Below are 64909 nucleotides of genomic sequence, written 5' to 3'. Positions count from 1 at the left end.
GGTTTTGTAACATGCTCTACAAACGACAGTGAGAATGGACAAATCTGAATTGCAATGACGAGTAATCATGTAAATAATTTTGCCAAACACACAGTGTGAAACCTTTTTTCGGTGTCTTAATTTCCTTCCTTGGCTTGCATGCTTCAGTGTCTTTTGTGCGTTTACGCTTCTTGCTTGTACTTGACGGCACATCCGCTTCATTCATATTACTGCTGTCCTCATTTTCCTTTTCAAAATCAAAACAGACACTGTCCACTTCATCATCTTCATCATCATTAATTGAGTCTTTGTCCTCAAGCTGTTTGGATTTTTTACCACCTGGGCGAGTGAAGAGAAGGGTTTAGAGTAAAAAACAACAACAAAAAAAACAATGACACAAACAATACAGTACAGTGTGGTACAGTGGGTTTTGAGATCTGACACTGCCACTCTTGAGCACATTACCTTTGCTTTTCTTTGCTTTACTGGATTTCACGACCAGTTTGATGGATTTTCCTTTTTGTTTGTCTTTAGCCAAGACCCTCTTCAGCAGGAAACTGAAAAACTCGCTGTCATATGGTCGCTTATTTCCTAAATAGTCAAAATGTCATAGCAAGGACTGTACAGTAGATTTTTAACAATACAATAGAAAGGCAGATGAATAGAAATGAAAAAAAAATATTAAAAAATAAAACTCACTGAATGCTTTATCCACTCGCCATGAATTCACCTTCTCTTCCTTCTTAAATTTATTCTATAAAACAGAAAAAGACAAAAGCACACAAACTAAATGAATTTATCGTCAAGGTCAGTAAATGATACAAGTATGTTTGTTATGAATAAGGCTTGTACCTTAATTTCTGCTCTGCTACGGTGAGTCAACAGCTGAGCAATCATGGAGAAGTCTGTGCCCACCATACTAATGGCCAAATAGAACATATCCGTCTCTGAAACACACGCATACTAACATTTTAAGATGCTCTTAACATGAAGAAACATAACAGAGAAGGAATAAACCAATGAAAAGTACAGATCATTTAACATTCAACCTATTTGTATGCACAACAAGAATGCAAACATCAAATCTCATGTTTCTACACAATTAAAAACCAACAGTTGTAACATTAGTATTCGTACCTCTGACAGACCAGCTTTTCACATGGCATTTTTTCCTGAAACTTGTGTATGTTGTAGTAGAGCCTCGCTCAAACAGTGGATTTGCATTCTCGACAACTGTATCAGACGTCCTCTGAATGCGCACTGTCAAACTGAAAACAACACTGCAATCCATCAGCAATTAATGATAATTATGCATTATATAACATGAAATAAAGTGTCATGGGCCGTGCTAAATGGCATCTTTACATTTGTAACTCTGCACTGAACGTGTAATGCATCATTACACATATAATTAACCTAAAAAAAAAACTATTTCATGACCTGAAATAAGATGAACATTAACTGACAAAATATATTAAAGAAAAACTTATTTCAGTTAGTTTCCAAGTCAAATGTTTTCATTTTAAGAATTATCACTACTAAAACATAATAAAAAATAAATAAAAATAAATGACAAAAACAAAAATTACTAATGTTTTAACTAAAATTGGTGTAAAATGAAATTGCATCAATTAATAAGGTTTGACAGGACTAAAGCCCTGTTCACACTAAGGACGATAACTATAAAGATCACGATATTAGTGTCCACACCAGCGAACTACATAATCTGTTTATTCTAAGCACACGTGCGTCTGTCACTTTAAATTCTCGAGCTCGTTATAGCAGGATGGATTCTGATTGGCTGTCAATGTTTTTCTTGTTCATCAGCTGGAAAAATCGTTCTGAAAATGATTCCAACAATATCGTTTCTCTGTGCCTTTATCGTTATAGTTGTGGACTCAGCTATTCTTTAATATTTAGAACGATTTTTAGAACTATATCTTTATCGTTATCGTCCTTGGTGTGAACGGGTCTTAACAAGGTTAATTAATAAGGTCAAGGTTTGGGAGTACATCTGAGAAGCAGTAGGGGAAATGAAAGCAAGCAAGTCCACTTCCAACAATCTAGCTAAAAAACTGAACTAAATAAATCAATAATTCAAATCAATACATCCAACATTAATGCTGAGGTGAAAGTTTCCCTTTTTAGGAACTGGATTCTACAGATTATTTCAGGCCACCACACCTTTCGTCATCTAAGATCAGTGAGCCATCTTCTGCCACCCTGACTTTGGGAACAAGCAGTTCCTCATCAGCATAATCATCTTCCTCCTCTTCTGCTTCTGCCATATTTTTCTGCACCCTAAGACACAAAAACAATGACATTATCTTGAAAGAAATGGATCTAAACAGCATGCAAATCAAACCAACTATTTTGTCTATAATGCAGGAAAAACCGCAGTCCTGAATGTCAAGTTAATTTTACACCAAGTGTCAAAAACAGTGTACATTGCAATATGAAACTAAGTAACCCCAAATACAAACAGCAATTCCTTTCATGTGACGCATATGCATATATAAAAAATAATAATATAGGTTTCATTTGACTTACGTGGGAGTCGGTGGAGCAGTAATCTGTGTTCTAGTCTCCTCTGTGGAAAGGGAGGACCTTTAGAGATGTAAACAATCATTAGTAAGCATGAACTAACAATTAACTCTTATTCTTCATTAATTCTACTTCTCAGTGTAAGATCAAGTGTTGTATCATTTAACATTAGTGCACTGCAAATTAACATGAACATTTACATTAACATTATCAAAGTGGTTTATAAACGCTGTAAAAATATATTGCTCGTTAGTTCTTAAACAGCATACATGCAAATAGAAACCAAAAGAGGGTAAAACATATCATTGAAGATGTATTATATCGGAGTAAACTTACTTCATAGGGTTTGACTCTGGCAGGAAATAAATAAAGTCAGCTAAGGTCATTTTGTCACGATCTGGCTCAATGCAATGTTCGCGTTTATGCCGTCTACTTTTCTTCTCCTTTGAAAACAAAGTTTACATCTATGAATTTAAATTTTGACTTGTACTTGCTTTTTCATGGAAATTTGTTGAATTTTTAGTAGTTATATCTTTTGTGAGAAGCTTAAAAATGTGGCATTTTAATGGTCCAAACATTTTTAAAAGATTTTAAGTTGACTTTACCATTCTTTCTTTCTTCTTCTCCAGCTTCATCAGTTCTTTCAGTTTGAGGGCCCTCAAGACCTGCTGCTTATCTGAAGAAATGTTGTTCCTGAGAGGAGAGTCTGGTCCATCAACACGAGACAGTTTCACATACGGTGAGAGCGTGCATGAAATTGGAGCGGCTCCTTCTTGAGGCCCGAAATCCTCATTTGGTATTTTTTGGGGAGTTCGGCAAGACTCTAGGCGTGACGGTGTTGATGATGGAGATTCTGGACTGCCAAATGTGGATGGAAGACATGGTGAGGATGGAGGGCAGTTAGCTGCTGTAGTGACATCTGAGAATGTAGAGTTTTGAGAATCATCTCTGCTGATAGCAACTGGGATGGGGGAATGAGGAAAAGACTTGGCTGCCTGGAAAGGGGACGATATCTTGGATGGCTCTGAAGGAAGAGAAACAGTCTTCCCAGTGGATGGAGGAGCAGAACGGACTTTGGGTCTGGCCAGGTTTGGTGTGGCAGAGATTCTGCTCCTCCTCTGAAGTACTGTAATTGCAGGTGTGCTGTCACTAGATGGCGCTCCATCATTACTGTCAATGGACAATGGGGAAAAAAAACAAAACTTGACTTGAAGTGCTTCTGAATCTCAGGTTTGATCACATGAGACTTTTCAAGTATAGTTGCCATTTAACTAACTTTTCATTTACTTCAGGCAGTCATGTCAAGTCATAAAGACAGATCTGAAGTGAATATTGACATTCATTTTTGTGGCTGACAGTACCTAGTTAGAACATATAATCTGAAATATCAAAATTCACATTCACATGCAACAGCAATGCAACAAAAGATAAAAAGTAAATAAAACAAAACAAAATTAGATAAATCTAATGATTATGATAAGAAAGACGCATAAGTCAAGGACTATGATGAAACCAAGTATCAATTAGATTTTATTGTTATATTTCAACTTGAATTTTATTTTAAGCTCTTATTCATTTCTGTTTTTCTTTAGCTTTCACTTATTTTTATTTCAGCCTGGTTTTAGTAATTTAACATTTCAACAAACTTCATTTTAACTTTGATTTTTGTAATATGTCTTTACTCTCACTTTACATCATTTTAATACATCTTTGCTAAATAAAATGATTAAATTCCTTCAAGATTATAAATAAAAGTATTAATTTCCACACGTTTGCATGGTAGTGTATGTTTAATAATCAATCTTCAATTTGATGTCTACACCGTTTCCACACGAGAGGCAATTGCCATTTTCCTATTCAGCCCCAAATATACTTGATTTCTATAACCAATGTCTTCCAAAAAAATAGTGCCAGGGAGAAAAAATATTATGTAGTAAATTCTGTGGGTGCTATCAAGGTGAGCTTACATGTTCAGTGATGCTTTCTCTGATGGAGAGCCGGGCACATTTCCATCTCCTGTCCCCACAGCAGACTCTTTGACTTCCAGCTGAGACTGTGGGGAAGATGACAGCTTTTGCTGGGTGTCATCAACAGCTGTGGACCCTTGGGAGCTCTTGTTCTCTGCTGTGGGTGCCACACTTCGACCTCCTGGCCTGACATTGGGTTTAATGCTAATTCTTGCTCTTCGCATCCTCGTGAAGTAACTGTGGTAAGATCAAGTCATGTATGAGCTTGCATGTCATACATACACGTCTATATAAGGATAAGGTGTCACGTGACAGAGTTGACCCTTATATGATATAGATTGCAATTGTGTCATGTGGTCAAGAATGGCGGATTTCATCAGTCTTGTGATGGCCATATCTCGTGTGGCTGCTATGCTAAGTTTTGAATGATATTGTGGACAGTACTGCCCAATTCATGTAATTCTAATCCGTAGTCTTGTGCATTTTACTCACTGAGTGAATTAAAAACACCAACAGTAAATTAGTTGATATTAAAACTATAAAAGGGACATCTGTGAATTGTTACAAATACAATCTTAAATTGCACACACAAACGCCTCAGATTTCACACTGATTTCCCATTGACTGCTGACAGAAATCAAAATGCTGAATTACGAGCGATATAGCGGTAAATGTGTAATGACAACAGAAAAGCAACAAGCCTTACTTCAATTCAAATCACCGTGTAACCCTGTCAATGTGATTGTCGCGACTTAAAGCGATAAAATGCCGTTTCAGCCGGTTGCATGGCTCCCTACCGCAACGTTCCCTGCGCACCGGCCGGTCTGACCACCACGCCGCTCGAGATCGCTACTCAGTCCGCGAACGGCATTGTGGGTCTTTGTAGTTCCACCGTTACTCTCTTCGCCTCGTTTCTCACGCTAAAAACTATATTACCCAGCAGTTTCAGAAAGTCAGCTGTGACTGATAGTACACACGTGGAGCAACACTCTGACTTAAAGCACGTCGCTGACACGCAATTCAATGAAATTAAAATTACGATTTACTTTTTTTTCTTCAGATTTGTAAAGAATGCTTACCCGCATGTACTTATTAATTCAAGAGATAATCATTCCTGCATTGTCTTAAATGGCTGATTGGAGCACCAATAACATACTATTTTTACTACCCTTATTTTGAAGTATGTATGCTGCTGAATGAACAAGCAGTCATATTAACCACGAATTTTAACCATCTTTTTGGACTCCAAACTTTCGTTTCATTTTCTTTCCCACAAACTAGCTGCTTTAGATATAATTAATTTTTAAGTGATAATAGTTACTTGACTTGTAGAGTACTAGTTACATGGGTAGTATGCTAGGATTCCAGGTTACATTTTATTTTGATGGTCCCTTTAACACATTCTGTTGACCATAAGTAACATTGCACCTACATATCTACAAGCTCTCAATAGAGTGTTAGTAGAGTATTAATAGACTGGTAGAGTTAGGGTTACAATAAGTTGACATGTACTTGCAAAGTTACTGATAGTCAGTAGAATGTCTGTTGGGACACAATCTCAAAAAAAAAAAATTGTTAGCAGATATTAATCAGACAGTCTACTAATACTCTGATGAGAGTAAGTTGACATAGGTGCAACGATACTCATTGTCAACAATGTTCAAAAGCGACCATCAAAATAAAGTGTTACTGCATTCCACTCTGAACATAGCCAGTCTTCAAAAGTTTGAAGTGTACTTCATTCAGCACATTGTTTTTCATCTAGTAGTTTAGAAAATGAATTCAGTTATCTGCAGATCCCATTCAAAGATTATAAATCACTGTATTAACAAAACTTAACATATGAGGCTCAAATCATTCAGCCAGTCATCACTTTATTGTGAAGTAGATCCAACTTGTCTTATACAGACTTGAATACAAACTTTGCAAAAGATAAATAGGACAATTGTGAATCTATTCCATTAACTAAAATTCCAGTTTATTGCAGCGACTACATTTTTTTTAAACACCTTAGTTCTATAGCATCCAAGGTAGAGATGGCATAGTGCATAACAGAGCAGATATTTATATATGTACACACATACAATTCACATAGTTCATTTTGACAAGGCTTCAGCATCCACTACAGACAGTATAGTACACACATTGTCTTTTTTTTTTTTTGCTAATCCATTAATCCACTGAGATGAATGCATTTCTGTTACACTTTTAAACCTTTCAATATCATGTTTTTCCCACATAATTTGTTTGGTGGAAAATTATTATATCCCCACCTATCAAAAAGGAAAAATAAAGAGCAGTGTAGTAAAATATCATTGATCAATCAGACACATCAATATGCTCTTATCAAGTATTACCTGAAGCATTCTGGATCATCATGTTACATGCAAAACAATGTGCTTAAATTGTATCATCCTCCTATTCTATGGATAGATATTATTTTTGAAGCTGTTTATATTTGCAGAACCGCTGACAACATGCCAGTAGTAGCAATTTAGATTATTCATTCAATACAAAGTCAAAACAAAAACAGAGAACTTTTGACATGATGACAGTACATAGTGTATATATTAGTGAATGTCGCAAGCTCACCACCTCACAAATAACAAAACACTGAATACACATCAAAGAAAATAACATCTTGCAAGTGATGCAATTCAAATACAGGTTGATTACAGTCAGTTGCTCTTTTATACTGAACAGGTCAGTACAGTATGATGTTGATTGCACAGTTATCATATCAGAGCATCTCTACAGATATTATATACACTGTCTCTCTGCTGTCCATCATGTCGGTTTGTGATTGCACATTTAATGTCCAAACTTGAATTGGATATTTCAAAAATCTGTCATCTTATTCAGTTTGTGTGCCAGTTCATAAAAATGTTACTCAAAATTAGTGACCAGTCATGCCCTAAAGCTTTTGATAAATGTGGAAAAGTAAACATATAATGTCAAGATAATACTGCAGTGAAGAAAAAGTGATCAAACAAGGCAACAATAACTTGTCTACTGGTGCAAAAATTGACAAAATTGCTTTTGAGTGCTTTTAGTACAGAAAACAAAACCACTGTCATCATGTTGTCATTTAGATACAAAATGCACTCAAATTCATGTTTGTATGAACATGGGATATTAGGGATAAACATGTTTTAACAGCAGACCAGCACTTGATAGATTATTTTTAGCCTGTCCATGATCATGGTTCATGAAACGAGGAGGGTTGCACAGACTTCATTTGGCTGTCAGACATTGGCTGTGACATCAGAGCTAAGAGACCTGCTCTTGAACAGGATGCACTTTAGTGGGAAAGCAACATAAAAATGGTGCTCTGTGAAAAGCGGTTGTCGTTGTGTATCCATTAGCTTAACCACAACATTATAAAGCTGAAACATCTGGGATGGAATTGTTTTTTTGCATAATTTCTTGTTCAGTGATTTGTGTTTGATCCATAATTGGACCCTATGGAGTCGTCAAGATGTCCGGCTATCATGCAAATGGGTTTCCAAATGGGTCTCTGAAAGGATCTAAGCCCACTGTCTTTATGGGAGGAGCACTCTGTAAAGGAAGGTCAAAGGAAAAAAATATACAAATATTTAAGAAGAACGAAGAAGAAGAACAAATATAAATATTCTTGAGGCTCTCAGAAAAACTTAAAATAATGTTATTGTTAGATAAAATGTTTCAGAATTTCTTATAAGGATGCACATATACGTACAGATGCAGGTACAGATGTGCCAAACAGATTTTGTCCAACGGAGTTGTCGAATGGGTTCTGGCCTCCAATCTTTGGTTCAACTGAAATTAAATATAAACTTATTATTAAACCTATTTTGTTTCAGCTAGTTTTAACTGATGTACTAAAATAATGGGGGTTATAGATATAGATATATATATATATATATATATATATATATATATATATACACACACACACACACACACACACACACACACACACACACACACACACACACATATATATATATATATATATATATATATACAGTCATGGCCAAAAATATCACACCCTTGTTAAATATGATCAAAGGCGGCTGTGAAAATTAATCTGCATTGTGAAGCCTTTTGATCTTTTGTTTAAAAAATTCACCAAAATCTAACCTTTCATTGGAGAATAAGAATTTAAAATGGGAGTAAATATCATTATGAAATAAATGTTTTTGTTTAATACACATTGGCCACAATTAACGGCACACTTTTATTCAATACTTTTTGAAACCTCCATTTGTCAGTTTAACAGCTCTAAATTTTCTCCTATAATTCCTGATGAGGTTAGAGAACACCTGACGAGATCAGAGACCATTCCTTCATCCAGAATCTCTCCAGACCCTTTAGATTCACAGCTCCATGACGGTGTTTCTTCTATTCATTTCACGTCACTCATTTTCTACAGGCTTCAGGTCAGAGGACTGGAATGGCCATAGCAGAAGCTTGGTTTTGTGCCCCTTGACCCATTTTTGTGTTGTTTTTAGGTTTGTGTTTGGATTATTGTACGGTTGGAAGATCCAAATATGGCCCATTATAAGATTTCTAACAGAGTCAGTCACTTATTGATTTTTTTTATCTGTTGGTATTTGATGGAATTCCGGTCAAATTAGCCACTTCACTAATTTGAGAAGCTCAATTATCTTTTGCCACACATCAGAAATATATTCTTTGGTTTTTCTCATTGTGATGGATGATTAAGGGAATTTGGGCTTTGTTTTCCCTCCTATTTATATTTCTGTGAAACAGGAAGCCATGGCTGGATAAATTCATGTTCATAATCCTCCTGGAGTGCTCAAAATTGTAAATATGAATGGGAATATACTTCAGAGATATTTTACTCATAGGAATTTCTAGGGGTGCCAATAATTGTGTCCAACATGTATTTGAGAAAACGTTTTATTTCCTAATGATATTTCCCCACATTTAAAATTATTATTATCGAATGAAAGGTTAGATTTTTGAGAATTTTTAAAATAAAAGATCAAAAGGATTAACAAGGATTAAATGCAGATAAATTTTCACCACCTTCTTTGATGATATTTACCAAGGGTGCCAATATTTTTGGCCATGACTTTATGTATATACTGATATATATATATATATATATATATATATATATATATATATATATATATATATATACAGACTTTAATAAAATAGTAAAAATGACAAAAACTATCAAAATTACTATAACTTTAAATAAAATTAAAAAGAACAAAAATAGAAATCTAAAAATAAATTCAAACTATTAATAAAAAACTATAATATTATCTAAATGACACAAAAATAGTTAATGATCACATGACATGGAAGTAAACAAATTTTTCATTATTATTTCCAGTATAAGTTACATCTTTTTACAAATTATTTTTAAACTCTGATTATAAAAAAATAAAGCCAGAAATGTATATATTTCTGTTGCAATAGTACTGCACAATCATATTTGCTAAAATTACTTATATTTATGTCTTAAATTATTTACTTTCAAATAATTTAAGCTAGGGTTGGTGTTAAACACTCAAGCTTTTTCTGCAGGGAGACCTCTGTTTAGGTGAGAACAGGTTTATAAATGTTTCTCGTTGCAAATCTGGTGAAATTATGAAAACTTATTTCTGAAAATTATGCAAATATGAAATAAAGTGATGCTGGTGTATGCTGCATTCCCAAATGCACGTTATGAGCAACTCAAAATGACATCAGATGCAGAGATGAATTTCATGGCATTGTCATGCAATTGTTAAAACAGCTGAGATTTTAATTACAAACACATCCATATCTGCTCACCTTTCCTTGCTGGCACATTTGGTGGCTTAGCCATCTGGAAATCCTTAAACATGTCCTTGATATCTCTCTTCTCCTTTTCTCCCAGAGGATCCAGGTCAACAAAAGCATTACTGTCCACTTTTGGAGCTTCTTTGGTGGCTACTGCCCGAGGTGGAACCAGTGGAGGAGGACTGGAGCTCTGCTGTCCGTCGGGCACAAGGCTGGGTGGAAATATGCTGGTCTGGAAGGGGTTCCCCAGGGTTGAATGAGGGGTCCAGGATCCATTGGAGACTGGGGTGGTGCTCCATGAAGGAAGCTGTTGGGTAGCGGTTGAAGTTCCAAAACTTCCAGGAATGTTTCCCCAGGCAGGTGCAGGAGAAGTGGAGAAGGCAGGTGCTTGATTAAAGGGCTGAGAGACACTGGTGGTGCTGGGGAAGATGGAGGAGAGGGGCTGATTCCACAGAGGAGTGGAGACTGCAGGTGGAGCTTGTAAAGACAACCCTTCTTTAAAGAAAATATAGTGTTGATAAAAAGATGACATATTAAAAAGCTGAATTTATTCAGTGTTCCGCCTATGACAAGCATCCAATGGACCATGCATTCCTTTTGACACAAAGAGCCATTTTCAACATTTTATCAGTTCATGCATTTCCTGAGAACCTTTGGCCTAGCTAGTGCCGTGCCCTGCTGTTACAGGAATTTATGAACAGAACAACACTCATTCTAGACTCAAGCTTTCATTTAAATGAGAATCACTGACATTTTGAAAAAGCATTTTTCGAAGCTCACAAATGTCAAGATATTTATTTATTGTCTCAAACTTCTTACCAAGAGCTGTGAGTGTGTCAGGGGAGGAAGGGCTCCCGCTGAACAGACTGACAGAGTTGACAGGGCAGTTCTCAGGTTGAGGAGGTGGTGATTCTGATTGGTTTGGTGATACAAATGGATCTGTCCCTGGTTTTTCATTGGAAGGGGACTATAAAAGAGAAAACAAAAATAATTATAAAAGGGATTCAGCCCATTTTCGAACCAAACTCGTTATATAAAAGTAAAAAAAAACAAAACAGGGATTAAACAAGCATATGGTAATAAATCGTAATGTAAAATAATAAATTAAAGGGGTCATGAACTGAGAAATCAAAATTCTCTTGATGTTTTGATATATAAGAGGTCATTGTGCTATAAAACATCCTGTAAATTTCAGAACTCAACATTTTCTTGTTAGTCTAAAAACAGCTTATATTGAAGCCAGTCTGCCAAAGCGACAGGTTGAGGAATGTGCCACTTTATGACGCAATAGTGTGGCTAAACACCGCTTCTGCAGAAGATGATCAACACCCGCTTCTACATCACTGCCTGTTTATCCCCACCCACCGATTCACAAGCGTAAATGACAAGAGCAGCAAATGCAGGTCTACACAGAAACCAAACAATAAAGTTTATTTGATGAACTTTATTTTTAAATAAATTATTCCAGACCATGTCAGTAAGAACTCTTAGAAGTCTTCTGTTCACTTAATTTTACCGTGGATTCCTTTACGAACAAGGCATAATTCGACGCAGGATTTTCAGAAAGATTGAAACCCTAAAGATGATGCTGTGCCGACTATATTAGATCCGACAGTAATGTCGCACCACACAAGTGCGAGTAACTTACATGATCACTATAGCTTTGTCTCTGATTACAGATTGTTTGATATGTACTGAGTATTTACGCATTTTTAACCTAAAACACTGCTGCGTCCACCTATGAAGGATGTAGGCTGTAAAACATTCACAACTGTCAATAGGGCCTTTCGCACTGCTTAAGTTCCAGAACTAAAAGTACAGTACGAAAGTACTGGGACGATTTTGCGTGAACTATTTCCCAGTACCATTTAAAGGGTTGCATTGACAGTGGGTACTAAGAAGTGACGAAAGCCGGTTGACAGTGACGTCATTTGTACGCGGCGTTCAACAACAAACAAAGAACAACAACGTTTACAACAGGAGGATTGAGGATGCTGTGAACAGAGCTGTGCTTTTGTTGTGTCTCGCGGGTTTCACAATAATGGACATGGAATTTCGACGTATACGTCAAGCAATTGAAAGAACGGAAAGGAGGACTAAAGAATTTCCAATGACAATTTGCAGTGCTACATTTCATTGAGGCTAATAGAAGCACAAAACGCCGTAGACAAAGTTCTCAGGTAAATGCCGTTTATAAATGCTCTGAGTATGATACAGTGTTTACACAGTATATGTTTACATGGTGTTTTAAATCATGGCAGGTGAGGGCGTTTTCGTACGCGTTTAGCCAATCAGCATACACTTACGTCACGGATAGTTCCTAGAACTGTTTTAGACCCTACTCTGTTTGGAGGAACTAAATTAGCTCCTACTTCAGAGTTCCTGGAACTAAAACCGTTCCTAGTTCCCGCGGTGCGAACACGCCAAAAAGTGGGTAGTTCCACAATTAGTTTGGGTACTTTGAAAAGGTTTGTGTGGTGCGAAAGGCCCTAATTATAGCAGTGGGCATTTACTAAAGAGTCTACAATCCGCCACGCTTATTCAAACAGCGTTCTGATGAGGGGGGTCAAAACAGGACAGAAAATTGCATATTACTTAATTTTTTTTTTGATGTAAGTGGACCTCGGAGAACAGTACAAAATCAAAAAACAGAGGCAGTTCATGACCACTTTAAATGAAAACTTTTGTTTAGCAATGAGGTATTAAATTGATCAAATGTAAGTAACAGTAAATACATTTATAATGTTACAAAAGATGCTTGTTTGAAAGAAAATGCTGTTCTTTTTAACTTTCTATGTGTTGGTATCAAATTTCCATGCTGCGATAATTGCTTAAGCTTTTATCATGGTAAACATTATTACCACGATATTGAAATAAGTTGCAAAATGTCTTGCCATAATACAGTATAACAGGTTTAATAACTTTTTCTTATATCAAAATGAACAGAAAATTTAAATACAATAAAGCAATTCACAAAAAATATATAGAGTAAACAAATGCTTCAAACAGCTACATTTGTTATAGAAGTTATTATTCTTAGTTTAAAAAATTCAACTTTTAGTTCATTAAGAAGAATAGAATAAGTAGTTTAAATATATTTAAAAAATTTACACTTTTTGCCCGAAATACATATCGTTTCATACTGTCACGTGACCACGATGATATCGAGACAGCTTTGCTATCGCGATACCATGATATTGATAATATCGCAACATCCCTACTATGTATCTATCTATCTATCTATCTATCTATTCACATGTAGCCTAATGTGATGGGAAAGACATTAGCAAATCCATCCTTACCTTATGAGCACAACTCACTGAAGCATTAAAAATTGAGGCAAACAACATTACCAATCATGAAGTGGTGTTTGATATAGATTAGAGAGCTTAAAGTCACAAGAGACATGAAAGAAAGAAAAATAAAGCACTGAGATGTGAAGCAGAATGTGATTTATCAAATTAAAAAGTAAGAAATAAAACCGTGTCAATGCAACCTCACCTTTACACTCCTCCTGCCCCTCCCGGCTTTCATGTTGAGTGGTGGAGGGCATATAATGACCGAATCCTTGGTCTGATTGACAGGTGGCTCTATGCCTCCATTCTCATGTTTCACTCCATTTTGCACCGGCTGCATTTTCTCTGAACCTCCCACAAACGGATAAGGCATCGCTTTCCCATGTCCGTTCTGCTCTTGAACTGGGACAGTATTCTGAGTCCAGCTAGTGGCTTCCGCAGCTCTGCCATCTAAAGGCCAATGGCCATTACTAAGAGCATGGATGATTGTCCTGTTGGAGAGTTGGTCAAACTGCTGGCCTAAGTAGTCAGAGTCACCATTCTTAGGTCCACCATTAAACAAGTTATTAGGGCTGTGGTTGGCTGTGGCAGAGTCGTCCCTGATTGATTGGTCGTCACTTTTGGAAAATGGGTCATCACTGAACGGGTCATGGATAGGGGCGGGGAAGAAGTTGCTTTGAGAAGAGAAGGGGTTCTCAGGCGAGAGGCTGGATGGGGCTCTGGGGACAGAAGATGAGGTGAAGGGGTTTCCTTTAACGCAGTTCTGATTGCCGCCTATCTCAGTGGACAAATCCATCAACAGGATGTCCTCAGACTCCTGAAAGAAGATTTAAGGAGTGAAGAATAAATAATAAGCTGATGTCAATAATATAGATGAAGTCACGCATGAAGCAAAATAAACTTTAGGTAGATGCTATGTTCAAGCAATCAGATTTTAACAAGATGGGCATGCATGACGTAAGTGTAGGGCTGCCAACCATCCTGTATGATACAGAATTGTTCTGTTTTTAAGGGAAAACAATTGCATTCCATTTTCCACACAGGATGCAGTCTGTCCTGAATTTTAGCATCTTATACCCACACAGTTAAGAACAAAATGTTTCCATTTGAAAAAAAAAAAAAGAGAAAAGCTGCATTTATTTAAAAATACAGTAATATTGTGAATCGTTACTATAATTGAAAATAACTGTTTACTATTTGAATATGTTTTAGTTTTTCAGGATTCTTTGATGAATAAAGATAAAAACAGAATTTATTTGAAATAGAAATCATTTGTAAGATTAGAAATGTGACTCCACACTTTTGAATGGTAGGTTACATACAAGTGAAAAAACAATGAAAAAAAGTGAAAAACAAATCGCAAATGATGGATGTGAAACACGAGCATTGTGAATTGCCCTAATACTGGAAATGCTACACAGACTCTACATTTGACAGTAAGCAAAGAATCAAGGAAGAACAAAGGGCAGCTAATACTAGATTTGTCTTTTTTTTCTTTAATTGTAAATAGTGAAATCTAAAAGACATTTGTCCCTTATCCACCTCTAATGAAGTTGGCAACCCTGCTTATATATTTTTCCCCAATATACCATGTTTTTGACAACAAAACACAGGTTGAATAATGGATGACTTAAAAAAAAAGAATAAACTTGACAGTATATGCACACATTACCTGAACTTGTTCTCTCACAGTGATTGCAGTGTTAGAAGTTAAAAGAATAAGACTCTGCATCAACATCAGTTATGAAAAGTTCACCTTGAAAGTAAATGCTAAGCAGAAGACGACGGGCTACAGGAAGACTCGTTCTTTTTGTGGCAACTCATATATACAGTATATATATATATATATATTTTACATGTAACCTATTTAACACTTTCAAGTGGCTAAGAATTCATAATTTTGAAAAAAGAAAAAAACAGCCTCATACAGCTTTTAAACTTCTCTAAAGAGCTGTGTCTTCAAACAACTGAGCCTTGTTGAGTTTTTAATGCTTGTTATTTTCGTTGGCCTGAAACGCAGGCCTTCTACTCCCCATGACGGCATTTTCTTCATTTGAGGTCAATCAAGCACCAAAGACTAAACAAGGACTATAGCAGGATATGAGACTTGTCTGAATGCCACAAGTCTCTTTCAAACAGCGTAATGTCTTATTTGGATAATGTTGCATTGGTCTGGTAAATGAGCTGGTATATAAGAGATTTCCATGGAAATAACATTAATAATGTCAGTGTATCTTTTTGTGTTAATAAAGCAGAGTGTTACTGTCAATACAAACCATTAATAAACAAAACTGGAGTGACAAAGTCTCATATTCAGTCTGAATGTGTATATTTATACATGAGTATGTGTGACTCATTCTTGCCCAACAGTCTTACCGAGGGAGAGTTTAAGTCAGGTGGGGTCGACATGTCTCCAAACAAGTCCAGCTGTTCGACGCCCTGCAGCACAGAGTTGAAAAAGGAAAAACAAGATTAAGACAGAGTCAGAGTAACCAAAACACCTAAGAGAAGCGCTATTCATACTGTGGGCAGATGAATAGGAGGAAATGAGCAGTGAAGAGAATGAGGAGAATTGTGCTTTTTTCCAAAGACTGTGAGTGAAAGGAGTGGAGGGAGAATGGCTGGAGCTGCTATGTGATGGGTCTCAGTTATTTCCTGTCTGCTAACTTCATTAGCTTTCACCCCCTGAGGAGACTAGTTTAGGTGCTGTGTGCAAATGGTGAACAACAACATGAAGACAACTCAGCAGGGGGCTTTAGGAACTCGGCCAGAGCGACACAACTCTACTGCTAACTCTGCCTTCAGGTTGGAGACCACTAACAAAATGTGTCCACTGTTGTTTTGCAAGGATCAGAACCTTTTGGTATATGTAAACCATACCACAATAAATCATACTTACTTTTCTGTCATTGTGTGAGCCTTCACTGCCATTCTGTTTAGGTAAAATTGACAGAAATTGAGATACTATTTGCACTGGCAAAAATATACAGTATGATATGAACATTTGGCAGCTAAATCGTTTAATGTTTCAATACTTACTTCCATCACTTTATTATTTTCATCCTAAAGAGAAAACAAGATCTGATTAGTAGGTTAGAAATAAAAACTGACAAAACATGATAAAAGCAGTATCTATACAGAAGAATGTTTGTTTAGGGTGAAAAAGTCACAAAACAAGACTGAAGCACAGCTGAACTGAAAGTCACACTAGAATCTTCATGTTGTGTCTGAGATAATAGCTGAGATAACAGGACTTATACATTTACATAAATCCTATAGCAATGTTTGAGTAATTCAATTTGTGATGATATACATACTGTACACATTACCTTTGAAAAGTTTGAAGTTGGTAAGATTTTTTAATGTTTCTGAAAGACGTTTATGCTTAGCAAAGCATTTATTTGACCAAAATACAGTAAAAACAGTAATAATATGAGCTATTATTACAATTTAAAGTAAGGTTCCTATGCTAATATATTTGAAAATATAATTTATTCCTGTGATGGTAAAACTGAATGTTCATCAGCTATTACCTCAATCTGCAGTGCCATGATTCTTCAGAAATCATTCTAATATGCTGATTTGGTGTTTAAATTAAATTTCTTATTTTGTTTCAATAATTAATAATATTATTTTAATTATTTGAATTTGGTGCATCCTTGCTAAAAAAAAAATGTAATTTCTATAAAAAATCCTACCGACCTCAAAATATTAAAAAGTATAAAACTTGTTGCATTGTTAAATACTACTGTAAATGTTTCTCAGCAGCTCATACAGCCTAGAATCATCTAAAAAAATAATTTCAAGAGGTCCTGCACCTTCTTTGAACCCTCAACTTCTTTTTTCTTCATATTGAAGATTAACTGGAAAAGATCCTTCAGGTCAATGACAAGAGGCTCTGCCTGAGTGAAAACACAAACAGTGTGTTAAAAGACATGCTTCCTGCCGGTTTATGGGTGAATGTTTTTAAGTGTGTGTGTGTGTGTGGGGGGGGGTTCTTTTTTTTATAACAGAGCTACAAAAAAAAGACAGAAGTTTGTCTGTATGTGCCTAAAGCATGCGTGTGAGAGGAAGGAAAGAGCTTTGCTCAATAAAATCTCACTGGACCTGCTGTGCAGTTTTAATGGCGAAGAACTGGTGCTGGCCTTCCGCACCACACACATAGCCAAACGCTCTGTTGTCAGTGACATCCCGAGCGATGAAGGAGATCTTATTTACTGCATGCTCCAGTATTGTTGCCTGGAGAAGTCAAAACAAAATAACAACGAATACTGTATGAGTATTGGGTATCAAATGATATTTCTGTTGAAGAGTTTATACTAGTAGTATAAATGAAGAGTGAGTGAGAAAAACGCACCCCTGTTTTCTCATCAGTAACAGTGATTCCTGAGAGAGAGATGTTCACCCAGACTCTCTGCTTGTGTTTGCCCTGAGAGCGAGCAGCCACCGCCTTGCCCTGTGATCACAGAGATAAAAAGACAAATCAATGATTACGAAACAATATTTTGACTTCTTGATCCTGGATGTAGTCTGTATCCTGCTAAAAAATGTCTGTCAAACCATTTGGACGATTAAATAAATTGTGTAGGAATAAAATGGGATTTTTCTGTCTCTTAAAGTACCTTACAGTATAAAGTGAAATACACTACAAAGGTCATAAGAATTACAGTAATATTTATATCAAAAATATCGGAAAAACTTGTTGACTCAATTATTCTCTTTCTGCAGAGAAATGGTTCCTTCTGATCCATCTTTCTTCTTAAATCTAACAATATTGTTTTTTTTCTTTCTTTTCCACAGTTTACTCTCTGGTGGTATTACAGCACTATTTTCTATAAAAGCTTTAAAACAAGATGCAGTGTGAAAGTTTTATACAAGTAAATCCGTCTTGTCCTATGTCTCTGCCATTAGTTTAGGCTAATGGAAGTCAATTAAGATGTATACTAAAAGGTAAACATGCTTGACCTTTCACTGACCTTTAGTTTCATCATCGAGTCTTGGCTCATTTTGTCTCCTCTTGCTTCAGGCACATCATCAACCCCAATCAACTTGGCTTTGTAGCGAACTCCATTACCTTTGAACCTGGCAAGGAGGAACTCATCTGTTTTCTCTGGGCTCGCTGCAGCTGAGAAGAGAAGATAAAGAGAGGGATTATAATCTAAAACATAAAATGCAGTACTGTGAGAATTAAAAATATTGAATTTAATCATTAGTACAGTGTGTGTTAGAATTAAAAAAACTTATTAAAATAGTTCAACTGCTGTGACACAGAAGAGTTATAAATGACCTCAAACACTTGTAGAGAGATTGAGACAACTGATATTTAAATAATAAAAAATATATATATTTATATAGTTATGTTAATTCCCAACCAGAGATACAAATAATCTAGAAGATACCTGGACATATTTTGATTTAGCTTTGTTAAACGCATAAAAACAGAGGCTTAAAAATATTTGGGCTGTTAATAAATTTTAAATAAATTTTTCCATTCATGTTTTAAGAAAAGAAAAATACATGTGCATATATTTTAATAATTGTGCAAATATACATTACCATTCAAAATACTTTTATTTAGCAAGAATGCATTAAATTGATCAAAAGTGTCAATAAGTGCTGTTCTTTTGAACTTTCTATTCATCATCCAGGATTCAGAAATCAGTATCATGGTTTCCAAAGAAATATTTAGCAGCACAGAATTTTCTTTTTCAGCACCAAATCAGCATATTAGAATGATTTGTGAGGGATCACGTGCCACCGAAGACTGGAAAAGTCTTGGATAGGTTTATCCTTTTGAAAAGAGCAGAAAAAAGCAGGTTCTTCACTCATACATGAAACCACTAATTAAGTGTCCTTTCTGTAGTGCAGGACTAGCCCCTGTCATTTAACCTTTTTAAAATACTGCTCCATGTAATTAACTGATTACAGTTTACAGCCGTCATCACAAATGCAGCTGTCATTCAAAACAAAAGCATCTAAAATGGGAATGAATAGTGCAGTGCAGAATCATTTCTGAAATCCTCTATTCTTAGAGGAATGAGAAACGATTCAGCAACATAATAACGGGTGTCACTAGGACTGATTGATACCATTCGGAAGGAACTGATGGTGTCAGCTGTCTGAGAGACAGAGTTATCTCTAGCAGCACCAAATCTCAGTCTGAATGTTATTCAATCGCTGGAAATGTCAGAAAGTTAGCCAGACGCTCATCAAAATATGTGTGATTGCTCCATGGCGCAAAAAGATCTGAAGGAGGCTGATTAAAATGAACAAAATGCGTCAGAGAGCCGCTGATATGCTGATCATGGCGTTTTATCGGGTTCCTCCCAATACATGTTTTAATATAACTGTCTGGCCACATTCTAGCCCTGAAATTGTGTTGTTTTGAATATGTGCCACACTATTTGCACATTATTAGTTTGAGAATTCATATCAGTCCTTCTTCCTTGGAAGCAACTCCTCTTCTCTTCATTGGGTCCTTTCATTATCATCTAACTCTGCTTGCCTTTTGATTCTCTGGAATTTTTGCCATTTTTTTTGTTTGTCTGCCCTTTGTCTCAGTTCAAATCCAGAGCTCAGCTGACTATGTAGCGATGTCCCCTTTTGGCCAGTGGCGCTGCTGAGATGGCAGGGGCGGAGAAAGAGGGAGTAAGCCAGACACAGAGAAACAAAAAGAGACTGAGAGAGAACAGCCTGGCGAAGGCCCAGACCTCATGCCTTCTGTGGCCAAGCTGAGGGACAGCATTGACATTCATCCCATGCAGGAACTCTACAGGCTTGAGGTTTCTGCTCTACAACTCCCAACCAACGCGAACATATAATACCTGTAAATATGAACTTGCTTTAAATAGACACTAAAAAAAGATTGTTCTTTAAGAGCTCTTTACATGTAGCAACAGTTCCATTTAGAACCATATCATACTGAAGAAACCTTTAAAGCTGAAATGGTTCCTTGTGTTAGACTTTACACTCTTTACTTTACTTTACTTTTGTCATTTAGCAGACGCTTTTGTCCAAAGCGACTTACAAATAAGAAAAAGTAACTAAAACTAAAAAGTTACAACTCTATAAATACTATCTACCCACATATTTAAGAAAATAAAGAAATTAAATCAAATTAACACATGCATATAACAACAACATTTCAATAATAAACATATCAATGAAAAAATTAAATAAAAAGCTACTACTATCCCTTGCCGGTGTCCCTGCCCGGTGGAGTCGCACGGTAGAGTCTTTAAGGTTCTTTATTCCTGCCTTTTTGTTTTTCAAATCTGTAACTGTTTTCTGGAGCAAATTTTCTGATCACTCTGAACAGGTAAATGATTTCTTTCTTAAAATGGCAATGCATTTTAACTTTCAAACTGGTTTCCTAACAATTGTGTATTTTTCCTTTTTTAGAACATGCATGTGTGAGCAGCTCTATTCAGTTGAGGATAATTCTCTCTACTAAGCAAGTAACAGATAGTCAATTTATGATCCGTATTGTTAGATTTGTTTTTTTTTTTACCCAATTATTACTTGGGTTTCTGCATAAACATACCCAGTCACAAATAAACATTAAAGTTATCCCATGACTTTATATCACGTTTACCTTGTTAACATTGTGAAGGGCTCACATACTCTCTATTTTTTATAAAAAATATTTGCTTTTACATAAATAAACGGATGTAACTCTAAACTCAATTGTGTATTTCAGATGCTTTTACATCCCACAACCTCATCATCTGCAAAGAGAAACTGCCACTCAATTACACCAAAAAACACACATAATAATGGATTTAAAGGCATCACAAATGACTGGGACGATACTTGGCCTTCATTAGATCTATTTTTATTTAGATCTGACTTCTTGATTTATTCATGTTCAGTGTCAACTGTCATTTATTCATGTATTAATCTAACAAATGAAAATAAAGATCTCATGAGATGAAGTAGGGAGAGAAATGGCAAACATACTGAAAAAAAGGCTTATTGCTCACAAATGAGCCTGATCATGAAGGAAAGCTATGCCATTTTTGTGCCAGTCTAAATCTAAGAGTTGACTTAAAAGCCAAAAACATAACCATCCATAAAAAAGTTAAAGATATGAAAGAAAAATAGGCCTATACATGAACTGCAACAACGATGGGGTTGAAAGATCAAACGTGATGTTGCAGCATTATACTTTTGTTTCTATGTCAAACACATGACTATGAAAGACCTGCTTCAACTCCAGATGCACCTCATCACCCAAATCACTGCTGGCTCCTCAGCGTGAGACTGTGGGAATCATTCTACTTGTTTTCATGCCTGTGGAAAAGGCTCATAAATAGACATGTTGGAGAGTGTCTTGCAGTTGCAGCTGGAAGGTATTGTGGAAACAGCAACAGGACTGTAATGGAATCCATCACTAGTGCTCTCTGTTGGTATGAATGAGCTAGGCAAGACAAACAATACCACTGTGAACCAGGTTCCAGCTTAGAAAAATAAATCCAGAGAAATATTGGGTCAAAGAGGCCCCTGGAGCTCTGGACGGAGGATTTTAAGTTTCTGCAGGTGGCTGTTCGCCAACTTTGCGCTGCGCTACACGACATGTCAAGGAATCTGATGAACTCCAATAGTCCTCTTCAAATAGTCCTCTTTGTGCCTTATTGTACCATAAAGACCTTCATTTGTCAACTGTAATCACTAGGTCATAAACATAATTGCATAAGCATCATGCTACTACTGTGTCAGCGTTGCATTTAAGTACCAAAAAAGTGATTCAGATTAGGTTTAAATAGAGAATGTCTGATCTAATCTCCAAAATTTGCTGAAAATATGCTAAAGTTATGAGAATACAGAAAACATGGTGCTTGAATTTTGTAAAACCAGATATTGTAATTTGCTTTTACCATTGCAATTAGGCTGCAAACAAGCACAATGTTTCTAATTGTGCTCTATAGAAGGGAAATGGTAATATATTCAAATAGATAAATAAGTTAAACCTGCACATCTGAGATGAGGACATCAAAATATATTAAAATATTAACATGGCTTAAAGCAATTTCCTGTGAAACTAATAAAAAGCCCACCCATGCTTAACATTCCACAACAAAAAATTGATAAATGAAACCATCCAAAGAAAGCTAACGTTTTTCAACAAACTGATGAATTTAGGTTAATACATAACTATTAAATCATTTTTATCTGTTTCCAACTGTACAGCCAGAGAACAAAATGGCAAATCCTTTGGATTCCAGACTGAACCATAAATCATGGATGTAATCTCCAAATGGTTTTCTTAACCAGCTCTTAACTTCATGTAAATTCTCAGATCAAATCTCCAAACAAGCTGCCTTTTCATTTACGGAGGTGCCAAGTACAATAGAAGTATTTTCAGGTTTCAAAACTCTTATGAGGGCTTAGTTTTACCACAGAATAGGTTCATTACATGTTTGTTGTGGATCAAGCATGATTTTTGTAGGTGCTCTGGGGACGTGAACACTAGCTCACACACTTGCACACAGCAAGAGACACACAGTAAACCTCAGCGGGACACTCAATATACCACTAATGATGTGCTAGTAGACACAAGTAGGTCAGCAAAGACATCTACTAAGTTTTTGTACTTTCTTATAACAATACATTACGTATCATCTTATAATGGGGAAGTTTCACTCACCAATAAAGAAAAAAAAATTGCAGCCTTTTAAACAATGATTGGCAAAGCTGTGCTTGAGAAAAAAAATGATGTAAAAGTATTTGAACCATTTGCATTTGAACCGTTTGAACCCAAGGTCTGGCCTGTATACTAACAAAGCAAGATACTGAGATGTGCCAAGTGAAGACCCCTGCCCTGTCACATACCCTTTTTCTTTTCTTTTTTGGAGGGTGTCTTGAAAGGTGCCTGCTCGACCGGGGGAGTGCTGGATTCCACTTCTGTAGACATGTTTGGAGGCCAGCCTTCTGCAAAACAAGTGTGAAGACAGGAACAGTTGAAGCACTCTTGCTCTCCTCTCTGCAGTGTGTGCACCACAGCTTAACTCAGCAGTGGACCATGCTCAGCTGTGCCCGCACTGAATAGGGAAAGAAAGAGAGAGAAATCAAAACAGGGAAAAGATTTAGTAGCTTTTAAAAGTCCTTAGTTGCTTAGTAACTATTTGCTACAGGGATGAAACATTTAGGAGCCAGGTTACTTTTTCAGCTGTCAAATTTCAATGATTTAAATTATATAGACTAGTTTAATGTTGTTGTTTTAAGTATAAATTCATCGATGCTGTGATTCATATGGTGATCCTGATTACATTTGTATCATAACTTATAAACATCACTCTGTTTTGTAAGATTGTTTTTGCTTGTTTGTGTGTTTATTATGTTTCCAATATGTCAACCCAACAGAGTTTGCCAATTCAACTTTACATTTGGATCACATTCAGCAAACAATAATCAATAGGCTACATTTTGTAAAATATTTAATTGTTTAAATTAATTTATTACAAAATGCATAAACTCTGTTGTGAACATGTATCTTTACTTACATGTTGTCGTATGAATAATCAGTCAGTAAATAGAATTATTTCTCATTAAAAATACATTTTATTATATTATATTACTCATTAAAAAGTACCAGTTCATAAGAGTCATTTGTTTGCATTACAGCTTGCGCCGTGTTTATTGTTGTATTCAGGAAACACTGGCATGCACTCTAATGATCTGACGATATGCATATGAATACGCATACATTTTCCCATTCATGTTAGTCGCAGCCTGGAGTGCTGAGACAAGCATTATAGCATGACAACACAATAACTGATGATGGTGAATTTTGTTTAGCGTGTGTTGATCACTTGCTCTCTGAACTCATACCGGTTAGGTAATGTGCTAACTCATACAACACTATCCAATAATGCGCTAACCAGCTCTGGTTTCATTCCCACAGACTGGATAAATACACAGGGAATACTATAAATCAAAGTAGCTGTGCTTTAACAGAAGCTGAATAAACATCCTGGACTCTAGAGCATTTTGCTGTGGTGACTGCATTGTTCAGCCATAATTATTCTCTGCTCGCTGCCTTTAACGCACCACGTGACATTCATGTTTTGAGTTAATACAGATAACTGGCTCTCCTCGAGACTTATCTGAGGTGATAGGTCACAGAGACATTTTTGTATTCTCTAACCTGTCCTTGCTTGGCATATCCATTACAGGACAACAGTACCCTTATCCTCTATCTCCCACTGTCTCTGCACTGTAATTATCCTGCCCTGCACCCAAAGACAGGAAGTCAGAGCTTCCCTTCCATCTGGGATCTATTCATTCTCCACCTTCATACCACAGACTAGCTATTTTTGAACATTTGTTTTCGATAAAAAAAAAAAAAAAATTCCAAGCCACTCAAAAAATATTTGGGATGTTTTTACCCTCATCCATCCACTGACTCAAGCTGCCTATAAATATACACACATTTAACAGGCCCCGACACTTTTCCTTGAAATATCCTTCCTGTAGAACATTCAACACAATGTTGCAATAATGTTGTGTAATTAAAAACAACTCAGAATGTTAATAACAGATTAATCATAATAAACTTCTTAACCGTCTCCACCTATTAAAACAAACTATTTTGAAAGCTGAAAAAATAAAATATATAAAAAAGAAAATTTAAACTAAAGGAAAATTAGAAATGTTGCCTTGGCAAATACCTGAAATAAACTTAAGCACTACATAAAGCTCTAAAAATTACACATATTTATGAAAGCACATGACAAAATTAAGTCCATTACTAAATATTAAACTAAAACTGAAGTTACTGAACTAAAAAAATGAAAAATAATTAAACATTAATTGTAATACTGGGGGAAAAAATTACAAAAGCACATGACAAAATTAAGTCCATTACTAAATATTAAACTAAAACTGAAGTTACTGAACTAAAAAAAATAAAAATAATTAAACATTAATTGTAATACTGGGGGAAAAAATTACAAAAGCACATGACAAAATTAAGCACACTAAAATGAAAAACTGAAAAATATGAAAATAACGGTTTACTTAATAAATATAAAAAATACTAAAATATCACTTTGTACACTCTACAAAATGCTGGATTAAATACAGCCCAGTGCTTGGGAAATACTGGACAGAACACATGCTGGGTTGTTTTCAACCAACAGTTGGGTTAAATTTTAACCCAACTGCTGGGTTCATCCATATTTTACCCAGTGCTGGATTGTATTTAACCCAGCATTTTTTTAGAGTATAGAAGCTGTCATTTATGAATCAAAGTCCCATATAAATTCACAGTTTCTAAACTAGGCTACATTCTTTTCCCTGTAATCAAAGTTGTTATCTAGTCCAACTCAAAATGGTATGCTTTTGTGTCTCAACAGACATAAATAGTTCCTAACCCATAATCAGTTTCACCTCTCACACTGGCGACCCTCATGTGACCCCAGACTTCTGCTGGTCATCTATAACTAGTGAGCAGATTCTATTATAAGAGTAAAGAGTATCAGCTGCCCTTCCCCTGAATGACAGCTGTTGGCAACTCATGGTAGACAGAGTAACCATGGCACAAAACATCCACAAATGCATTGTCCTTCCCTTATTCCTGGCAAAAAGGAAGAATGTGTCATGCTGGTGAGCTATTACGATGTCCTATACAGGAATAAAGTCTTGGTCTCTAGCTGACACCCTGATCCTATTAAGTCTGCAACAACAGACGAGAGAAAAAAATACTGCGTTTATATCTAGCACACTAACACTGTAAGCAGGCACACCTAAATAACAATTCAGATACCAGACTGCGAGAATATCTGCACTAGCTCATACGCTTTTACATCCACATTTACGTCCATACACGTTTAGGTCATTTAGTTGTACAAAGATATCTTTAAAATGTCATTATCTCAGCATTATCAATTTATGAGCACTAAATTCCTGGAAGGATTTCTAAGCCATTCAGTACTGAATTCATTCAGGTGTTCAAAGGTGAGAAGTAACAGAAACTGACACAGTTGGGAGATACTGACAAGGTGCAGTTGTGCATTTTTATGCTTCATATTTTTTTTTTGGAAAACACATTTTTGCAGGATTCTTTAATGAACAGAAAGTCAAAAGAACTTTGTAACATTGTGAAAATCTTGATTTCTTGCTTAATAAAACTATTTATTTCTTAAACAACACCCCAAACTTAACGGTTTTACTGACCACAAGCTTTTGGTCAGTGTATATTACTTACACTAAGAGTATAGTCATTTACAAGTGCATTTTGTTGTAATAATTATAATTAATAACATTAATAATAAAACACATCCATTTCACTCAACACGCTTTAACAAACCAAACAGTGCAAAAAGCTTTAAAAAGTAAAAGTTGTCATTGTTTATAGTTTCTGCTCATTTCTGAAGCTTGTCCAATGTACAGAAACACAGTATACAGGAAACATAAGAGAAAAATGTAAACATTTGCAGGAATTAGTGTATCCCTATAGACAGACCTCACACTATGCCTAGTGCAGTGTTTTGCTTTGTACACAAAACCTCAATGTGTTACATCGGAAAAATAAATGTGACATTTAATTACAAAAACATTATCCATTACCACTTCATAAACTGTGGTCTAAATTCGTCAAAAGAATTGGACCGTTTTGTCTAAACAGACAATTCATGCTCTTCTGCTGGCCAATGAAACTTAGTGAACTCTATATTCCATCCATCCATATGGTCGCCATATGAGGCATACGTTGTTGTATATGGGCTCTTGTATCTTTAAAATATTTTTAGCACTCTTCCTCACATGACTTTAGTACTTCCTGGTCACAGTGAAATAAAAACATCAATATTTGCATATTCTCGCTGGCCTGAGAAGACCTCTTAGTGTCCATTTTCTCCTCACTGGCATCTCAGCAGGTCTTCAGCACTGGAGCCGGAGCCGGAGAACTAAGAATGGGTATATAAACACCATCTTTCCTCTTCCCTGTCACTGGCCCCAAGGCTGTCTCTTAACATAAGCTATGGAGTATGTGTAAATATCCACATGAAAAAAAAAGGAAAGCCAAGACACATCCTCCCTAGCTCAATGCCAAGAATCTCAGAGCTCTGAGGTAAACACACTGGACAGACAAAATCTCCAGGGGTGTATTGTCAGTTGGCAATCAGACACTGGATACTAGACGGAACACACAGTATACCAGGAACAAAGACCTGACTGTACTCATGCCACATGCAGGACCGATCAATGTATTTAATGGCCTCAGAACACCTCCGCGTTTAAGACTCCTTCAGTTACTGGCTGAGGCTAATGAACTGTTTGAGAATGGAGATCAGAGAAGAAGCTGGAGGCTGAGGTGATAATGATATTGATTCTTGTAACATTTTGCAATTCAAATGTAACATGTGGCTGGCCAATTATTCTATGACCCTTATGGTCATATTGGATTGTGAGGGTTGCTATGGCAACCCTTCACAGGTATGGGCAACACTTTTCATAGCGCTGCACTCGCAGGCTGGCTTTGCACAGCAAACACACTATCCATCATCCAAGACACATAATCAAACAAAATGAGGGCAAGGCACAAGGCACCGAAGAAATGTTTAACAATTACAATTCACAATTCACGAATCAATTACATAGAGAATTCAAAGCAGCACAACCGTTTTCAGCACTGCTAATAATAAATGTTTCTTGAGCAGCAAATCAACATATTAGAATTATTTTTAAAGGATCGTGTGACTTTGAAGACTGGAGTAATGGCTGCTGAAAACTGCATCACAGGATTAAATTGTATTTCATAATATTACTGTTTTTACTGCATTTTTGCAAATAAATGCAGCCTCTGTGAATGTAAACCAATCTATTTCACATACAGTATAAAATATATATAGTATAAAAGTCTATTAACATAAAAAATTCAGCTACATTTACATTTATCAATTTATACGTATACATCAGAATATTAATCCAAACTTGAAAGCAATAAATTAGTGCAACTGTACCAAATTCCAGTTGAGTACTAGAATAGTATAATGTTATTGGACTACAGGCTAGATACTTTAACTTGTGCTTCAAATAGCACAGCAGAAGGAGACCAAACCCACTGCTAAAGTGTTATAGCATGATATTCATAGACATCTAGTCAGACTGCTCCTCATTAAACCTCTACGCTCCTCAAAGTGTAACCGTACTACTAAGGCAGACCCTGGATGTTGATTTCTCAAAATGAAGGTTGAATATGTCATGTAGGCTTTCTCACAGGAAATCATTATACAATTAATCTTCTCAGCATGAGGTCCCATGATAAGTAGAGGTTTTTAAAAGTAAAAACATTTAAAAAGCACAGTAACCCATCATTTTAGCTCTCTGCTTGTGTGGTCGTTCAGGTGTTCCAGACCTGCTACAAAAGAATCATTAAAATGTCTGGTGTACAAACACTGCCTAGCCCATAACACCATAACTTGGGTCATCTAGTGACAAAACAAACTCTTTATGGAACACCAAGCAAAGGAAAATCCTCTTTTCACACAATAATTCACTGAAAAGCTGTTTAATGAAATGAAGACAAACAGTACAGTAAGCCACAGGATTGCTCAAGAGATACGAAATGAACAGAATACTGTAAATGCATGTGTCTTATACACAAACCTTGGACTCAATGTACTTACAGAGGATTTAAGTCTGTCGTTTGTGAAACTATACTGTAAATAGCATTTTGTATAAAAGGCTAAATGGAACGCTTCAGTAAAGGCAAAAACGCAGCAAAATGTCCTAATTATTTCCAAAGTTTCTGTCCTGAACAAGAAGGACAAGGAGAGTTTGTCCTGTCATGGGTCAAAGCCCCTTCTGATAAGCCGAAAGATGGGTTTATAGCCAGATAAGGAAGCATTTGATTCCTGCATTATCTGAGAGGATAAAATGTGACCGCCACACATTTAAAGAGATAGTTCACACAAAAAACTTACAATCTGTCATGTTCCAAACCTGTATGACTTTCTTCTGTGGAACACAAAAAAATATATTTTAATATCAAATATATAATATATTTGGAGGCTGTAACTTCTGTATATAGATCATACAGAAAATCGTCTGATTCTGGTGCCTGGCTGGTTGATCGGTGCATCTATTTAATATATGTAATATATGCACATTTTTTTTATTTTGGGTGGACTATCCCTTTAAGTGTGTGGAGATCAAGTGTTATCTCAGCAGATAATGTTGAAAGCAAAGGCTTCCACATCTGGCCCTAAACCAATTTTTCTTTCTTTACAAGTATAAAGGAAAAATCCTTTATTAAAATTTATTTTTTTTTTTTGGAGGGAGAAAGTGCAGTACAAACAAACACTTGGGGCAAAGGTCACTTACCTCAGCATGTGGCCACCACAGTAAAATACCACTCTAAACATAAAAGAGCTGCCATGACTTCTCTGCTGACCTATATATGTCCACAATGAAATACAATAGCAGTCCCTTTTGTCTAATAAAATGTCACAGAGGCAGGAAAAGACAGTAGAGTTAGTGGAGAAGAGTCTTATTGAAGTCCAAAGTGATGGAAAGTTGCCTTTGTTTCTTTCTTTTTGGGACTACTTTCTCCACTGAAATATGTTGGTCTTTTTATGAAGAGAGAGGGAAGAGGGGAAAGGTGCTGGATAGCATTCAAAGGGTTCAGAATGAGGGACAGAAGAGAAACTACGTTGAGTGCCAACATCTGGTTCCAATTCAACAGAACACATTGTACCAACAGGAGAAAGAAGAATGTCTTGACGTGAGTCATACCAGCATCATTTTTAAATGGTAATTCACATTTTAAATTGTTAAAAGAGTTGGCTACTCGTCCTTGGTAAAGTCATTTACACATACTTAAGTAAAAGCACATTTGCTGTTTTCAATAAGATTGAAAGCATCTGTCCATATCCAATGTGAGGAATAATGATGTTTTCCTTCATTGTTTCAAATAGGTTTTTATTCTCTGACGACATTAAATTGAGCTCACTATAAAAGTTACATGTTCCCTCGACATTTCCAGTTTTGTGAGAAGAACAGGAATGTATTTACTGTGGCATTTCCTCCTCTTAAAGTATTATGGGGGATGGTGATGCAAAAGAGGATGAAAATGCCATACAGGGAAAGGAAGAAACTGTACAGCTTACAGAAAGTGACTGAGATTTCTCTTGTCCTCTCATCACTCTTACTCTAACGCCACCCTGGCAGTTCTCATGTTTAAAGGCTTAGCTTTTCCAAGTCGTGCACTGTCATTAAGATCTACCAGGACTTAATGATATACATTCCCTGGAACTGAGATCATACCTGGAACCATAAGTAAACAGAGTCACCTAAGCTTGTGTGCCGCTTAAAACAGCACAGCATTATTTAAAGTCATAACATAGTAGCCTATATGAGGACATTATCATCCTTGGGCCTCCTGTGATTCTGCTGAGAAGTGCTCATGATGCACCTCGAATGAGAAAATACCAAACTAGCCTACCATAAGAGGTTTTCACTGGATTTTAAAGAGAATCATTAAAAATCAACAGGTCCTATCTGCAAAAAGAAATAGACGTGGGATAGATTTCATACAGATATTAATATTCCTCAATTTCCTAAGACCTGTAAATGCCTGAAGATTCAAGAATGTATCAACGACATGAAATTAAACATGCAACACTTCTTTTAGGCACGTTGTAATGCCACATTTGTCTGGTCTGTGAGAAAGCATTAACACGCGTTACTGTGATAATGTTTTCAGTATTTCCGTGGAAAATCTGTAAAAAGCATCCAAGACGGCATTGCAAAAGACAATATGAGGACTTTAGACAGTAACAGAGCTCCTGCTGCAGTGAATGGAAACAGACCGCTATTATTAAAAAATTAAATAAAACCCCGAATTCTTTTCCCTCCCGTTCATTCGTTTGTTTAAAGCACGAGATCCGTTTCAATAGCTGGCGGAAAACGTCAGGTTTTCTAACACAGTAGGCTACTACATTAATTTAGGAAAACGTTATACACACCTACGTTAAGACACTGAGCGGATCCTGGAGCTCGTATACTCCGAACCGGCAGAGAAAACGCGCGTCCGGTAGTGCAGAAGGTATATTCCCGGGATATGGGTCTGAGATGTTGACGGTGAAGGTCTTATTCCCTGGATGTTGGCAGCTCTGAGGAATGCTCTGATGTTACTGCAGATTCGGTAACTCCCCCTCAAAGTGAAATTTAACCCTCTGAAGACTAGACGACGATCTCCTTGTATTCACTGCATCACACGACACATGACCGTCTCTAGTGTTTCTAATGCGCTCTCACTGGCTGTTTATATAGTACCTAATTCGTCTTTCATCAACTACTGATTCTTTGGAACTCACACCTATATTTTTCGCTAGTCTGTGCACATTTTTTGTCTTGATGACAAAATATTCATAGGCTACTTTAGCAGGACATTACAACACTGCTGTTTCCAGTCAAAGAAATTACGCAATAATTTACCGTCAACAAACTGTACATGCTGTACCGTGAACAAAATGTAGTGACTTTTAAAATGTTTATGTAATGTTTGATTAAATTAATTTAAAGCAATATATTGAGTAGCCTAATTTGTTCATTTGTGTGTAATAGGATTTTTTTAGTTTTTTAGAGACATATGTTTCTTAAATTTTATAAAAGATAGGCCTAGGTCTTACATTTTGTATCTCTGTTCTGTAGGTGTTTTAGTTTTTTATATACTCCCAAAAGAATATATCATGTAAAATATTAGGCCTATCACAATGCAATTAATATTAGGCTATCAAAATAAAAAGTAGGCCTATTTATATTATAAATAATAGGCTACATAGGCCAACATCGGCACTAGAAAACATGGGTAGTTTAATGGCAATTAATAGTATGCTGATTCTTATTTTTGGCCCAAACTGAAATAGTTCAAGCCTAATTGTTTATGATATGGCTCTGGTCCTTCCTTCAATTTAAGTCTATGAGATTTTTACACTTGTATCATCTATGATCATTCACTTTTTGGTTAGTTGGGGGATATTCCTACACCATCTGTAGAACAAATCACAGTGTGCCTTGAACAGAGGCAAGACAGTGATAGTGATAGAGAAGGAAAGCAAGGGAGTTGGTTTTTTTCGGTGCTGCAGCTGATTGACAGCTAAATGGACAGTATTTTTAGAGCAGGTTTTGCATTGTTTGTGAGAACATTGCCCTTGTTTTAAAATGGGATCCCTGCTAAAAGCAACGATATTACACTGTGAAGTATGTAGAGTCTAACCCTTACGTCATTTTGCTTATTTTTTCAGGTTCTATACATACATACATTATCTATATAGAGAGAGAGTGTTTGTTTCAGTATTTTAGTTTCAAGCATATTCATTTTTTTACTCCTTATTCAATTGTCTCTTGAAGACAATTCAACTGTTAAGATGTGGCCCTTAAGAGAGCACTGCTGCTTTTGAGGGAATGTTTTTTGTTCCTTGACGTCATATGAATGAACAACGTATAGTACTACACTGAAAAGAAATGCTTGTGTTCCAGTGTAAATCAGAAGAAATAAAACCTTGTTTTGTAAACTAAAATATACTATGTGCCTAAATGTGAACACTGAGAGGAATATATTTCCTGAACCTTGCATACATAGATATTGTATAGCACAAACATAAATATGCTTAAATTGCAAATGTAGACACTGAAATTTGTTAACAACCAAATGATGAACTGTCACACAGGAAAGACATCGTAAGGTGAAAAGGATATGAGTAGTTGTCTCGTTTCCCTTGAAATGACAGACATTCCCTCCTTCTGTCCCTCTCACTTCCCTTTTATCCTGCTGACTCATCAAACATGTGAAAAAGAGCCACATTCATAAATTGGAATTGGAAAGAGGCATTGAAAAAGAGGCATGTTTGCTCCATATTTGTTGTTGAGCGCAAAACTGTCCTTACTTCAGCTATAGGGCTAAAATAAGGCAAAGGTCTAGATAAATCCCTTATCTAAATGAACACTTATATAGGGGTTTGCAGATTGGTCCATCTCTAACTAAACTCTCAATCAATCAGAATCAGAATCAGAATGAGCTTTATTGGCCAAGTATGTTTACACATACAAGGAATTTGTTGTAGTGACAGAAGCTCCACAGTGCAACAGAAAGACAGCAACAGGACAGGAGAAAGATAATAAAAGAATAACAACAATTAACCAAAAGGCAATGTACAAAGCAACAAAAACACAATATATAATATAAACAACTATGTATGTACAGGTCAAGTATGTGCAAATTATAAATGAGAAAATAAAGATAAAATTATTGAGTGTGGTGAATGGATAGTGTATTATAATTGTGTGTTCCACATTTATTGTTGAGTGTTCATGAGATGGATTGCCTGAGGGAAGAAATTGTTTCTGTGTCTGGTCGTTCTGGTGCTCAGAGCTCTGTAACATCGACCAGATGGCAACAATTCAAAGAGGGAGTGTGCTGGATGTGAGGGGTCCAGAGTGATTTTACCAGCCCTTTTGCTCACTCTGGATAAGTACAGTTCTTGGAGAGTGGGGAGGGTTGTACCAATGATTCGCTCAGCAGTCCGGACTACTCTCTGTCTTTTGAGGTCAGACTTGGTAGCTGAGCTGAACCAGACAGTTATTGAAGTGCAGATGATGGATTCAATGATGGCAGAGTAGAACTGTTTCAGCAGCTCCTGTGGCAGATTGAACTTCCTCAGCTGGCGAAGAAAGTACAACCTCTGCTGGGCCTTCCTGACAATATGTGAATCTCCCACTTCAGGTCCTGGGAGATGGTGGTGCCCAGGAATCTGAATGACTCCACTGCAGTCACAGTGCTGTTAATGATGGTGAGTGGGGGGAGAGCAGGGGGGTTTCTCCTGAAGTTCATGATCATCTCCACAGTTTTGAGCGTGTTAAGCTCCAGGTTGTTAAGACTGCACCAGACAGCCAGCTCCTTAACCTCCTCTCTGTAAGCAGACTCGTCACCGTCCTGGATGAGGCCGATCAGTGTGGTGTCGTCTGCAAACTTCAGGAGCTTGACAGAGGGGTCTTTAGATGTGCAGTCGTTGGTGTAGAGGGAGAAGAGCAGTGGGGAGAGTACGCAGCCCTGAGGAGCTCCAGTGCTGATGGTTCGAGTGCTGGATGTGAATTTACCAAGCTTTACTAACTGCTGTCTGTCTGTCAGGAAGCTGTTGATCCACTGGCAGATGGAGGTGGGGACGGAGAGCTGGGTTAGTTTATTCTGAAGGGTTTCCGTGGTGATGGTGTTAAAAGCGGAGCTGAAGTCCACAAACAGGATCCTCACATAAGTCCCTGGTCTGTCCAGATGCTGCAGGGTGAAATGCAGTCCCATGTTGACTGCATCATCCACAGACCTGTTTGCTCTGTAGGCAAACTGCAGGGGGTCCAGTAAGGGTCCAGTGATGTCCTTCAGATAAGCCAAAACCAGTCTTTCAAATGATTTCATGGCTACAAACGTTAGGGCCACAGGTCTGTAGTCATTAAGTCCAGTAATTTGGGGTTTCTTTGGGACGGGGATGATGGTGGAGCGTTTGAAGCATGAGGGGACTTCACACAGCTCCAATGATCTGTTGAAGATCTGTGTGAAGATGGGGGCCATCTGATCAGCGCAGGTTTTTAGACAGGCTGGTGACACACCATCTGGGCCTGGTGCTTTCCCTCTTTTGTTTTTCCTGAAGACCTGGCACACATCTTCTTCGCTGATTTGAATCGTAGGTGTGGTGGAGAGAGGGGTTGCTGGAGGTGTGAATGGTTGTGTGGAGAGGTGTTCAGGGCGGGTGTGGGGTGATCTTTCAAAACGACAAAAGAACTTGTTCAAGTCGTCTGCCAGGTGTTGATTCTCCACAGTACTGGGGGATGGTGTCTTGTAACTGGTCATATCCTTCATTCCTATCCACACTGAAGCAGGATCACTGGAAGAGAATTTTTTCCTGAGCTTGCCAGAATAATTCCTCTTTGCCACTCTGATATCCTTTTCCAGTGTGTATTTGGCCTGTTTGTACAAGACTTTATCCCCTTTTCTGTAAGCATCTTCTTTGGCCTGACAGAGCTGTCTGAGTTTGGCAGTGAACCATGGTTTGTCATTGTTGTAGATTAGATGAGTCCTGTTAGGAATGCACATATCGTCATATAAACTGATATATGATGTTACAGTCTCTATGAGCTCGTCCAGATTGGTGGCAGCGGCTTCAAAAACAGTCCAATCAGTGAGGTCGAAACAGGCTTGTAAGTGAAGTGACATTCAGCCAAGTATGGTGACCCATACTCGGAATTCGTGCTCTGCATTTAACCCATCCAACGTGCACACACACAGCAGTGAACACACATACACCGTGAACATACACCTGGAGCAGTGGGCAGCCATTTTATGCTGCAGCGCCCGGGGAGCAGTTGGGGGTTCGGTGCCTTGCTCAAGGGCACCTCAGTCATGGTATTGAGGGTGGAGCGAGTGCTGGACATTCACTCCCCCCACCTAAAATTCCTGCCGGCCGGAGACTCGAACCCGCAACCTTTGGATTACAAGTCCGACTCTCTAACCATTAGGCCACGACTTCCCTGTTTCATTAGTCCATCTTTTAACAGATCTTAATACAGGTTTTGCAGACTTAAGTTTCTGCCTGTAGGTCGGAATAAGATGAACCAAACAGTGATCAGAGAGTCCTAAAGCTGCTCATGGGACAGAGTGATATGCATCCTTTATTGTTGTGTAACAGTGATCCAATATATTACTGTCTCTGGTGGGACATGTGATGTGGTGTCTGTATTTTGGCAGTTTGCGGGAGAGATTTGCTTTATTAAAGTCCCCGAGAATGATTAAAACAGAGTCTGGGTGTTGTTGTTCACTCTCTGTGATCAGATCATTGAGTTTCTGTAAAGCTGTGCTTACGTGCACTTGCGGTGGAATGTAGACACTCATGAGAATGAACGAGCAGAACTCCTGCCGGCAGGGGCGTAGCCATCATTTCAAAAGTGGGGGGGACGGAATGTGTTATACCTGTTTTTTTGTTGTTGTTTTTTTCAGTTAACCCTTGTCTAATTGACAGGTTTTATTTTTAATCATACCTTTTTGCTTAATATGCTTTATGATTATATTATTATAAATGATTATAAAATAGAAGGAAAGATAGAAAAAAGAAAAAGAAAGAAATACAACAGCTTGTCACTGGGACAGTACCCTTAAAAGCACATCTTTGTACCTTATTTACCCCAAAAAGTTTCATAGTTGTACATTACGGTACATATTGGTACTCTAAGGTACTAATGTGCACCTTTTTGAGTATAAGTTACAAAGATGTCCTTATAAGGGTACTATTGTTTACATATTTCAGATTGTATTTTGTGTGTGTTGTATGTAGAGTACATGGCACACAGTAATGGATACTTGCACATTCACATACTCCTTTATTCTGTTCTGTTCTATTACATTAGTCTGATTAGTCTATGTTAAAAGAAATATCTTATCATAGACAATGCTGTAAATAATCTTTACCTCTGAAGTCTCACTGAAACCTTCTGCCTCATTCACTCTCATCTCTGAATTCACTTCTGACTCTGTCTATAGCAAATAAAGTAGTGTTTGAAACATGTACATACAAGGAATAGTGACATACAGAAGAAAATAACACATTAAGTACACTGCTGGACAATAACCAATCATTTGTATCCTAAATAAATTTTTAACACTTTAGAATGATAAACACACATTCACTATTAACTATGACTTTTGCCTCAATAAACTCTTAATTTACTGCTTATTAATAGCTTGTAAGGCAGTCGCTGTAGTTGTTAAGTTTAGGATTATGGGATGCAGAATATGGTCATGAAGAATACAGAATTAATATGTGCTTAAGTACTAATAAACAACCAATATGCAAGCTAATAATTACCTACTGTAGTTAAAATGTAGTTAAATGATAGCTGAGAAGTTGTTCATCATACTAACGTTATTTTTTATTTTTCTATATTTGACTAATTATGTGTTTTTTATGATTGGTCCATATATAATCCTACAAACGCTTGTGTATTAATATATTTTATACAATGTAAAAACAGCCAGGTGTTAAAAGCCACTCTATCAGTTCTTCTCAGCTGTGAAGTTTGTTTTTCTTGCGTGTCGTCCTGATTCTGTCCTAACAAACCTAGGCTGACTGTTTCTTGTTCATTCTTGACAACACATAAAAACGTGAAATTAGTGCAATAATGACAGAGCACCCCTAAATTAAGATCGATCCTATATCAGATCGTCAGAGCTTGCATACTTGACTGAAATACATCATGTAGAATTGAGTTAAATAGGCCATGTCACAATGCTGCAAACGCTGTAAAAGCTCAGTTCAACATGATCTTTATTCTTATTTGAAGGGTTCTGATAACATACATACGTGTTAAAATAAAAGACGCTACAAAAGAGTTACGGAAAAATACACTGAAAATAAATAAGTGCATGTTTGTCCAGGCAGCTTTTTTTTTTCTCCATATAATGAACATCAAAACTTGCTAATTATTCAACAAGAGCAATAGGCAGAGTCACTCAACATTGTGCAACACTATTCGGATACTACATGCCAACTTACGCTGCTTGACTTTTTCGTAAAAAAGGAGTGAAGAGTTTCTTTCCGCTTTGAACTCATCTCGACGTCTAATGAATGATGGATACAGCGCGGGACCGCGGGCGCGAGCATGGACATGTCGTGACGTCACAAATTGAGTGACTGATTGCCATGGAAACGTAAAAGTCATGTATAAATTATCTTGTCTCTTTGAATTTTAAATCATTCTGCATTTATATACAATGCTCCATTAAAACCACAACATGTCGAGAACACAACTGTCCAATGAAAAAGTGCGGGGGACGAATTTACTTTTTATAAAAAGTGAGGGGGACACGTCCCCCGCGTAATCTACGCCCCTGCCTGCCGGAATAGAACGGCTTGCAGTTAATGAAGAGCGTTTCTAGATCTGAACAGCACATCTTCTTTAACACAGTTACATCTGTACACCACCTCTCATTGATGTAAAAGCACATCCCACCGCCGAGCGATTTCCCCGTTGATTCCGCGTCCCGATCTGCTCTGATCAGCAGGTAATTAGGCAGATGAATCACTCTGGTCTGGTATGTCGCCATTCAGCCAGGTTTCCGTGAAACACAGGGCAGCAGAGTTAGAAAAGTCCTTGTTTGTCCGGGAGAGCAGAAGGAGTTTGTCCGTTTTGTTGAGTAGAGAATGGAGATTCGCCAGATGGTTGCTAGGCAACGCATTTCGAAATCCGCGCTGACGAGTGCTCCGGCTCTCTTCCCCGGTCTGCGCCTCCTGTAGCGGTTGACCAGAGCTACGGCTCCGCCAACTACAATGTCCAGCAAAACGTCAGAAATATCAAAATCCGGTAAAAGATTTTGTGGTGTGTTCTGCCGAATGTTCAGCAGGTCATCCCTGGTAAAACTGATCATATTTGAAAAACAAAAAACAGGAAAAACAAACAAAAACAGTACAAACACTGGAGAGCAACGCACAATAGCTGCCATCATCGGCGCCATTTTTCTTAAAGCTGCCATCATCGGCGCCATTTTTCAATAGTTAGATCAGCAGTGGTGTGTTGAGAAAACTGAGCAGATGACACCAGTCCTGAGATATATCATGACATTCTATTAGCATTCAAATGAACAGGCTCTTATAAACAAAGCAAGTTTAATCCTCACCAGACGTGTCTTCAAACACTAAAGCTAAACATCTTCTAAACCCCTGCTTATTGCAGTCTTTATATGGACTAATATGAAGCTTAGTTACCATAGCGATGGGTCCATAACAGGGCTGAATGCCCAGAGCTTGTTTTACTATTTGACTTGTCAAATAATGCCAGACATATGAAGGTGTTTTTCTCTGGATAGTATGTCTGAAAAAAATATTCAGAAAGGAAGTATGGATGGATAAATGGAAAATTCTTTATAGGAAAGTTGGGGGTGTAGATCTTCCGGCTTGAAGTGCCTCAACTCCTCAAAGGCCTCTGCAAGCCGTTCATCCAAGGCTCCCTGAGTTCAGTGGTCATATGACGTTACCTCATATTTTACAGGAACCCCTTCAATGGGTTGGGGTTTGCCAAATAAAGGCTACATTCACTGGCTCTGAGGCTCTTGCATTTATGAGAGGAAGAATCCAGTTAATCGTATGTGTGTTGAACAGTCCGACACTGGCATGTCTTTGTTGCTGAACTGTATTACACCAAATGTTTGGGTGGTTAAGAATTAAGCAAAACATCAGAGACGTTTCCTTAATAGAGAGGGATCTATTCATCTCTTATTACTGAACACAAGTTAGCTCTTTGCAGATATACTATACTAGCTTCTCTGCAAACATAGATAAGATAAAAAAACGATATGTGCAGCACACATTTAATATAAACACAGACATATATCATGTTATATCATGAGACCATTAACCAATGTCAAAGAACTGTGAATATATATATGCTTGAAAGTTTGTGAACCCTTTAGAATTTTATATTTCTGCATATGACCCAAAACATCATCAGATTTTCATATAAGTCCTGAAAGTAGACACAGAACCGAATCAAACAAGTGAGAGAAAAAATTGATCCAGTGTTACATATATCTGTGCGTTGCAAAAGTATGTGAATCTTTCAATACCTGGTGTGACCCCCTTTTGCTGCAGTAACGAAGGTAAAGTTTCTTGTAAATGCTGATCAGTCCTGCACAATAACATGTAGGAGTTTTAGCCCATTCCTTAGTGCAGAAGCATTTAAACTCTGTGATGTTGGTGGGTTTCGTCCTATGAACTGCTTGCTTAGGTGTTTCTACAACATTTTAACTGGATTAAGGTCTGGACTTTGACTCAGTCATTCCAAACCATTAAATCTGTTCTTCTTTAACCATTCTTTGGTAGAATGACTTGTGTGCTTGGGGTTGTTGTCTTGCTGCATGACCCACGTTTTCTTGAGACTCTGTTCTTAAACAGATGTCCTGATGTTTTCCTTTAGAATTTGCTGGTATAATTCAGAATTCATTGTTCAATCAATGATGGCAGGCTGTCCTGGCCAAGATGCAGAAAAACAGGCCCAAGCCATGATAATACCATGCACCACCATGTTTCACAGATGGGATAAGATTCTTAAGCTGGAATGCAGTGTTCTTTTCTCTGAACGTAGTAGCTTCTCATTTAAAGCAATAAGTTTTATTTTGGTTTCATCCATCCATTAAACATTTCTCCAGTAGTCCTCTGGCTTGTCCACATGATCTTTAGCAAGCAATTTTCTTTTTGGAGAACAGTGTCTTTCTTCTTGCAACTCTGCCATGCACACCACGGTTGCTCAGTGTTTACATTTACATTTATTCATTTAGCTGACGCTTTTATCCAAAGCGACTAAGTGTCGTTTTGGGGTTAAGTGTCTTGCTCAGGGACACATTGGTGTCTCACAGTGGATTCGAACCCGGTCTCTCACACCAAAGGCATGTGTCTTATCCACTGCGCCATCACAAGTGTTCTCCTGATGGTGGGCTCATGAACATTAACATTAGCCAATGTGAGAAAGGCCTTTAGTTGCTTAGAAGCTACCCTGGGAACGTTTGCAACCTCACAGACTATTGCACGTTCTGAGTTGGAGTGATCTTTGCTGGTCGACCCCTTCTCGGGAAGGTGACAGTGGTCTTGAATTTCCTCCATTTGTATACAATCTGTCTGACTGTGGATTTGTGGAGTCCAAATTCTTTAGAGATGATTTTGTAACCTTTTTTAGCCTGATGAGCAACATCAACACTTATTCCGAGGTCCTCAGTAATCTCCTTTGTTCATGACATGATTCACTTCCACAAACATGATCAGACTTTGATAGATCCCTGTTCTTTGAATATAACAGGTCACGTACGACATTTGATAGTCATTGCCAGTGTTGGGGGTAACACATTACAAGTAACGCAAGTTACTTAATAATATTACTTTTTTCAAGTAACTAGTAAAGTAACGCATTACTTTTTAATTTACAATAAAATATCTGAGTTACTTTTTTTCCCATTTATTGACTGACAGTGAGCTGTGTGAACATGCTGTTTCTGTAGTTCTAGACTAAACGTGAATGTGCATTAATTCATCCCACTCACAAAAAACAGATTTAGTATTCATCAAAAATGAATTAAAACAGTGAAGTGCAAACTCAGAATATGACGCAAACTGCAATAATTAAATGTGTTAAATAACACAAATGTATCTAATCCCATTTTATTAACCAATGTCTTTGCTGCTGACCTTTGATGATCCAGTTCAATCATACTAATAAGCAAAAATGACTTTAGATAAACTAACAATTGTGCTTCATTGTTTTTTATTGCTGAAAAGTGTTGAACCTTCTTCTCCTGAGTTCTACTTTACAGACATGAATTCACTTTTCCTTCAGCCTGAGGTTTATTCATTACACTTTTTGGTGTGAAAGGGTTTTTACATTTGCTATAATTAGAACTTCTTGTATTAAAAACAATCAAGCCTTGCTCATATTTAAAAAGTAACGCAATACATTACTTTCCATAAAAAGTAGCCAAGTAACATAATTAGTTACTTTTTTAGGGGGTAACGCAATATTGTAATGCATTACTTTTAAAAGTAACTTTCCCCAACACTGGTCATTGCACTGACTGAAAACACCTCTGCACAGATGGACTCTAATTTCACCTTTAAATTAACTGCTAATCCAAGAGATTCACGTACGTTTGCCACTCACGGATATGCAATAGTGGATCATTTTCCTGAATAAATAAATGACAAATAAAATATTTTTGTCTCATTTGTTTGTTTGGGTTCTCTTTGGCTACTTTCAGGACTATTGTATTTTGGGTCATATTTATGCAGAAATATAGAAAATTCTAAAGGGTTCACAAACTTTCCAGCAGCACTGTGTGTGTGTGTGTGTGTGTATACACACACACACACACACACATAGATATATATAGTAAATACAAAACACTTCAGTGTAAAACACTTTAGTAAACACTCTAGTTTAGGGACCAATTCTCACTATTAACTACCATTGAGTATGATGTTTGCCTCAATAAACTCTGCTTTGCTGCTTATTAATCATTAGTAGGTAGTTAAGTTTAGGTAGTATCAGGGATATAGAATATGGTCATGTAGAATATGTGTTTTATTAGTAAGAATAAACAGCCAATATGTTAATAAATAGGAATGCTAACAAGCAATCAGTTAATAGTGAAAATCAGTCCCTATACTAAAGTGTTACCTACTAGGCTGTTTATCAGTATTTACAAAGCACATATTAATGACTAATTCTGCATGATCATATTATATCCATATTTAAGACCTTACCAACTATTAATAATCAGCAAAACAGTAGTTTGTTGAGGCAAAAGTCATACTTAATAGTTAGTTAATGATGAGAATTGATCCCCAAACTAAAGTGTGACCATATACCGTAAGATCAGTCAGAAGGGCAATAAGATGACAAGATACACACCTAAAAAAATAAAAAAACATTACAATTATTTATTTAATTTTTTTAACATAAGAGTAAAGATTTCTGACAGCACAGAAGGGAAAGGGAAAGGGAAAGGGAAGTGGTGTGTGGCCAAGTATGGTGACCCATACTCGGAATTTGTGCTCTGCATTTAACCCATCCAAGTGTACACTCAGTAGTGAACATACACCCGGAGTAGTGGGCAGCCAATGCTGCGGCGTCCGGGGAGCAGTTGGGGGTTCGGTGCCTTGCTCAAAGGTCTCACCTCAGTCGTGGTATTGAGGGTGGAGAGAGTGTAATTTTAAAAAAAATACAGAAAATGTGTTTACAGGAAATGCCTCTTTAAGAATCAGATAAAAATAAGTCCTCCTCACAAGCTATCGGAGCTGCAATACAGTATGTTCTTCTCACTGAGTATTTTGCTTTTCCCAGAATGCTGATTCTTACATTCCAAGAGCCGGTGAGACACAGACATGTGCCAAGTTTACACTGTCAGAGTGTGTGTGGGAGGGTGGCAGCTCATAATAAAGAGAGCTTTACATCTAAACACTCCAATCTGACAGTAAACTGCAGTCCAAATCAGAACAATTCATAAAACAATCCCAAGACTGTCAAACAAAGTCATGAACCTTTTCTATTTCGAAGTTTGGCATGAAAAATGGTAAATTAAGGGTCAATAAACAAACTGAAAATCATCATGAGCAATTTTGTTTTTCTTTCTCCATAGTTTTTCCTCCACTTTCTATATGAGTGACGCAAGCAAGAACAGACGATCATCCGTAAACGGACAACAGATGTTTTTTTCCCCCCCACAATGCTCATGATTTTTACAATGAAAGCCTGGAGTTAATTAAATCCCATTCACTGCAGGAAGAAAAAAGTACGAATGACAGAGATAGCATTCCCGGAATGTAGGAGTTACATGCTTTCCCAAAATTCAGCTTTCTTACTCATCTCTCAAATGAGTTGTTGTAACAGATGCCTAGAAATGTTTTCAAACTGCTTTTTTGGTGCAAGAGAACAAAAAACAGTTTTCCAGTAAATCCTGAGTTGTTTTGCAACACATTTCTTGCATTGCTGTGTATGCATGTGAGTGTGTCATATGCTCGTGTTTGTTTACCATAGTCATAAAAAGTCACCTCACAAGTGGACACTGAACAACCACACACTCGTGCCAAACTGGTGAGGAATGCCTCAGTGGGCTACAGACTTTACATCACAATTTTCCTTCACAAACACAAGCAGAGCAGCACTTTCCAGCCCAAGAGAGGCTCCCCATCTTCACAAGAGTCTTTGAGCATTCTTGAAGTCACTTAGTGTTTTCATTTCCCTGTCAGAGGAGGAAGCTAGTGGTCTTTGAAGTGAGAGGCCAGGCGGACTGAGAATCCTGGCCCGAGCTCCAGCAGTCTTACACAGCGAGCACAAAGGACTTTAAGCATTTATGTGTTTTTGTGGGTAAGAGTGTGTTCAAATCTAGAAGAGACAATGCTGCCCAAACATGAGCAAAGTACCTTTTTACACCAACTAGTGGCTGTATTAGCGTATTAGGCAGGGAAGTCTGGCTTGCTGCCCAAGGTACAACAGAGGCTGCCTTGTCGAATGCTGAATAAAATGTACAACAGTGTGCCGTACCCCTCTCCTTCTTGTCCAGTAAAACATTTCTGTGCTTGATGGAGAAAAAAAATCACACAGACCCACATATGGAACTTATTAGTGTGCTAGGAGAAGACTAAAGCCAAGAGAATTGTGGAACTAGGGCACCGATCCACAGAGAGATATTAAAAAACCTGGGGATGTTAACACAGGCTGAGGTGAGGCTGTAATGGTGATTGGACAAGTGTACATGCACTGCAAAATATGATTTCACCATTGTGTTTTAATCACGTGTATTTGTAAGTTTAAGTACATATACAGTTAGATGACTTACTTTCTGAACAACACTGAAACAATGAACTGAAATTCAGTACGGTAAAATATTACAGTTACACTACAGACACTTTTCTTATTAAAATAAATTGAGTTAATACCCATATGCTTTTGTGCTTTCAGGGAGGATGCTGGTTTGCAGCTTGTTTTTTTGTTTGTTTTTTTACCAATTTATGGGCATATCGGAAACACAGGTCAATCATGGTTTGTTTTGTACAATTTCAAGTCCATATGGATGGCTTTACAGACAATAGTGATTAAGAACAACAGTATGCAACAATACATTTTGTCTGTTTCTCACCCACTCAAGTTACGCTCCGGGTTTCAAAGTGTAATTTTTTCTCCTGTGCTGTTGAGTTAGGATAGTTCAGACCAAAAAAAAAAGAACATTAGTCATCATTTACTCGCCCTTACGTCATCCTAAACTTGGTGATCACAGTCAACCATATACTGTAGGCTACCTCAATTTTTTTCTCAAATGGTTGCAGCCACAGCTAGTGACAGAGAAGCTAGAATTGTGTAGTGCATCTTTAAGACAACAATAAGAGGTTTTGAAAGTTTAGTAATTCTGTGGGAAAGGGGATAAAACATCTCACGTGAAGGTTCTCCCTTAAACTGCAAATCTAAGCAAGACAGAGTGGCTGCTTGTGTTAAGGTGTTCGAGAAATGTGGCAAGAGACTTGTAATGTTTTCTCTGTAGCATCATTGAGAACATCTTGAGCACCAACATTACTATCTGATTTAGCAAAGAAGCTGTTCAGCTACCCAGAGAGTTGTTGAGATCTTTGAGACAGATTTACCATCTTTTATAACAACAAGGCCTGCAGCATCATTCAGAACCACATTTATTACAGCTATAGTATGTTCTCACGTTCAATCCCAGACACATTTTGTTCTAAAATTGCCCATAGATTCATTAGATTCTTTTATCTTAGACTATAAGCAGAATAATGTATAGTCAGCCGGTCATTATTGCTAAATAAACCCTGATAGGTTTGTTTTGCAGTAATGATCAGTTGACTGTACATTATCATATGTCATACATTATCACGCTTCTCAAATAATTACATAAATGGCCATGCAATGCTGATTCGAATTGAAATTATTTGATTATATGAGACAAGAGACTGCAGAGTGAACTTTTGCACTCTTACAAAAAATGTTACTAGTCCATAATGGATACACTGTACTCCATATATATCTATATTTCATTTTATTGAAGAAATGGGAGAAATGCTTTCATGGAACAAATGCTGCATTTGACTCTGTCGTTAAGTGGCTTTCTGCCCTGGAACACTCTTCAGCTATTCAAAGTCTGCCTGTGTTGTTTGTGGTTAGACTTAGAGTGACATTAAACGGTGCACTGACAATACTAGGACTCTTCTAACACCATAAGTGGCCTCAGTGCATTCAAAGCAGAAATCTTCATCAAAACCCCCACTTATGTAGTGCTACTGCATTGTTTTCAGAGGGATTATACTCAGCTTGGCAAAAACAGCACTAAATCATAGTGTGAGAAGAAAGTGCATTACTTTTTCTTTTCTCTTGGTGGTCACAATAATTACAGTTTTGAAGAGTCCAAGTGGGATTTATGACACTCTTTTTCTTCATCCTTTCTCTATGTTTATGACACCCCTTTTCTCCATGCTTTGTATATAATTTTGTCTTGAAGGATTATAGAGTATGATACGATAGAAGCTGGTCATTTCAGGGATGAACTGAAAAAGAAGTTACATGATACTCCAACTTTTTTTTTCTTACTAAAACCGAATGGACTGAATTTTTTTTTTTTTTTTTTTAATTGTATAGTCACTTTTGGGAAACAAGGATGTATGACTCTAGAACATGAAATCACATGCACATGAGTTCCTGAAAGCTACTGACCGCTGATGAAATGGAACATCTTTTTGTCATATCAGCCCTTTTCCCTCTCATTCCCTTATCCCTAAAAGAAAAATATGCATTTTTGTAGTGACTCAGTTAAACTGAGTTAGAACGTACATCCTTTTATTCAGGATTCACCTGTTATGGTTTCCTGGCACAACTCGGGTTTAGTTTACTGCCCCTCTGACAAAACCACAGAACTTAAAACAGTATGACCTTACAACACAGGCTGCCTGTAAAACCTCCTGCTTCAAACATATGCCTGTACAGTTAGAGTAGAACATACCAGACAGTGTAATCCCTGTTAAACATTGTTGTTTTGATTGCACTGAGAATAAAACATTGAATAAAACATAACAGATTTTGATTGCCATTCCTCTTTGAGAATTGACATGAAATGAAGTATAGCTATAGGTGGTGACAGAAAATAATTGTGATTTCATCTCCCACAATTTCAACTTTATCTCTCCTAATTGTACAATTATTTCAAAATTTGACTTTGTCTCACAATGTTACTTTATATCTCACAAATATTAATTTTTCTCACATTGACTTGACATTGTGACTTTTGTTATTTTAAATGTAATCTCACAATTATTAATTAAAAAAAAAATTAAAAGTACATATTTCTAAATATTTTAAATCTCTTATGTTCCCCAAAGCTGCATTTATATGTTCAAAATAAACAATAACTGTTTTCTATTTATTGAATTATAAAATGTCATTTATTCTTGTGATGGCAAAGCTTAATTTTCAGCAGGCATTACTCCAGTCTTCAGTGTCACGTGATCATTCAGAAATCATTCTAATATGCTGACTTGATGCTCAAGAAATATTTCTTATTATTATAAATGTTGAAAACAGCTATGCTGCTTAATATTTTTTGTGGAAACTGATATATTTTTCAGGATTCTTTGTTGAATAAAATTTTTAAAAGAACAAATTTTTTATTTGAAATAGAAATCTTTTTGTAACATAAATGTCTTTATTGTAACTTATGACCAATTTATTGCTTCCTTGCTAAAAAAATAATTAATAATTTTTTTATTTAAAAAAATGTTTCACTGTTTCTCATGATTCATCACTTTATATAGTTTAAGCAATAGAGGACAAGTCTAGAAAGACCACAAGTGCTGAGTAAGCATGTGGCTAATGTGGGTGGTCCTCCACAAACCCACTCAAACACACACACACACACACACACACACACACACACACACACACACACACACATGTTGTTTTTTGTGGTTTATGGGGACTCTCCATAGGCGTAATGGTTTTTATACTGAACAAACTGTGTGTGCTATTGCCCTACACCAACCCTACACCTAAACTTAGCCCTCACAGGAGACTTTGTGCATTTTTAGATAAAAAAAAAAAAAAAAAAACACCATTTAGTATGTTTTTTAAGCCTTTTGAATTACGGGGACATAGGCAGTGTCCTCATAAACCACCTTCATATTGTAATACCTCTGTCATACCCATGTCATTATACAAATTTGTGTCCTCATAAACCACATAAACATGCACACACACACACACACACACATGTTTGTTTCTGTGAATTGTGGGGACTTTCCATAGACTTCTCAAATTCAAATTCAAATCAAATTCAAATACTATTACTTTTATACTGACCAAACGATATTTTCTATCCCCCAACCCAACCCTAACCCTAAACCTACCCCTTACAGAAAACGTGTGCATTGTTACACTTTCAGATAAACATCATTTACTATTTTTAATTAAAAAAAAAATCCTTCGTGGGGACCGCATGCCGTTCAAATGAAAATTCGTAAAAAAAATTCAGGTTTTACTATTTTTGTGGGGACATTTGGTAATAAACATAAACAAGTACACACACACTCAGAGTTTCCCCACTGACCTCCATTCCACAGGCTGAATTCATGCAGGTCTGACAGCAGTAACTGTGAACACGTGAGCTTCAAGCAGCAGTAGGGGGGCCAGCAGGCCAAAATGAAACCGCATGATGGATCCTCGGGCCTACAGAGAGGCATCTGGGAACTATTAAGACTTGTCAAAAACAGTGATGGTGTTTGACAAACGGAAAATTATTCATTATTACTGTAAATGCATTCTCAACAAATACATCATTAAACTATAAAAACACACCAAGGGCAACAAAGCAAGAAATATGTGACCCTGGACCACAAAACCAGTCTGAAGTCGCTGGGGTATATTTGTAGCAATAGCCAAAAATACATTGTATGGGTCAAAATTATTGATTTTTCTTTTATGCCAAAAATCATTAGGATATCAAGTAAAGATCATGTTCCATGAAGATATTTTGTAAATTTCCTACTGTAAATGTATCAAAACTTTGTAATATGCATTGCTAAGAACTTAATTTGGACAACTTTAAAGGCGATTGTCTCAATATTTAGATTTTTTTGCACCCTCAGATTCCAGATTTTCAAATAGTTGTATCTCGGTCAAATATTGTCCTATCATAACAAACCAAATCATACATCAATGGAAAGCTTATTTATTCAGCTTTCAGATGATGTATAAATCTCAATTTCGAAAAAAATTGACCCTTATGATCGGTTTTGTGGTGCCTGGTCACATATAATTAGGTGACAAAATAACTAGTCTAGAAAATACAGTGATAAACAACACTGGTTTAAGGGAAATTCAATGGCTCTCCCAATACAATTGACCTGTTTTTCAGCTCACAATATGTTCATCATATTTTCCTTATATATATATATATATATATATATATATATATATAGGTCTATGTGGTTATTTAGTCAACTATTGTTTATCTTAAGGGTTCAAATGAACAGCAGGAGATAGATCATATAATGTCATTCTTAATTTTGCTCAAATAATTTAAAAATATTAGTCAGTCCTGGTACAAAGTTTTTGAACAACTTTTTAGTTTAATCTCTTACTAGCCTATTTTTGGAACATATGTGACCCTGGACCGCAAAACCAGTCATAAGGGTCACTTTTGTGAAAGTTTTTGATTTATTCATAATCTGAAAGCCGAATACATAGGCTTTCCATTGATGCATGGTTTGATAGGATAGGAAATATTTGGCCGAGATACAACTATTTGAAAATCTGGAATCTGAGGGTGCAAAAATAAAATAAAATAAAAAGAAATAAATAAATAAAATAAAACAATTCAAAATATTGAGAAAATCGCCTTTAAAGTTGTCCAAATGAAGTTCTTAGTAATGCATAGGCTATTACTAATCAAAAATTAAGTTTTGACATTTACGGTAGGACATTTACAAAATACTTTCATGGAACTTGATCTTTACTTAATATCTTAATGACTTTTGGCTTAAAAGAAAAAAAAAAAACGATAATTTTGACCCAAACAATGTATTGTTGGTTATTGCTACAAATATATCCCTGCTACTTATGACTGGTTTTGTGCTCCATGGTCACATATGATGAATATACTGTGGTAATTATAATACACTACCAAAATGGATTATAATTAGCGAATGCAAGAATAGAAAAAATGTCTGCAAAGGTCCACTAAGTTTGAAATATTTATTCACTTCAGAGCATCATTAAAAAGAATGAAGTACAATCCTGTGCCTGGCACTAATGATCAGTGATGGAGTATGACATCTAGCGGTCAAACCGAGAAGTGCAGGATGTGATTGAAACAGTCTTACCAAAGAAATCAGCCCAGCTGAAGGTAAGTTAACTTCAGTTAACTTTCGCTCCTCCTACTCAGGATCACTTTCACACATGAAAAAACATTGTACAGTTGTAGCTTTTGCCGGACAAAATGTAAATTTGGTGGCGTATTTACATTGCAAACGGAGCTTTATCAGTGATTTGAATTGGTCACAAAGCAACACTATGCAACATAAATTCACCGTTGTGGGGGGAAAAAACAGATTAATCTGATATCTGTGTTTTGGAACATGGATGCTGTTTCAAGCTGGTCTAAGCTGACCCAGGCTCGTAGACCCAAAGACTTTGGTAGACTTCTAGAGCCAGCATTCTAGATACCAGCTGGTTTTTGGAGCATGGATGCTGGTCAGACAGGTAGAAACGCCCAAAAAACATCGTTTAAATTATGTACATATATTAACACACTGTAAAAGTGTTTATAAGTAAACCAGTGCGTTTAGTTCTTCAGTGGGCAAGTTCTGAGTTCTCGTCAGTCAGGGGCCAATAGATGGCAGTATTGGCCTCCGTCTTCGACAGAGTGACAGGGTCTACGAAATCTAATGAATATTATTTCATATGTAACCATATTTCATTACTACAAAATAGTATTATGTTCAGTTTACCTTCAAAGTAATAAAAATAAATAACGCTATAGTGGCAATTCAAGTAATAAAAGGAGCGCATTCCTCGTCATCAAGTAGCTGATGTATTAAATTACAATCTTTAAAAAAAAAAAAAATTAAAAGGCAATACAACACCATCGCTGTAACTTGGTTCTTGAGGAGGTAAACTTGAAATGCTGCTCATATGTCGGACAAACCACTCATGTCTCCTACAGGACAGAGCGAGACGCCAGTCCCTTTGACTGATATTCTCATCCGCCAATCAATTGAATGGTTGTGTGGCGAACCTCCAATCACAGGGGAGAAGGGGCGGGGCTTTCTCGGAATAGCCTCTTCGCTATTACGTCATGCGCGAACAGCTGGTCCATTGCAAGAGCTGAAAATGTGGACAAGCGTAGCGATATAAAAATCGCGTCCGTGCCGTCGGGGCGTAAACAGTCAGTTTATCACGATGTGGTGGCTGGAAGGGTTTAGGTCGGGGATGGGCCGTCTGGAGATCCTGTTGCTTGTTTACACCTTGCTCTGCTCTCTCGGAGGTGAGTCGCTCAGTGAGGGTTGAAGTGAGATCTCTATCTTGATGCAGTGGAGCTGTCCTTTGTGCTGGTGCTGAACTACTTCACTGAATGTCTCGGCCGTAGCCTATATCACATTCAATGCTAGTGCACTTTGGCAACACAGCAGGTGGCATACGTTTCTTCTTTGCGCTGGTGTCTTATTTGTGTTTTAGTGTCCTAGGCACATCCTCGAGAATAAAGCACGGACTACAGTGTGCTACATTCTTGAGGAGCTTCGCGCGAGAAGTGGATGCTTCTTTATGTCTAGCAAGACTTCTATCATAATCTCGGGCTAAACTGAGTGCAAAGTAATTATGTATCACGTTCCGCACTTTATTGCCTTGTATCCCAAGTGTACGTTAGCCTATATCGTTTTAACTCAGTTTTATTCTACTGTTGCCAATAATCAGTTTTAGTTCAGCGCGATTCCCATAGTATCAGAATCAGTTGCCTTCGGGAAATATGCTGGCCAATTATCCAATTATTGCTTTTTTTAATGTCAGCGTGTAAGTCTCGAGACTTACCTCTAGTCATCAAACGCTTGATAGCATTATAGAAGAGCACCGAGTTGTTTCTTGTTTATCTCGAGATGCGTTTGTGTAGATCGCATCGATAAGGAAGTTAATCTGGCTGCCAAAGCAAAACAATACCTGCGCTGCTGTGCCTGAAAGCGCATCTGATGGATGCTGTGCTGCTTTAGTGTCAGCTCTACTTGAGCTCCGACACTGACTTCACATCTCTTGCTGTTTTTAGGAATAACAGGCACTGTGGTCTTCGTGTATTTTGTGCTCGATTTTTCTTTACTCCATTCCGTTATACGAGGATGATTGTATGATTAGGACAGCACACAAATCCAAATAGTAGCTATATTGTTGTATATTTGCTGGTGGGTTTTGGAAACGTTACAAGGTGCAGTTGTTTGTTTGAGAAAAAAAAAAGCAAAAAAGAGATATAGGCAAAATACCTTGTGTTTAGATTTTATATCACTGTAAAATGTGTTGTTGTTATTAAATATTATAATAACATTTTTTTTAAATTAACTTACAATTCCTGTAATTTTTATCTGATTTTCAGAGTTTCAGATTTTTTTGAATGCGATGTGGTTGAAAAAGTGTGATGAACCTTCTAACACACACACACACACACACACACACACACACGCGCACACACACACACACATAGTGGAAAATGTTTTTGTTTTCCTCCTGTGAATATACCTTTTTATTATTTGTCTTCCTTACTTACTGCAGACAAGATTCATAATTCATGAGCAATTCATAAACATCACTTGATTAACAGGGCACCAAATGCGTTGCAAGGAGATACGCCAGTCACAGGACTTGGCTGCTCGCTCGCATTGATCTCAGTATTGACAAGCGGCAGGAACGGAGTGATGCTCTGAAGCTAGCACAAAGGAGCAAGACCAATGAGCCATCCAGTCTCATGGGAGAACGAGTCAGAGCACACCAAAGAAAACAGTTCAATGTGACAGACGTAGACAAAGAGCTGGGCTGAGACTCAGTGAGTGAGAGAAGAGTCCCCTAGCCTACCGATTCTGTCTCTGTTGTTCAGTCTGGAATCTGACTGGGTCGCTCTCACACCCTCTTAATGTTTTGACCAGGTTTGATCTGATACTCAGTCCCCTTTTCTTAGCTGTTACAGTCAATACACCCATTTTTCTGGGTCAAAAGAATTAGATAACTGAATCTATCTATCTATCTATCTATCTATCTATCTATCTATCTATCTATCTATCTATCTATCTATCTATCTATCTATCTATCTATCTATCTATCTATCTATCAACAATGTGTTTTTGTGTGTAACAAACCTTTGTAGTATTTTGAGTATGAGAGTGATTTTTATGCTAAAACGAAGCATGCTTGTGAGATCCCATTATGCTGAGATGTGACCCGTGAAGGGAAGCTTTGTGTGGTAGTACATTACTTAACACTCACATTTACTGTGTAAGTAGGTGGCGTGTTATTATTCAGTCGAACTTACTTCGAACTCACTAACATGAGAATGACAACCATTGTTAAGGCAGCACTGGCTCATCTGAACCAGCAGCTGTAGTTGAATGAATATGTTGAATGACCAATTAAGATTTATTCCTGTTGTGAAGCCAATAGCTTAGTTGTGATGTTAGTTTGTTGGCCAAACCAGCTAATTTGGGTTTGGAATTTCCTATTGTTTATCTAGTTTTACATTTATGCATTTAGCAGATGCTTTTATCCAAAGCGATTTACAAAAGAAAAAAAAAGTTTTTAGATTGATTTACACATGAATCTTACATGGCTCATAATTATGGTTTATGATTTTATATTTTTTGGATAAAATATAGTAAAACGTCTGTGGTTAACATTATTTGAAGAGACTTTCATGTTTTGTGTCATACCTAAAATAGTGTAAAAAATTTAAACAAAAAGTTGTTAATAAAACAAATAATATTGGAGTATGTTTATCTGCAAATTTCAGCCATTTTACTTGTGTTACTTGCTTTTCCTTTGTAAATTTTACTGTGTAAATTTACCGGATGTTAATGTAAATTTATGTGCTTGATAAATTGGTGTTCCTTATGTAGCAATTTGCTAGCAACTTGTTTTAAAATCACAGCAATTTAAGAATTCAAAAGATTCATATTCATAAGATTCATAAGATTTTTAGTAAATATAAAAAAAAAAGATAGTTGTTATTGCTATGTTGTACGAAGCCTATTTGTATATTGTTTGTTTAAAAATACTTTGATATTGCCATGAAAAAGCTGTTGATAATAAAGGAAAAATAAAGAAATACATTTTCAAAATGAATTACATGTATGAATTTGTGTCATTTATGTCCCATTAAGTGATGTTAACCACAGATAAGTTATTTTATGCAAATCAAAACTACTATGCTAAAAACCCATAGGAAATTCTTGAGTAAACCCATGGCTTTACTGTACTGTACTGTACTATATTATACAAATTTACTATACGTATCAGATATACAAAATTACAAATGTCTCTTCGGTTCTTTTGTGTAAGGCCACACAAATTCTTCACATCCTCGCTTTACACTCCTGTATAACACAGTGCAAACACTGGTTTCATCATCTGTCCCCATCCAGCAACGCATATCACCTTTACTCACGAGCAAGTCCGAAATCAATTAAAACACTGCAAGATGAACGGCGCCACAACAAACCCGCAGGGAGATTTAGGGCTTCATTACTTTGCTCAGTCCGATGAATGCGCGTCACTGCTCTCTGATTGATGCGACGCCATCGCATAATTCAATATGCGCCGCACCAAGCTGCTAATCTCAAAGTCTCCGGTAACTAATGGAAGTCTGCTTTTGTGATGTCTAAATTGTTGAGCACTATCAAAAAGTTCTTCAGGTCAAGTGTGCATCCAAACCGTGGGAAAATTTTACAGTTAGTGATAAAGATGTGGAAAAAATGTTTATAAATAATATATGGAGCCCTGGATAAACTGCACATGGAAGCCTTCTAGCTTCTCTCTCTGTTCCTCAAGATCTTATGATTGGGGCAACCTCGTAGCTTCTCCCTTTATTGAAAATAATGTCCTTAGGTGTGCGCTCAGCTTAAAGGGAACATTGCGTGGGAGCCCTGTATTTAAGGTAGCCCGTCGGGCAGGGCAGTGATACATTTTGGTAGCCCGACTGGAAAACACAATAGCCCCGGGACGTCGGGCTAGCGATTTTGCGAGCCCTGGTGTCATCGCTGTGTGGTTTCTTGGACGCCCCAGGACACACAGAGTATGTGTTAAAGAGACCTAAGGCCTTGAAATATGACATACTGTCAAGTTTTGAACCCTTTTTTTATAATACCAGTCTTTTTTATAGACCTTTTGAACTTGGCAAATAGGACAATGCACACAGCCGTATTATTCCATCAGCCCGTTTCATGTCATGGTTTCTTCGTAATGCGTAAGCATGCGAAAAATTCCCATGCGCATGTGAGTAGTTTCTCGAGGGCACAAAAAATTCTTTTGTGCATGCAGAAGTCTGTATTTTTTATTTTTATTTTATTTTAGGGGCTCTGTATGTTGTCACTTTAAGAAACTGCATACCAAATATAAAGCTGGAAATAATGCCATATGAACTATTTATGTTAAATATGATCTGGAAATCTACTGAAAGGTTTAGAAATTTGAATATAGAAATTTTGAAATGGAAAATGTGTAGGAACCCTGTCATAACTTTAGTCACAGTGCACTGCTGTTTACTGAAAATGTGCAGAACAAAATCTGGACCTAAAACCAAGACGTTCTCCAGGGTAATCTTTTCCAATACTATTTAGCAAGGATAAGTCATTATGAATGAATCATCATCTTGGGATAATTCAAGACACATTTTTTTCTTTTTCCAGTTTGTTTTTTAGAAACTATGAAATAGCTGACAGCTCTAAAGATCAGATTTGGCTGTGGAAATAATGTTCAGCAATTTTGCAAGTACAGTAGTGCACAAAACATCATTAAAAATGTCCACCAAGTGGGTGAAATTATGTTGTATAACGAAGCTATTGACATAAAATGTAATTGCCAATCACCTTTCAGAAGTTTGTTCTACCAACATTTCATGTTTGTACATTGCAGTCCTGACATCTATAAAAAAACAACCACAAACAAACAAGCAAACCAAAAAACATGTATGTGTGTGTATGTATATATATATATATATATATATATATATATATATACAGTATCTCACTGAAGTGAGTACACCCCTCACATTTTTGTAAATATCTTATTATGTCTTTTCATGTGACAACACTGAAAAAATGACACTTTGCTACAAAAGTAGTGAGTGTACAGCTTGTATAACAGCGTAAATTTGCTGTCCCCTCAAAATAACTCAACACACAGCTATTAATGTCTAAACCACAAAAGTGAGTACACCCCTAAGTGAAAATGTCCAAATTGGGCCAAATTAGCCATTTTCTCTCCCCGGTGTCATGTGACTCGTTAGTGTTACAAGGTCTCAGGTGTGAATGGGGAGCAGGTGTGTTAAATTTGGTGTTATCGCTATCACTCTCTCATACTGGTCACTGGAAGTTCAACATGGCACCTCATGGCAAAGAACTCTCTGAGGATCTGAAAAAAAGAATTGTTGCTCTACATAAAGATGGCGTAGGCTATAAGAAGATTGCCAAGACCCTGAAACTGAGCTGCAGCATGGTGGCCTATACAGACTATACAGCGGTTTAACAGGACAGGTTCCACTCAGAACAGGCCTCGCCATGGTCGACCAAAGAAGTTGAGTGCACGTGCTCAGCGTCATATCCAGAAGTTGTGTTTGGGAAATAGATGTATGAGTGCTGCCAGCATTGCTGCAGAGGTTGAAGGGGTGGGGGGGTCAGCCTGTCAGTGCTCAGACCATACGCCGCACACTGCATCAAATTGGTCTGCATGGCTGTCGTCCCAGAAGGAAGCCTCTTCTAAAGATGATGCACAAGAAAGCCTGCAAACAGTCTGCTGAAGACAAGCAGACTAAGGACATGGATTACTGTAACCATGTCCTGTGGTCTGATGAGACCAAGATAAATTTATTTGGTTCAGATGTTGTCAAGCGTGTGTGGCGGCAACCAGGTGAGGAGTACAAAGACAAGTGTCTCTTGCCAACAGTCAAGCATGGTGGTGGGAGAGTCATGGTCTGGGGCTGCATGAGTGCTGCCAGTACTGGGGAGCTACAGTTCATTGAGGGAACCATGAATGCCAACATGTACTGTGACATACTGAAGCAGAGACTGGGCCGCAGGGCAGTATTCCAACATGATAATGACTCCAAACACACCTCCAAGATGACCACTGCTTTGCTAAAGAAGCTGAGGGTAAAGGTGATGGACTGGCCAAGCATGTCTCCAGACCTAAACCCTATTGAGCATCTGTGGGGCATCCTCAAATGGAAGGTGGAGGAGCTCAAGGCCTCTAACATCCACCAGCTCCGTGATGTCGTCATGGAGGAGTGGAAGAGGACTCCAGTGGCAACCTGTGAAGCTCTGGTGAACTCCGTGCCCAAGAGGGTTAAGGCAGTGCTGGAAAATAATGGTGGCCACACAAAATATTGACACTTTGGGCCCAATTTGTACATTTTCACTTATAACAACTAAAGGGGTGTATTCACTTTTGTGGCCAGTGGTTTAGACATTAATGGCTGTGTGTTGAGTTATTTTGAGAGGACAGCAAATTTACACTGTTATACAAGCTGTACACTCAGTACTTTACATTGTAGCGAAGTGTCATTTCTTCAGTGTTGTCACATGAAAAGATATAATAAAATATTTACAAAAATGTGAGGGGTGTACTCACTTCTGTGAGATATATATAGTATGTATTCAGGGAGAGGATAAAAACATTCACTTGTAAGACTGGAGAAGTGCAGCAAGTAATTGATGAAACCAAAGATGTTCTCGGATTTAGACTATTGGTGAAGATGACAGTTTTACGACTTGGACTTTATTATATCTGCATCAGATGCCCTGTTTGTCATTTATTACTGCCACGCTATCTCTGCCATGAATCAGTTTTAGGATCACAAAAAACAGTCAAAAACAAAATATATTATAAAGCCATCCATTAACTGACACTGACTGCACTTGAGCAAGTGACAGCTGAAGTGATTCTAAACGCTTTTGAGCATAACACCAACATAAAACATATTGAGTAGAGAGGAGGATGGCATTATCAGATTGTATTTGTTTTGAGTGCCACCATCTGATCCAGCAGCTTTATTCAAATTAAACCAGCAATACTCTTCTGTCTGTTGTTGGAATGAGGAGACATACGGTGCGCTGTACACGGCACAGAGGCTTGTGTTCTACTCCAGAGGGCTGGTCTGTCGTCCTCTGCTCTTCTCTGTGTGATTTTGGCATTAGGGCCACTTTGCTAATTGCACTCGGCTCGGCACATCCGTTCCCTTACTGAGTCACCAACTGCTACCAGGGGAAAAGTGCTCTCTATCCCTCATCAGGGTCTCTTCTGCCTTCATTTTTTTCTATCACACTCTTGCTCCCCATGACACTATATCCTCCAATTCACGCGGCTTGCTGTGAAAGGTTACCGCAACACATTTCTCTCATCCTCAAGCAAACATTAATTAGCGGAACCGTCTGAAGAGGAAACTTCTCTTTTCGATTTCGAAAGCCTCTGTTCTTGATTACAGAATGTGTTGAGTTCAATGGCTTAGAGAGGTGGGAAAAAAAACATTGAAAATCGTTAACGAGTGGCTTCGCCTTTCCGTGGTAGAAAAATCAGCGCATAACAAATTTCCAATTCGCGTAAGCTGGGTTTTTGTGATTTCTCTTTCAGTTCTTCATGTTTCAGATGAGAAGGATTGATGGGAATTAGAAGAGATCAGGGCCATTAGGAGCACTAATCCACATGTAATCCAGCACCAGCCAAACTAAAATTTCCTCTGGGAACTTGTGTTACTCTTGGTGGGGAAAAAGCACCTGCTTTTGGTCTGCATAAGAGAGAAGGACATGACAGAGTTTGTGGGATTATTAGAGTGATAGTTTACCTAACAAAAAAATTGTCATCATTTACTAACCATCATGTCTTTCCATACCTGTCTGACTTACTTTCTTCTGTGAAAAACAAAAGAAGAAATTTTGAAAATTACAACACTGGAACTCATTGACTTATTTTATGTAACAAAAACATTCTTTAAAATGTCTGCTTTTGTTTTCCACTTGAGAAGTCATGCAGGCTTGAACAACATGATTAAGTAAATAATGACAAAATTAAATTTTTTGGGTCAATTAATCCTTTAATGAAGTAGGAATATGAACCAGGCAACCCAAGCTCATTGGCAAAAAATGTCTGGCGACATTTGTGGAAAAATGCAGAAATTTCCCTCATCTCACCATCCAAACTTTGATGCATATTTTGTGTCACTTATAAAGTGAAATGTCTTGTGATTGGTTTTAAAAGTGTGTTCCGTTTGATTCGAAACAGATGAATGTGATTCTGACCATGTTTTATTGCATTGAATGTTGTACAAGTCCGAAATTAAATGTCCGGTGAGGTCAGTGCTCTGTTGCATTTGAAAATGACATACACTACACTAAACTCTAAATCCGAAACCGATAGTGTTAACAAAAGCACACATGAGGGAAAACTGCATTTACTAAAGCAATAATGCAATTTTAGATTTCCTCTACAAGTTTTTGTTGTATTTTATTATAACTCATGTTTCAAAAGACTAGCAAGGCAATCACAAGGGAAATGCTGTACCGGGTGAGCTACCGAGCAAGTTTACTACACGTCTGAAAAGCTATAAATGGAGCTGGTTATAATGTGAATGTCAAAATGTGTTATGAATAATGTACTATAGGAAAAGAGTTTGGGGGTCATAACATAGTATTTTGCTAGGAATTGCACAAAATATGTGTTAATTAATCAATAATTTGCTCTTGCAATTGTAATTTGCGTGAAAAGGAATAATAAGTTGATAGTATTCTACTTCAGTGTTCATTTCAGTTGGAAACTGCAGTGAATTTTTATGCATTGGTACGTTTTTGGAGTTTTGCGAAAATGTAGGAAGTGGCACGTTTTTCCAATGAGCTTATGTTAAAACCAGTTCCTGTCACATTTTTCATTAGGATGTCTACGAGCCATACTGTATATTTACTCTGAAACAGCGAGAGAGGAAGCAAGAGGGAGCGTAAATATGAATGCTGAGAAAGTGACAAGGACAGGAAAGAGAAATGGAGAGAGACGAAAGCGAGAGAATGAGGCTGACAGCTGCTTTGCCTGTGGCCATCCAGAGCGGCTGGTGTGCTGAGGAGCCTGTTTGCGCAACTGAGGCCTGACAGATAAAATTGCGGACAGATAGTTTGGATGCCGAGAGGAGAGGAACAATTCACAGGGAGAAAGAAAAAGCAGAAAACTTTTCTGCTGTGTCTGCTAGCGCAGTAACAACGTCATCCATCATTCCTCTTATTATCATTAATTATTATCAACGCACCAGAGGCCCATTTACATCAAGCTCACAGAGAGGCAGAGAGGGAATTCCTGCATATTCACAGAGCTGCTGCAGTCTGTGTGTGTGTGTGTGTGTGTGGATGAGCGTCTTTTTTGTGTCTGCCAACGGTGTTGAGCTTATTTCCAACATGCCTAGTCTGGGCAGTGACATCTCGGAGTGTGGTATTTTTGGCTTTTTCTTTTTTGATTGCTTATGCAATTGCCAAGTGATACAGGCATTTTCTGCTGCTCCCTTTTAAAAGGGCAAGTCATAATGGCTAAAATGGCCCCACAAGGGCCTTCTGAATTGGCCTGTGTTAACATAAGGGAAGACCTGCAATATAAATATGTATGTTTTATTACTGTCATTTAATCATTGTCATAATTATAGATCTGTCTTTTGGGCAAATGTCTGGCAGTTTCATGGGGTTTGTTGGTTTTTGTTAACTTTTTTAATACTGATAGTACTAATTACATTTCTACAATTTCTACTCAAGTGCAATCATCAGTTCTAATTATTGGCTATCATATCATTTCCATGCACATGATTCAAAAATATTTTGGAAAGAAATTCTCTCTAAGGCTTCATTAATAAAAAACAAAAAAACAAATCAGTAAAACATGAATATTGTAAAATATTTTTACAATTTAAAATGAAAGTTTTCTATTATAATACGTTATAAAATGTAATTTGTTCCTGTGATGACAAAGCTGAATTTTCATCTGCCATTACTTTAGTCTTCAGTGTCACACAATCCTTAAGAAATCATTCTAATAATCTGATTTGGTCCTCAAGAAACCTTTCTTATTATTATCCATGCTTTTTTTTTTTTCTTCAGTTCAGTTTTTTTTTTTGGTTTTTATGTAAAAGTACTGTCAGTTTCGTCAAGTTTAATTCATCCTTGCTGAATAAAAGAAAAAAAGGAAGAAACTTAAAATGTTTGAATGGTAGTGTAGTGTGTATATAAAGTATAAAAAAAGTCATATTAATAGTTTCAGTGTTTTAGTGCATTGTATTCTATTCGTGATTTGCACTGCTTTGAAATTAAAATATCTCAGCAAATCCTAATTAAATGTCAAATTTGTAGTTCAGTAAAAATAGATTGGTACATGCAGACCTGCGATATAAATGTGTTTTATTGCTATAATATAGTACCAGTAATAATGATTACAGATGATATTTGCATATATCTCCATTGTGGGAGACTTTTGAGTACATTAAAAACTTAATCTGGAGATCAGCAGGTATAATTATTATTATTATTATTATTAACACAAATATGGTAAGGTTGAGGGACCAGCCAAGACAAACCACCTTAGGCTGGTTGAGGCTAAATTGTTTGTGTGCATGTTTTTTTTTGTTTTTTTTCGTGCAGGGTTCTCTTCGAAGGAATTCAGTTTTACTAAAAGCATTTTTGGTATTTGTAAATCCCTTTTTGACAGTTATACAGATATTCCCTTTAAAAGTGGTTTCAGGTGTAAGATCAATAGTATGATTTGCCATCTTTTTTAAGCATTTGTACCATACATGTCCTCTAAGACATTTATTCTGTGTGCCTAAAAGCAGGGCCAACCCCACTTCCGTACCTGTGTGGTATGTTTGCGCTGCAGTTGCCGTGGGTCTCTATTCAGCAGATGATGCCTTGAATGATTCATGACCTGAGTAAGCTACGGGGGGCACCTGGGCATGAGGAAACTCCCCTCAGGAGGTCTGCCTGTGTCAAAGGAAGGCAAAAAGAAGAAATCAATAGGGGAAGATTTCTTTAGACTCTGAGCATAAGGCATCAGAAAGCATCTTAAGATGACTCCAATGCTGCAGTGCACAGCGTTCAGTGGTTTTCAGATGGTAGCGTAGATTCATATTTGATTGTTTTGTTAAATAAATATTTCAGGTTCAGTTCAAGCTGAGGTCCATCAAGAACACTTTCAGTATGTTGTTTATTGATCTAAGCATGAAAATGCTTCTAAAGTATTGCCACAAGGAGTATATGAGTGTTAACAATTTAATTTTCAATTTTACAACTGTCAAACTCAACTCCATAATCTAACTGTAAAATCACTGATTTAAGTTTTAAATTCAAAGCTTTACAGAAAATAAAACACAATACAAATAATTCACAAGTAATATCACACAAGTAAATCTGCTAAAAAAATGATTAAAAAGCTTTACAGCTCTATTAATACACAAGTAATGCAAATACATAATAATGAAATTAATACTACTGTAAAATTATTTAAATACTTTAAAGCTCAGATAATACACAAGTTTTAACAGAAAAAAGTTAGTGCTTTTATAAAATTATAAGCTTTCACTTCCATTGTAAGTGCCTCCATTAACCTCTATTTTTTTTGTAGTCAACATTATGCCACAAATCCTGTCAATTGCTAAACTTGTACTGAACACAGAAAATTCCTTCAATACATTTTTAACAGCCTTACATAAAGGCCAAAGCTGCATATCCAATTTACCACATTTGTATTTCAAACACATTTTATAGCATATTGGATGATTGAAGTGTGTGGGTATTTTTGCACACTTTGCTAGTCCCACAATCTTCAATCAGTCAATAAGACCTCAGCACTCAGCTCACACTCAGAGCCGCACGACCCAGCAGGCAAACAGTTCTCCAATCTCTAGGCCTCGCCGCCATCTCGTTTCATAGCCTCTCTGAGTGCCCTCTCAATTGTTCATACCTGATCCTACGTCTCCATTTTCACCCTTGCTAACATTAATATTAAAACCTCACATCTTCTTTATTACAGTCTTTCACCTTTCAGCAAGGCCACACCGAACTCTCGCTGCAGCCCTGCCAAGAAGCTGAAATTGGCTCTCGGTCTTTGCCCTGGGTCCTGTCAGGTGCAATATGCCAAACGCCAGAGACAAGGCTTCATTTTTGGCAGCAGTAAATGGGCCTGGCAGGCCTGCTATTTTTATAGGTTTGACAGATGAAGAGTGAAAATTAAAGATTTTTTTTCAGAGGCAAATCCTTCACCTGTGAACTAACAATGCTACAACGCTTGTTTAGAAGGCATTAGCATACTTCGGCTGAGAGGAAGTGTGCTGTAGAGTGCTAGTGTGCTATTTTGGATTTATGCCGTGCCATTTTCACGCTGGTGGCCTTTTCGTGTAATATATTTGTTACTTAATGGCTTACAGTTGCTTGAGTTTGAGCCAGCCATTCGTATATATATAAAAAAATGACATTTGAATGTTGAATTTGAATCTAAGTTGAAATCTGTCAAGTACTTTAAAATGTTTGTTTCAAATCATCACACCCAAAAAAGAATATTCTGTCATCATTTACTCTTTCCCTTTAGTTGTTATAAACCTCTATGAGTTTATTTTATCCCCACATGGCAAAAAATATATTTCTTTTGGTCAAATTATATTTGAAATATATAATATAAGTAAACGATGCAAACAGTGAAGCTCAATGAAATATAATTTTGAAATAGGAAATATATTTAGTTTCAACCTTCATAAAACATAATAATAATAAATGTATTTCTGGAGCAAGACAATGCATTTCCTTGGACTGAAATATAATATAGATCTGAATGCTATAATAATATAATTATACATTTAAAATATATTTATATAATATGAAATATATTTATTTAAAATGTATATTTATATGAAAATATAAATAAATACATATATTTGAGCAAATTTATTTAAAAATATATATATATATATAAAAGAATATATATATATGTATGTGTCTGCTGGACACAAAAAAAGATATTCTGAAGAATGTGTATGTGTGCTTCTCCATTTTTCCAAAACAATAAAATCCTTCAGGAAGAAATGTTGAGGAAGAAATGTTGTCCATGTGTCTGTCGGAGATTAGCAGGTTAGCAGTATATTCAATCAAACCTGTACCACTTTAGACTACAGAAACTCTGTAACAGCAGTAAACCCCACAACACGGGCAGAGACTTTCCTCATGCTGCTGGAGATCAATGTGACCCCTGGGCTGCTAATCTGCAGACAGCATATCACTGGGCTCTGCGGTGTTTTGTGGGTGTCTTTCTTCCCCAGCAGCTTGAGAACATATTAGAAAGGCCGTCATAACACCTCTGACAGATCTGCGCCTCAGAGACTGATGGGCTTCTCAAGTCATTCGGTTGAAAGCTACTGGATAATAACCAAAAGAAACGTTCCTCATAGTCATCTAATTGCATTTCTGAAATGTTATAAATGCTTAATGACCTGCTCTGAACCCTAATAAATCCTGTGCTGACCTCCCTCTTGGGAGCTACTTAATTGGATTACTTTTTACCCCC

General features: G+C 37.0%; 1 protein-coding gene across 3 annotated transcripts; it reads right to left on the bottom strand.

Annotated features, from left to right (window-relative positions):
• Positions 1-6351: 6351 nt before the first annotated feature.
• LOC306869260 (disabled homolog 2) lies at positions 6352-31803 on the bottom strand. 3 transcript variants are annotated; one of them, XM_079415946.1, is made up of 14 exons: positions 31537-31803; positions 23399-23607; positions 18544-18692; positions 17925-18023; positions 17675-17806; positions 17386-17469; positions 16607-16630; positions 16467-16499; positions 15944-16006; positions 13773-14384; positions 11091-11238; positions 10284-10766; positions 8209-8288; positions 6352-8048 (listed from the first exon to the last, which is right to left on the bottom strand). In XM_079415946.1, exons 2-14 carry the CDS (start codon positions 23478-23480, stop codon positions 7980-7982), a joined length of 2058 nt encoding a protein of 685 aa, XP_079272072.1. In that variant the 5' UTR covers positions 23481-23607; positions 31537-31803; the 3' UTR covers positions 6352-7979. The 3 variants fall into 3 exon arrangements, 2 of the variants coding, with proteins under 2 accessions (XP_079272072.1, XP_079272073.1); XR_013784155.1 differs by lacking the exon at positions 31537-31803 and having other exon boundaries at positions 10284-10690; positions 23399-23594; XM_079415947.1 differs by lacking the exon at positions 17386-17469 and having other exon boundaries at positions 31537-31748.
• Positions 31804-64909: the final 33106 nt, after the last annotated feature.

This window comes from Barbus barbus (assembly GCF_936440315.1).
Source record: "Barbus barbus genome assembly, chromosome: 5".
Taxonomy (NCBI): Eukaryota; Metazoa; Chordata; class Actinopteri; order Cypriniformes; family Cyprinidae; genus Barbus; species Barbus barbus.
Note: the sequence above shows the minus strand (reverse complement) of the source record. Positions and strands in the feature narration are given on the sequence as shown.

What these genes read in the sequence shown, in the direction of transcription:
- LOC306869260 (XM_079415946.1), bottom strand. Translation starts at nt 23,480, where the DNA reads ATGTCTACAGAAGTGGAATCCAGCACTCCCCCGGTCGAGCAGGCACCT. An exon ending in AAGTTGAGGGTTCAAAGAAG is followed by an intron (nt 16,631 to 17,385) that starts GTGCAGGACCTC and finishes TTTTCTCTTTAG; the next exon opens with GATGAAAATAATAAAGTGAT. An exon ending in GGGGCAGGAGGAGTGTAAAG is followed by an intron (nt 11,239 to 13,772) that starts GTGAGGTTGCAT and finishes TCTCTTTTATAG; the next exon opens with TCCCCTTCCAATGAAAAACC.